Here is a 65,981-nt window from a genome sequence, read left to right on the forward strand (position 1 = left end):
AAAGCACGCTATAGAGACACCAGATATGATTGGCAATGTGCACTTGAACAGTTCTGCAGAGCACACACTGTAGGCCTGACACACCCGCTTGAAGACAAGTAACTGCTATTCAATCTATAACAGTGAAAAATAAATTTTGGTTTTAAAAGCACGCTATAGAGACACCAGATATGATTGGCAATGTGCACTGGAACAGTTCTGCAGAGCACACGCTGAAGGAAGGACTGACAGAGCCGCTTGAAGGACACTGACTGGCTGCTATTAGCTTACACTAGAAACCTTTTTTCTTTGTAAAAGCACGCTAAAGAGACACCAGATATGATTGGCAACTGTCAAAGCACGCTGGCACAGGTCTGCAGAGCACACGCTGAAGTAGGCCTGACACCCAGACGCTTGCAGACAACTAACTGCTCTTCTATTACAGTGAAAAAAAATTATTTCTTTTAAATGTAAAGCTTAACCTATTGTTAAAACAGATATGAGTGGTGGCACTGACTGTGCAAATGGGCAAGGCATCCAACCTGACACAGAAGCTGGCAGGCAGGCAACTGCTCTTCTATTACAGTGAAAAAAAAATTATTTCTTTTAAATGTAAAGCTTAACCTATTGTTAAAACAGATATGAGTGGTGGCACTGACTGTGCAAATGGGCAAGGCATCCAACCTGACACAGAAGCTGGCAGGCAGGCAACTGCTCTTCTATTACAGTGAAAAAAAAATATTTATTTTAAATGTAAAGCTTAACCTATTGTTAAAACAGATATGAGTGGTGGCACTGACTGTGCAAATGGGCAAGGCATCCAACCTGACACAGAAGCTGGCAGGCAGGCAACTGCTCTTCTATTACAGTGAAAAAAAAATATTTCTTTTAAATGTAAAGCTTAACCTATTGTTAAAACAGATATGAGTGGTGGCACTGACTGTGCAAATTGGCAAGGCATCCAACCTGACACAGAAGCTGGCAGGCAGGCAACTGCTCTTCTATTACAGTGAAAAAAATTATTTCTTTTAAATGTAAAGCTTAACCTATTGTTAAAACAGATATGAGTGGTGGCACTGACTGTGCAAATGGGCAAGGCATCCAACCTGACACAGAAGCTGGCAGGCAGGCAACTGGTCTTCTATTACAGTGAAAACAAAATATTTATTTTAAATGTAAAGCTTAACCTATTGTTAAAACAGATATGAGTGGTGGCACTGGGCAAGTAGGCACAGTATCCAATGTGAACCTCACACAGAAGCTGGCAGGCAGGCACCTGCAATTACATTACACAGGAAAAAAAAAAAAAAAGCAGCCTGATGTTATAGCCCTAAAAAGGGCTTTTTGGGGTGCTGTCCTTACAGCAGAGATCAGATGAGTCCTTCAGGATTGTAGTGGACACTGAATACCCTAGCCTAGCTATCAATTTCCCTATCTAATCAGCAGCAGCTAAACTTTCCCTCCTCTCACTAAGCATGCAGCTTCAGAATGAATCGAAAATGGATGCTGGGAGGGAGGTTGGAGGGTGTGGAAGGGAGGGAGTGCTGCTGATTGGCTGGAATGTGTCTGCTGACCGAGAGGCACAGGGTCAAAGTTTGCCCAATGATGACGAATAGGGGGCGGATCGAACTGCGCATGCTTTCCGCCCGCCGCGGCGAACGCGAACACGCTAAGTTCGCCGGGAACTGTTCGCCGGCGCACAGTTCGGTACATCACTATTATACACACACAGATCTGTATTATACAGTGAACAGCACTACAGTATTATACAGATAGCTGAGCATATACCCCATGTCCCAATCTCTAGACTACTAGTACCTGTCAACAGCAGCTCCCAGACGCGTGTAATAGGGCTAAAGTGTGCGGCAGCTCACACAGATGATTCAGCGGTAAAGCACACTCGCTGGCAGATCCAAAGCAGCCCTGGAGAAAAAATGTATGCCATTCCTACGAATCAATATATATATATATATATATATATATATATATGTATAAACAGAAAAAATTGAGAGCACTCCATGGATTTTGTAAATCAAAAAAATGTATTAAATCAAACAACAGATCACACAACAGATCAGACAGATAGGGTGCACTTGGTGATTGGGTAAGTTTAACACACGTTATTGTATTTATTTGATGTTTTTATATGGTACAGCATCTTGATAAAGACCGCTAGACGGTCGAAACGTTGATTTATATGCAATTGATTTAATACATTTTTTTGATTTACAAAATCCATGGAGTGCTCTCAATTTTTTCTGTTTGTATTATTGCACGGAGAGGCACCTGGTAGTTGCTGATTTAATTATCTTTGTTTGGGATGAGTGCCAGAAACAGTTGCAATTTATATATATATATATATATATATATATAGTACAGTAAGCACACAAGCTCACTGACATGCACACATAGGCTTACTGACAGGCTTACTGACAGACAAAACTCTCTGACTCACAAACAAGCTTACTACAGACAAACTCACTTGTATAAACACAAGGCTCACTACAAAGAAGTTCAAGGACACACACAAGCTCACTAAAGACAAGCTCACTGACACACACATGCTCACTAAATAGAAGCTCACTGACACACAAGCAGTACCATCTTAAAGGACCACTATAGTGCCAGGAAAACATACTCGTTTTACTGGCACTATAGTGCCCTGAGGGTGCCCCCACCCTCAGGGACCCCCTCCCGCCGGGCTCTGGAGAGAGGAAGGGGTTAAAATCTTACCTTTCTCCAGTGCCGGGTGGGGAGCTTTCCTCTTCCTCTCCTCCCTCCTCACGACGTCATCGGCTGAATGCGCATGCGCGGCAGTATAAACATTGCAGTTTCTCTAAAACTGCTATGTTTATAAAAAAAAAAAGGGTTAACCCTAGCTGGCCCAGGCACCAAGACCACTTCATTAAGCTGAAGTGGTCTGGGTGCCTATAGTGGTCCTCTAACAGCGTTAAGGGCCCCCAGGCAAAGCAGAGCACTGGGGCCTTTCCTACACAACAACTCACAGGAATAACATTTTTAATTATTGACAGACTGATGAGTACATACACACAGTACACACACACACACACACACACACAGATTTCTGAATGAACACAGACTCCTGAATGCACACAGGCATTGCTGAATGCACACAGGCTGATTTATACATGTACACACAGACTGCTGAGTCCATACACACACACTAAAATAGAAATAGGGTCGCACTCAGTCACAACAATTACACACAGGGTGCTACTGAGCATGGGTCAGCAAAAGACCCCAAGAGACATATATAAAATAAAAAGAATCTCAGGCACTCACTGTGATTGTTCTTCAAGCAGGTTTATTGCAACGTTTCGACCTCAATGAGGTCTTTTTCAAGCTTGAAAAAGACCTAATTGAGGTCGAAACGTTGCAATAAACCTGCTTGAAGAACAATCACAGTGAGTGCCTGAGATTCTTTTTATTTTACATACACACACACAGACTGCTGAGTCCAAAAACACACAGACACACACACACACACAGACTGCTGAGGCCATAAACACACACACACACACTGCTTAGTCCATACACACACACACAGGGCTGCCATCAGAAATGTTAAACCCCCGGGGCCAGCCCTGAGTCCACCCACAAGGATGCAGTGTGTGTGTGTGTGTGTGTGCATAGTGGATGTAGAATGTGTGTCATGGATGCAGTGTGTATAGTGGATGTAGAATGTGTGTAGTGGATGCGTTATGTGTGTCATGGATGCAGTGTGTATAGTGGATGCAGTATGTGGGTCATGGATGCAGTGTGTATAGTGGATGCAGATTGTACGTTTTGTGTAATGTATGTAATGTTTGTATGCATGCATTAGATGCAGAGTGTGTGTGTAGTGAATGTAGGTGTGTATAGTGAATGCAGAGTGTCTGTTTTTGTAGTGGATGTAGTGTGTATAGTAAATGTAGTGTGTATAGAGCATGTAGTGTGTTTGTAGTAAATGTAGTGTGTTTGTAGTGAGTGCAAAGTGTGTTTAGAAAATGTAGTGTGCTTGTAGTGAGTGCAACGTGTGTATAGTGAATGCAGTGTGTGTGTGTGTGTGTGTAGTGCAAAGTGTGTTTAGTGAATGTAGTGTGTGTGTGTGTAGTGCAGAGCGTGTTTAGTAAATGTAGTGTGTAGTGAATGAAACGTGTGTATAGTGAATGTAGTGTGTGTTTAGTGAATGTAGTGTGTGTGTGTGCTGCAGTGTGTTTAGTGAATGTAGTGTTTGTAGTGAGTGCAGAGAGTGTTTAGTGAATGTAGTGATTGTAGTGAGTGCAGAGAGTGTATAGTGAATGTAGTGTGAGTATGTTTAGTGAATGTAGTGTGTATGTGTGTAATGCAAAGTGTATATAGTGAATGTAGTGTGTGTATGTGTGTGTAGTGCAAAGTGTGTATAGTGAATGTAGTGTGTGTGTGTAGTGCAAATTGTGTTTAGTGAATGTAGTGTTTTTAGTGAGTGCAGAGTGTGCTCAGTGAATATAGTCTGAGAATGTTTAGTGCAGAATGTGTTTAGTGAATGTAGTGTGTGTATAGTGCAGAGTGTGTTAGTGAATGTAGTGTGTGTGTAGTGCAACATGTGTATAGTGGATGTATAGTGTGTTTGTGTAGAGCAAAGGGTGTTTAGTGAATGTAGTGCGTGTGTGTGTTTAGTGCAAAGTGTGTTTAGTGATTGTAGTGTATGTGTGTAGTGCAGAGTGTGTTTAGTGAATGTAGTGTTTGTAGTGAGTGCAGAGAGTGTATAGTGAATGTAGTGTGAGTATGTGTAGTGCAGAGTGTGTTTAGTGAATGTAGTGTGTGTGTGTAGTGCAGAGTGTGTTTAGTAAATGTAGTGTATGTGTAGTGCAGAGTGTGTTAAGTGAATGTAGGGTGTGTGTGTAGTTCAGAGTGTGTGCTTGTAAGGATTCAGTGTGTGTGTAAAATAGGGGGGAGTGGAGTATTTTTTTATTTTATTTATTTGTGTATATTTCAATTTTATTCCCCCTCCCTGGTTCTTACCGCGCCAGGGAGGGGGGAGATCGCATTCCCTGTTGGTCCAGTGGCATGGTGGAGGGAGCCAGCCACGGTACATTGAAGAGGGGGCCCAGCATCACACACTGTCTTCCTTTCCAGCTCCTCTCTGACTAACTCTCGTGAGACAGGCCTGCGTGCTGTGCGGAGCGTTGCTATAGTAACCCGTGGCAACGCTCTGGCGGCCGCAGGGCGCAGGAATGTTAGACAGAGAGCAGCTGGAAAGGAGGACAGAGTGTGCTGCTGGGCCCCCTCTTCATCTTACAGGTAGCAGGGGGCTCTCTGTACACATATATATAGCGAAAATCGATATATATATATATATATATATATATATGCACATAATGAATGTGGGGCTCGGGCCCCCAGGACCATGACAACCATTATGGTTGTCATGCCCTGATGGCGGCCCTGCTGCTGAGTCCATACACACACACATAGACTGCTGAGTCCATACACACACACACACACACACATAGACTGTTGAATCCATACACAAACACACACAGACTGAGTCCATACACACACACACACACACACACAGACTGAGTCCACACACACACGCACACACACACACACACCTGAGCACATCAAGCCTACCTGTTGCTGGGGCTGCTGCTGAACGGCGGGGCGGGGCTTATTTGCAGGAGGCGGGGCTTTGTTTGGGGGCGGGGCCTGTGCCGAGGAGCCTGTCAGTGCTTCCTCCGGCCACAGACAGCCCCCAGCACCGTTCCAGCTTCTCTCTCCTGCATTCCCTCGGGCTGTCACAGACTGTTACAGCCCGAGGGAATATCATTTAAACACATGGCCAGCAAGTTGTTGGCATTTGGGGGGGCTCAAGGGGGGGCACAGCATGATGTAGGGGGGGGGGCATGGCCCCCTCTGGCCCCCCTAGTGATGCCACTGTGGGGGGGGGACTACTGTCCTCCCTCCCTTGCCCCCACCCCTGAGCGGTGGGTGGGGGCCATAAAAAACAATAAGGGGGGGACCTAATGTCCTCCCCCCCCCCCAGCACTCTGATTGGTGGGCTTGGAATCTAACCAATCACAGTGCTTTGTGTCATTTTACACAGCGTGGGAAAGTTCTTTGGAATTTTCCCACGCTGTGTAAAATGACAAAGAGCACTCTGATTGGTGGGCTTGAAATCCATCCAATCGCAGTGCTCTGTGTCATTTTACACAGCGTGGGAAAATTCCAAAGAACTTTCACACGCTGTGTAAAATGACACAGAACACTCTGATTGGGTGGCTTGAAATCCATCGGCGGGGCAAAGCTCTCAGTCTGCGCGGAGCCCTCCATGGGTGAAGATGGATTAATTTTTTTAGCATCAGGTTTTTTCTATTTCGTCTGGATTTTTTTTTTGGCGCTCGGGTTTTTTATTTTAAGTTCGACGGGTATGATGGCTTTTTATTTGGCCATTTTTGGGATTTTAGAAAAAAGAAGACGCCAAATGGTAAGTTAAATTTTTGTTTACAGGTTAGTTATTTTATTCTATTTTTAGAGTGAGGGGGGTAGGTAGGGGATAGGTTTATTTTTATTTAGGGCCCCCACCCGCCGCTCAGGGGTGGGGGCTGGGGGGGTACAGTAGGTCCCCCCCCTTATTGTTTCTTTAGGGCCCCCACCCACCGCTCAGGGGTGGGCACTGGGGCGAGGACAGTAGGTCCCCCCCTTATTGTTTTTTTAGGGCCCCCACCCACCGCTCAGGGGTGGGGGACAGGGGGGAGGACAGTAGGTCCCCCCCTTATTGTTTTTTTAGGGCCCCCACCCACAGCTCAGGGGTTGGGGATTAGGGGGGAGCACAGTAGCCCCCCCTTCTTGTTTTTCAGGGCCCCCACCCACCTCTCAGGGGTGGGGGCCAGGGGGGGAGGACAGTAGCCCCCCCCCCTTATTGTTTTTTAGGGCCTCCACCCACTTTTCAGGAGTGGGGGCCGGGGGTAGGACAGTAGGTCCCCCCTCCTTATTGTTATTTAGTAGGTTATTTTTTAAACAGTGAGCAGCCACTGGCTGCTCACTGTTTAGTGGACATGCCCCTACTCGTGGTATAGCGAGTAGGGGCATTCGGGAGATTTTAATCTCCCTTTTGCTTTTATGGGGGTCATATTGAAGTGGTGGGGAGCAGTGATCCCTGCCGCTTCTATAGTTACATATTACAAGGAGGGAGCTGCGTGCTGGTAGCTCCGTCCTTGTAATAAACTGAATGAACAAACGAACACTGATACTCAGTGTTTGTTTGTTCGTCTGATTTTTCTATTTATTCATTTGTCTTTCTGATGGATGGATGAATGAATTCGCATGTCCAGGTGTTTCACTGGGCATGTGCGGGAATCTCACAGCACTATCTAGTGTGGGCAGATGACGTGTCCCACAGGGACTTCACCTACCCACACAAAGATGGATGAATAAAGATCTCGGCAGAAAATAAAGAATACAAAATAGGTAATATGGGGGGCTCAGGGGCATTTTGGGGGGTGGCTAGGGGGTCAGTTAGATGTAGTGGAGGCGGGAGGGGGTTAAAAAAAATGGGATTCGGCCATGACAGTGCCGCTTTAAATGTGAAATTCACTTTGAATTATCACTTTAGCAAATAACCCTGTAAATACCATTTTACATTGTAATTAAAGTGTACACTGAATTTTTGCAAACTGTCAGTTTTGCTTCATCTAAATTGTGCTAATCACCCTCTGACATTTTCTACTAGTACATTTTCTCTGCTAATTAATTTGCTTTCTGTATGTGAGTGAGAATTACTCAAAAAGTATTCTCTTTTAAAAATAATAATAATAAAAAAAAAAAAAATCAACTTGCCCAGGGTGATCTGAATGTCTCATCACCACAGAATGTCGTCAGAAAACTTTGCAATGTTGTTACAATACACTTAAAACAAGTAAAGCTACAGTAGCTGCCTGCAAGACTCCTGAAATCCAGGCTCCATTTAACAGGCGCCTGTTTAAACATGTCTCATGGTGACTGAAAGCTCTGCTTACCAACAGATAATATCCTTTCTGATTTTAAAAGGGAGAATTTCCACTTATTAGCATGACCTTGCAGTGTACCTGCCCTCAGACAGTGTATTGAGGGCTCCTGATAAGCCTAGCTGAAGCAAGTGAGTGCAAGTCACCACCACCCCTCCCCCCACTGCCAGTCAGATAGGCGCTCCAAGGCCTACTTCAAGCAGTAACTGTTCGCATCAAAGAACAGGAATGCTGCTCTGTGAGGGGACAGGACTTAGTGCCGCAAACTGTCCCAATACTAAACGCTGATTGGTCATAACGCACCGTAAACCCCGCCTCCTGCAATTTGTATCAGTTAAACATTCCAGAACGTTCTTTTTTCTTCTCTAAGTCACCGTGTAGAGCTGTAAACAGTGCCACATTCTTCCCATTCATTAACTGCTGTAACTTACCTGTTCGTTTCCAGTCACTTACCTTGATACTGAGTGTAGTTAAAGCGTCCCATAGGTAAGTGCGTGTTTAAAGTTTTTTTTTATTTCCTGAACAGTTTATATTATTATAATGTATGGTGTCTGAAATATGTAGATAACAGGGTAAATATATGGGGACGTATTGTGCTTCCTAGGAGACAGCAGTACAATACATATGTTATGTATTAAACATATTCTGCTTTCGGTTTTGAAGGAATTAGATATCTGTCAGGAACTAGGTTAAAAATGTCCCTAGCTTTCTGGCAAAAACTAGGTTAAAAACCTATTCTATCTGACTGGCATTCGAGTATGGTTTAGAATGTACTTACTCCCCCCCCCCCCCCCAGGTTTGGCTATTTTGGAGGTTGTTTTCCAATTGTTCTACAACAGAGCATTATGATAATAGGAGGGGAAGATGTACCTTTTAGTTATGCCTTGAATAATGAATAATTTATTTAAAATTCTAAGATTAGCATTGCCACCCAACGGAAAATACAATTAAATCTTACATTTTTATGTATGACTTTAATTTATTTAAAGAAGAGAAAGTCATGGCTTATGTCAGATTCGTGTGGCATGTTTAGACTAAAATACTGCATAAATTCAGGCTCTAGGCTTAATAATTTCATTAGAGAGGTTAAGAGTTAGATAACTCAAGACTCTAAAAGTTTTTAATTCAGTCGTGTCACCGATATTTTCATATGTGATTCTTTATAGGTACATAAATGACTCGTATATTTATAATATATGAAAGAAAGGATAACAATAAAAATGTTCTCGTGCAAAATTACATATTTTTTTTTTTTGCTTAATATTTATAGAGGAAGGTTAGGTTTTAATTTTTAGGTTTTCTAAAAAATAGTTGGTTTCCTTTCCATTGTCAAAACTCTTAGACCAGGGGAAGTCAACCTTTAAATACCTAGCGCCCACTTTTGTATCTTTGTTGATGGTAAATTTTCCTTATTACCCACCAGTGCCACAGTAACTAAATTTCTATAGTGTAAGTGCGATTTTCAAAATTTTTGTTTACTTTTACTTATAGTGTGTGTGTGTGTGTGTGTGTGAAGGGTGCACAGTGTGTGTGAGGGTAGCAGTGTGTGTGAGAGGTGCTGTGTATGTGTGAGGGTGCCAGTGTGTGAGGTGGCAGTGTGTGAGGGTGCTGTGTTTGTGAAAATTGCTGTGTGTGAAGGGTGCAGTGTGTGTGTGAGGGTAGCAGTGTGTGTGAAAGGTGCTGTGTATGTGTGAGGGTGCCAGTGTGTGAGGGTGCTGTGTGTGTGTGTGAGGGTGCTGTGTGTGTGTGTGAGGGATGCTGTGTGTGTGTGTGTGTGAGGGGGTAGTTTGTGTGTGTGTGAGGGATGTAGTGTATGTGTGAAGGGTGCATAGGGTCTATGCTGTGTGTAAGTGGGTGGGATGTGAAAATCCATCTTAATGTCTTCCTCTCCCTTCTTCTTAGCTTTTACCAGTAAGAGGGAGCATAATGCTGCAAGCCCTGGTGGTCCTCCAGCTGCAGGGTGACTCTTTTGTCCTCCTGCAAGCACAGCACTGTATCTGAGCGTTTCCATGGTAATGCGCAGCAGCCCTCGACCAGCCTACTTGCGGGAGGGACACAGAGCCTCCCAGGCCCTTCCTTCTGCTGGAACTAAGTGCCAGCAGGCTGATGAGGAAGATCTTTGATCTCCTAATCAGCCCTAGAGGGCTTACATCAAGGCTGGCTCTGCATGGGCTGGCAAGGGAGATGAAAGGATCTCCCTTGCCGGCCTTGGTACATGGCCATCGAGGCTCACTGGACATTTTCTGCAGAACCGCCACCGCCCACTTGAAATCACAAACCACCCACTAGTGGGCGGTAGGTACCAGGATGACTTGCTCATGAGCATGCGCTCTGAGCCAGCAAAACAGTCTAATCTCAGGATTTTCATAGAGAAGCCGTGATTGGACTAAGCTTGGCTCCTGCTTCCGTCAGATGGAGGAGAGAGATCGTTGCTGGATTACATGTACGTTTTTTAATACTTTGAGTGGGTGGAGCTATTAGCAATTGCCAATAGGACATTGTAAGCCCCAAAAAGTGAAGTGTAAAAAAGGCTGGAGTAAACCTTTAACGGTTCACTATTGTGTCAGGAAAACTAAGCGGTTTTCCAGACACTATAGTGCTCGCACCCTCAGGGTCCCCCTCCCGCTGGGCTGAAGGGGTTAAAACCCCTTCAGCAGCTTACCTTTTTCCAGCGCCGGGCCCCCTCGGCGCTGGTGACCTCTCCTCCCCCACCGACGTCAGCTCCCTCTGCCGACATCAGCAGAACCGAATGTGCATGCGCGTCAAGTGCCGCGCGCGCATTCAAGCTGTCAATAGGAAAGCCTTTTTCAATGCTTTCCTATGGACGCTCTGCGTGATGGAGGCATATTATGCCTCCAGCGTCGCAGATGCGCCTCTAGTGGCTGTCCGGAAGACAGCCACTAGAGGCTGGCTTAACCCTGCAATGTAAACATAGCAGTTTCTCTGAAACTGCTATGTTTGCATCTGCAGGGTTAAAACCTGAGGGACCTGGCACCCAGACCACTTCATTGAGCTGAAGTGGTCTGGGTGACTATAGTGTCCCTTTAACAACTTTTACACCATAAATCCTAGACAGGAGGTTTTACAATATTATTAAAACATTGCAACATGGCTATTTAAAATTAAGTAACATTACTATTAAAGGGGAGACTGGAAAATAATATCAAATACCCTGTGTGAATAGTTATATGGATTACTCAAGGACTGTGTGTTAATATGATTACCAATAAAGTCCATCCCTAACAGAGGGCTTAACTTCACTATCTACCTGCCGTAAAATCAGTACTTTTATTTCAATACTTAAAAATCCTCTAACGTTAAAGACAAAAAGGAAAAAAAAGAAAACAAATACAAAAGTAATTGGTAAACAGTGACCCAAGGGGGGAGTAATCAACACTTGCTATCACAAATTAAACAGTCAGTACTGGTTAAATCTGATTCTTCTTAAATGAGCAAACTTCAACTGGTAGAATATGAGCTGATACAGTGTAACCTTAAGTGTTCTAAATGTTGTGTCAATCTAAGGACACAGTATCCAATTTCTCAGTACAGAGTTTGTTCAAATCAAATATAGTTTTAGCTAGTTTTGGTGCAGATTGGATATTAATTGGAGTCTATCCCTTATCTAGCTAGGAACAAATCTCCAATGAACAAGCACAGCAGATCTTCTATAAGGAGTTATCCAGCTAGAGATGAAGTTTCAGTAACAACTTACACAATCTAAAACTTTATGCTTGTTAGTATCTAGCTAGAGATACAACTTCAAAAACAACAGTAAAAAGCTACTTAAAACCAGGGAATGTTCCAAATCCCTATCAGCCGTAAGAAAGTAAGGTCTGGTGAGAAGAAGGGCAGGGGGTAAATGGAGAGAATGAAGCTCTCCTATATGTTCATGCTATGCCACATTTATGCCTCGTAAACGGCTTCAAAGCAGCCCCCATTTCTAGATTATCTGCATTATTATCATTGGCTGCCTTGCATGTGTTATTATTTTTTCTTTTTTTGACCACAAAATCTACATTACACAAAATAGTATTTCCGGAGTTGCAGCTGATGAGTTCATCTGATATCAAATTGTAGTCTACTTCATTTGGTGTGTTTATTTGAAACAGGAAGAGTGGGTGATTTTAGTGTTTAATGCAGACAGGGAAGTAGAACAACTATTTAGCAAAATGTAGAGCTTTTTTCTGCAAATGCTAGGTCTGGATTTAAACTTTTTGTCTCCTTCCTTTGCAGAATCATTCTGAAATTCAGCATTCAAACCAATCTTTGGTAAGTACTCAGTAAAAAGTCTACGTTAGAACATAGTGATATCCATACATTTTGTTTAAGGGCCCAAATAACAATCGCTATGTAGTATATAGTAAACATGCATGAAAACATGCATGCATCTAACACAGTCCAGACTTTCTATGCAATAACAGACTTTCCAATGCAGCTGAATGAGAAGATGCTGAATTGATAAAGTATGATACTACAAGGCTTCGTGTTATCCATATGGCTTTGTTGAAAACACTTAAAGGACCACTATAGGCACCCAGACCACTTCAGCTTAATGAAGTGATCTGGGTGCCTGGGACATTGCTATGTTTATATTAGTGTTAATCCAGCCTCTAGTGGCTGTCTCATTGACAGCCGCTAGAGGGCTTCCGCGCTTCTCACTGTGATTTTCACAGTGAGAAGACGCCAGCGTCCATAGGAAAGCAAATGCTTTCCTATGAGACCGGCTGAATGTGCGCGCGGCTCTTGCCGCGCATGCGCATTCAGCCGAAGAGGAGGAGAGCTCCCCGCCCGGCACTGGAGAAAGAGGTAAGTTTAACCCCTTTCTCTACATCCAGCCCGGCGGGAGGGGGACCCTGAGGGTGGGGGCACCCTCAGGGCACTATAGTGCCAGGAAAACAAGTATGTTTTCCTGGCACTATAGTGGTCCTTTAAAGCCTAAATCAGATGTCGTGCAGTTTTTAATACTATACATTCACTTTCACAGAAATTCCAGTTTCTACTCAGCTTAGATGCACATTGATGTGGGATTAGATTTAAAGCATATTTAGTCTGTTACCAGCAAGATCACACCAGTCAGACAGTTCATTGTTCTACTTCTTTGTATTTTTGTTACCATTGTCATTGTAGATTAAGCGTCAATAGGAAATGTACATATACCCTTCAATTCCTGGAAAGTGCTAGGGACAATTTGTGTTGAAGCTACCAGTCAGTGTACATATAAAATAGACATTTTATAGTGTTTTGTTGTTCTTGTGTTTTTCTTTTTTTAAATCTAAATAAAATAATGGCCCCTCATATCTAGCATGCACATGGTTTTCCTGCATCCTTGCATGCTGTCTCTCTAGGACTTAGAGTGACAGCATGAAAGGGTGCAGGAAAACCAAGTGCATGCTAGAAATGAGGGTGCACAGAGTCTAGGTTGTCGGCATAATATGGGAGATGTGCCCTGATTTTGAAAATGTTACTGTGCATCTGAAACATTGACCGTAAGGTAGGACAGAACAAGTGTTGTGTAATAACCAAAACCCTGGGATCATGATGTCCACTGAGCTGGGATGGGGATAACTATTTTGCGTAATAACTCTTAAAGTAGTAAAAAAATATATATAGTTCTTCTTTATGAAAAATGATATATTGATTGCCTAAGGAAGTGTTGGCATTTAAAACTGAGCCTGGTAGGTTCACTTGAATATATTTCTAAAATTAGCAAATTTGTATTATCAATCTCAATTAAAGTTAACCTTATTTTAAGTGTTAACATACACTTAAGATGTAAATATATAATTCATTATAAAGTATAATGGTATATGTTCTTGCTTTTGCAGTTAAGTAATTATTACTTCTGTAGCATATGTACCAGCAGTGTTACTTTGTTCTCTCTATGTAGCAGTGAGGGTTAATGTAAACATTAAGGATTACCATTTCACAGTCCATCTGCAAAGCCCTTAAACATAAATTGACCAACCCCCTAGCCTATAATAAGAAAAGAAGCATGCCCTATCTTTCTGCTATACGTGTGCTCTGCCCTCGGAGGAAAGAACATTGCTAAGGGGCAGTATACTTGTCAGGTGCCGTCCATCTCCAGTCTGTACAGTTCCTGGTAAGAGGGTGACTAATACCCATTACACAACGTGCCACCCAAAGCCCCTAATTAAATGTAGGTAGAAAGGAGCAGTTTACACTTACCTTAGCTTGGTAAATATAAAAACACTTTTTTTTTATTATTTTTAATTATTATATTTTGCATTGCTTCTTGTGATCATTTATTTGTTGTAAGTAATATATGTTATAATGTTCAGCTGATTATTTCAGTGAGTGAGTTCACGCACCACCCAATACCTATAAGGCATTGCATGTTAAATGAATATTCTCATCAAAATTTGTATCTCCTAACTTTTGACTCGCTCATGTAGAACACTCTTCAAGGTGTGTAGACTGTGGTAAGCCTAAAGATCAGAACAGTTTGCATGGCGTTGTGGAACAAACTGAAAAATATTACCTTTTTTCATATCTCTCTAAGCACTTAGTGAGTTTAACAAAGAAATAAAAGACTGATGCTAAAGATTCCATGCTCAAAAGTACTGCATAATCTATAGTGGTTATGGTAGTTGGGTTTCTTTTAATCCCAGTTGGGTAAATCACTAAAATACTAGAAGAATGATACTATTTTTATATTTTGGGGTCATTTTTCTGTTGGTCTATCATTTCTGTTTTTTTTAGCAATGAATTGATAAGCTTGTATAATAAATGCTAAATTGATGGTAAAAAGGGGATAGAGAGCAAGTTAAAACAATGGCTCGGTTTAACTTGAAAGCGTTTTTTTAAAAGTGTAATCCAAAATGTCAGTGAAAGCCAAATTTTGCAGTCAGTAAGTAAACTCAATCCATTAATCCCCAGTTCTTTTGATTGTTCATACGCCATTTAATACTTTTTGTTGGTACCAAATAGTTTGAGAAAGCACATGATCTCTTTCTCTGTTAAGCTGGGTGATGCAAACTTTTCTTTTTAGTTCCTAGTATTGACTTTGGTGCCAGTGTTTGAGTGGTGTGTCAGTGAGTTGCCAGTGAGTCATTGAGTTCATTTGTCATTTCACATGTGAGTGAATGCCAGTGGTGTATTTATAGACAAAGAGCTGAAGTATTTAAAATCCTCCATCTTTCCACAGTGCTCAGTCGGCATTCCGTGCAGTTGAGACCACTACACTTGTGACCAAACATATCTGCTTGAGAACGTAAACTTGAAGATGGCTGAGAAACAGATTAGGTAGGAATCATGGGTGATTATGTTAAGTGAGCTTTAACTATGCCTTACGTTTTTTATTTAAGTTAAAAAACAAAAAGTCTTTTGTATAGTGAATATGATTTTTATATTTATTTATCATTTATAAACTATTTCTAAGAATTAAATCGATGGGACGGATTGTATAGACAGTACTGCACGATGCTCGCTATCATTTGTACATTATTTTCCACAATGCAGGGTTCAACTGCTACCGAGCATTTCCAAGTCTCAGAGTTGTGCTAGACATACACACAATTTTGTATAGTGGCCAATTTAAATCAGTAATCCTCTGTTTCACAGGACTGTAGTACAAAACAATTCTGTGTCTCTAAAAAGCACAGACTGAGACTCCAGTTGTTTTTTTAATGTGTTATGAACTGCTCTACGCAAGTCACATTCTCCCCTCATTATATATATATATATATATATATATATATATATATAGTTAATACAATGTTAAACAAAAATCTGCACACCAGTCAAGCCATAAGACTTGCTTTTCCCACAGAAATCCCAAAACTGCAGCGATGTTGCAACCGCAAAGGATTCTGGGTGGGCATATGCAAATTAGTTTAACAAAGAATCAAATTTTTGCCTCATTCCATTTTAAACATGGATTCCTTTTAATCTGTGTTTGCAGTATACAACTGCTTGGAACACAATTTAGGAAAAGATGCAAAACCAGTGAACCACTCATGGACAGCTGTTTCGTTGTTAATGCAACTCATCAGCATGAGGTTGATTACTGGTTTGCTTATTGAGGCTTGGTAGTGCTTGGGAAGCAAAATCCAAATAGGTTATGGTGGGGAAAAAATTGTGATTGAAAACCCCTTCCACCTGAAGTCTGTGGATAGTTAATACAATGTTAAACAAAAATCTGCACACCAGTCAAGCCATAAGACTTGCTTTTCCCACAGAAATCCCAAAACTGTAGCGATGTTGCAACCGCAAAGGATTCTGGGTGGGCATATGCAAATTAGTTTAACAAAGAATCACATTTTTGCCTCATTCCCTTTTAAACATGGATTCCTTTTAATCTGTGTTTGCAGTATACAACTGCTTGGAACACAATTTAGGAAAAGATGCAAAACCAGTGAACCACTCATGGACAGCTGTTTCGTTGTTAATGCAACTCATCAGCATGAGGTTGGTTACTGGTTTGCTTATTGAGGCTTGGTAGTGCTTGGGAAGCAAAATCCAAATAGGTTATGGTGGGGAAAAAATTGTGATTGAAAACCCCTTCCACCTGAAGTCTGTGGATAGTTAATACAATGTTAAACAAAAATCTGCACACCAGTCAAGCCATAAGACTTGCTTTTCCCACAGAAATCCCAAAACTGTAGCGATGTTGCAACCGCAAAGGATTCTGGGTGGGCATATGCAAATTAGTTTAACAAAGAATCACATTTTTGCCTCATTCCCTTTTAAACATGGATTCCTTTTAATCTGTGTTTGCAGTATACAACTGCTTGGAACACAATTTAGGAAAAGATGCAAAACCAGTGAACCACTCATGGACAGCTGTTTCGTTGTTAATGCAACTCATCAGCATGAGGTTGGTTACTGGTTTGCTTATTGAGGCTTGGTAGTGCTTGGGAAGCAAAATCCAAATAGGTTATGGTGGGGAAAAAATTGTGATTGAAAACCCCTTCCACCTGAAGTCTGTGGATAGTTAATACAATGTTAAACAAAAATCTGCACACCAGTCAAGCCATAAGACTTGCTTTTCCCACAGAAATCCCAAAACTGCAGCGATGTTGCAACCGCAAAGGATTCTGGGTGGGCATATGCAAATTAGTTTAACAAAGAATCACATTTTTGCCTCATTCCATTTTAAACATGGATTCCTTTTAATCTGTGTTTGCAGTATACAACTGCTTGGAACACAATTTAGGAAAAGATGCAAAACCAGTGAACCACTCATGGACAGCTGTTTCGTTGTTAATGCAACTCATCAGCATGAGGTTGGTTACTGGTTTGCTTATTGAGGCTTGGTAGTGCTTGGGAATTCTGTGGTAGTGCTTTGGGATTTATGTGGGAAAAGCAAGTCTTATGGCTTGACTGGTGTGCAGATTTTTGTTTAACATTGTATTAACTATCCACAGACTTCAGGTGGAAGGGGTTTTCAATCACAATTTTTTCCCCACCATAACCTATTTATATATATATATATATATATATATATATATATATATATATATATATATAGTGGTGTATCCTGGTTTTGTGCTGCCCTAGGCATGACAAAACTCAGGCACCACCATCAACCCCCCCCTCGCCCAGCCTTCTCAATACACATACACACTTACTGACAGACACATATACACTCAGTGTCAGACACACACTAGCTAACAGACATACACACTCACTGACAGACACACATACACACTCACTAACAGACAACATACAACCTCACTGACACACACACGCTCTCACTAACAGACACATACACTCACTAACACACGCATACACTCTCACTAACAGACACGCATACACAATCACTAACAGACACACACACGTACATACTAACAGACACACACACACACACACACACTAACAGACACACACATAGTAACACACTCCCTAACAGACACACACACACACACACACACTCCCTAACAGGCACACACACTCACTAACAGACACACACACTCACTAACAGACACACACACTCAAACACACTCACACTCCCTACCTTTGGGAGTGCTGGGGGTGGATTCTTGCTTTCCCTGGATTCTCTCCAGTAGGGCTGCTGGGAGGCCGGCCGGTCCCTGCAGTCGGCTAGGGAACACTGATCCTCCTGTTCAGCTCCCTCATGCGCCACGTAGTGATGCCAGGGCCGCAGTGACACCATATTCCGGCTCTGGCATCACTGCGGTGCGTGCGAGGGAGCTGAACAGGTATATACACCCCCTATATATACATATACATAAGGCTCTCTGGGGTTTAGCCAGTTACATTGTCTTCCAGAAAAACTGTTCAGCATTTTGAATGTGTATTTTTGCTTCATCAGTATAGACTCCTTTTTCTCCTGTTATGGAGATAAGGATAGTGCAATCTATACTGTAAAAATGTTCAGGGAAAGAAAAAAGTGTTTTTTGTTGTGTATCCAGTTAGGGACTAGGCAGAGCTATATTCCACCCCAAGCAGTTTCACCACAAAGTACTAAAAGATACCTTCCAAAGAAGCACAGGAAGTTTCCTGGTATGCTATGTACCAGTAGTCGTGGTATTTGTAGCACATATATATATATAAAAAAAAAAAAATCATGGGAGCCATAGCTTCTAACATCTGTTTGAGTATTACATGTAAAATTATAGTGGATTTTTAAAAATAATTTTATTTCTGTTATTGAAAAACATTGTTTTGTTTCTTTTATTTAAGCATGCCTGCCAAGTTCATCAATGGAGGTATTGCCGGAATTATTGGTGTGACTTGCGTCTTTCCTATTGACTTAACTAAAACTCGTCTGCAGAATCAGAGAAACGGGCAACAGATCTATAAAAACATGTGAGTTGTCAGTTTTACTTACGGTATGTATTGATGTTTATGACAATAATTACTAGTTAATTATTACTAAAAAGTTATGGTTTTGTTTTTTGCTTATTTCTAAACTAGAAATTTTGAAACATATAAAAGCACGGGCTATTTGATTGATCAGCTTGTATATAAACATGAATTATTTCTAACATGGTGTTGTTCTTTCATTTCAGGTGGGACTGTTTACGAAAGACTGTTCGCTCAGAAGGTTATTTTGGAATGTATAGAGGTATGTTACACATCCTGCAAAGCTGATACCAGCACATTGTATGTGTACAACGTCTTTAAATATAGCTTTTGACCAATAAAATAAAATAAAAAATTGATTAATTCATTTTGTGGACGAGAAGTAAACTGTTTTAAGAAAGGGAAACAATATCAGTTTTTTATAGTCTTTCTAAAGATGCCGTATTAATGGACTTTTGAGATGGTCTCTGATATGTTTGATGTTGGACAAGTTCCCATATAATTAGCTTTACTACAGCCTAACTGGACCATGCAAGTGGTGCATGCCTGCTGTAGAAAACACAAATGTAAATTTTGTATTATTATTGTAATTTTTTTGTAAAGTATGTTTTTGGTTCGTGCCATGTATTCATTTTTTACCATCTCAATTACAAGCTACAACTTGTACGGTAACATTACTGTTAGCCCTTCAGTCATGTTATACCTATTGTGTTAAATGTGCTGTCACGGCCTGCACAGTGGCATGATAATACTAGTGATTCCAAAGAATAAGATTTTGTGTTGTGTATATGGCTTCCTTGGCACCATAAAGACGTGTTTAATGAAATGTTGAAAGTATCACATGAGCTCAGGTGTAATTATTAGCTGTAATATAACAAAAATGTTAGTACTGTATGGTGACATGATTGAATAACAAAATTGTTAATATGGAGGCAAAAAATATATTGTAAATATTACTGAGTGGCTTCAGTTGGCCAAATGTAGTGCCTATTAAATCTCCCATGTTTTATTCCCCCTAGAAGTCACTCAGGCTGTCATCCTTATGAGGTTGATAAAATAAGAACCATTCACTTTGTGTAATGATATATTTATCCCCAAGGAAAATGTAAAATTAATGTATATGTCAATATATTACTCCTGGTAGAAAGATTTAATTATATAACCATGACCCACAAACATTAGTTTACCCTACTTCTTCCCTGATTCTCAGTACCCTGTTACATTCCATCGGTTGTAATATCAGGCATTTCAGTAGTCATGTCTTTATTATTTTCAATGCTGGACACTGTTGTATGCAGAAGAATGTTGTTTTGTTGCATCTGTGTTTTTCATATTGCAGACCTTTCGACGTGGATTTTGAGGGCTAGCCGATCTGGCGAAGCCACGGTGGATCATTAAAATGGTTCTTACAGTACTGCTTACAACTGTAATTAGGCAAAACTCTTTTTTTCATGTATATTTATTATTTGTATTGTTACATTCTTAGTTTACATTTTTTTTTTATTTTTTTTACTATTATCTTCTTACTTTTAAAGTACATATAGGATTCATCTTTCCCTTGCTTTTTCTCCTATTTCTGTGTTTTGTTTTTTCTTCCTCAAGTCAGTTCATTGAAACGCCTAACAAGGATAGTTGCTTGATATTTTTCTTGTGTAGTATTTTCACCACCCATTTTATGATTGAAGCTTCTTATGTTAATAGACCCTTTAAAATATACATACATAGCTCTTTGTGTTGCAGATTCCTTTTAAACTCTTTTATAAAGAGTTAAAATAACAAATTCAACTGAATTATTGTTTATTAAAATAATTCATTTTGGTGCACCTAACTGTCACCTGTAGTCTCCTTGCATTGGGAGTTCAAGAACTGTCTTATCTATTCTTATTCATATTTAATAGGTAGCCATTCTGTGCATGATTTATAACATGATTTGTTTTAACTCTATGCCTCTAACGTTTTGGGGCTTAGTCCTCCTTTGCTTTTGTTATATCTATGTGCATTTATTTTATCTTTTGCTCAATATGGCTACTTTTGATTTCAAAAAACCTTGCAAAGATAGTTCTTCATATTAAAATGGAAGTACTGCTTAGCATTTTTTTTGTAGTGCTAAAAAAATACATTTGAAATTTAAAAAATATTATTAGAAAGAAGTTATACAGTACATGGACTAACAACTAATATTCAAATTAAACTATGTTGCTTCCTTTTTAATTTAATTCAAGGCAATGATAAATAAATATTTACATTATAGTCAAGTGACACATTGGTAGGTACCAAATTGCTGGTACATGGTACTCAAAATGATCATAAAACTTTAGTTTTACTTTCAGTGTGTTTTTCTGTAGCAATGTTGAAATTAATAAGAAATATTATTGACACACTGTTCTTAAAAATCATTTATGATTTTAAAATAATGAACACTAGGATAAACTTTAAAGAGTCCCACTTGACATACTGTCACATACATGCATGTTAAAAGCATGCTGTCATGTTTATTTTTGCATAATGAATTTCTCCTAATTCTGTCCATGTTGTGTATTTTTTGCCCTGCTTTTGAATATAGAGTCTGTTTCAAATCATCAGCTTTGCATCCTGCATATAAAATGTAAATTGGAAGTATTTTCTTTGTAACTTGATTTGGTAGCTAAGGTCAATCAATGTTCAAGTTGCATACCTTAAGTTGTGATAAAAAGTATGAAGGACTGACCCTTAATTAATATTCTTTTAGGGTCTATAAGGGAACTTTCAGCAACTTACCTTGGCCTCTGTTCCCTTGCCGCGATTACTTTAGCAAGGACCACCCCCGCTCCACCTCTGCTGCTTTCCAGTCTGCCCCCACTTCTCCTTTGATAATTTGCCCTGTTTGCCGACAATTCCCCAAGCAAGGCAAGCCTCCCTCCTCAGTGACTCTGACACATTGGCTTCATTTCCACCGAACAAATTGATGTCACGCCATTCTATTGCTAGCTGTGCACTGTGAATGCTATGGGTAGAGAGCAGAAGGAACTCCTGTGGGAGGTCTCTTCTGCTCTCCCTTTCAATCAATTCCTCTGCAAAGGAATGTCTGCTAAGAAATTGAGAGATTAATGGGAGAAAACCCCATGTTTAAATAGTTTTTCTCCCAATCTATATATTTACTAGCAAAACTGCTAACACAATGTATAGATATAATTTTACGATTGAAAACAATATGGTTAAATAGTCCCTCTGTTTACCAAACAGCTTAGAACAGAACATTTTGAAGGAGAAAAGGCAACAACACAAAGACAGAATTAGGAGAAAAACAATATTATACAAAACATCTATAGATCAGAGTTAAATGTAATTGATGTAGCCAACAATTTGCATAAACCTTTCTTACAACATTTCTAACTGCATCTTTTTACTTTTATTTCACACTGTTTTTATTTTAAATATATTATTATTATTATTTATGTAAACATCCATTGTATGTGGTTAGTGTCATTTTGAAGAATGTAAATATGTAGAATTTGAATGAATTTTTGTTTTTTTGTGAAAATGTTTAAAAGCTCCTTTAGTTAGATTTGTTGTCATTTTGCAGGTGCAGCAGTAAACCTGACTCTAGTGACTCCAGAAAAGGCAATTAAGCTTGCTGCTAATGACTTTTTCAGACATCACTTGGCAAAAGATGGGTAGGTTACTCCTTTTAATAACTGTGTAAAGTCTTGTAGAAGATTTAAATATCTTCTCATAAGTGAACCACCTACTATTTCATAGTTAATAGCTGCATCCCTGGCACACAATTCAGTAAAATCATACTATCATTTTTCCTACTACATTTTTTATTTTGTTTTGTTAGAGTCTGTAGTGAGCTTGCAAGTATTGTTTACTATGGAGAATGCGACTTTTAATCAACAGGATCTGTTCACACTTTGGAAGCTTAGAAAATAAGTATCTATCTAAAGGACTGCTGTGGTTAGAATTGAGCCCCTTCCGCATTCTTGGAATACCAGGAATATGTATCCCATGAACCACTGCACACTCCCTCTAATTAATACTTTCTTCTAAAAGTGTTTAAATTTAAACTGTTCGATTGTTTAGTTAATACTCTACTTTAAAGGGTAACTAGTAAAAATGGCACTATTTTGAATGCATTATGCAGATTAAAAAATAATGCACAATTAGGAGACAATTAGTATCAGGCAGCTAGGGAAAAATCACTCTAACTTCCTGATTGACAGCTCACATATGCTGTGTTATAGTGGCAGCCGCTTTCAGAGATGAGATCAGGCACAGGGTTGCAGTTATGGAAGTTATGATGATGCTTTAACATCACGGCAAGAAGAGAAATCAGGCACAGGTTATGAAGAGTACATGTTTGCGTCTATAACTAGGAGGTTCGGTTTCAGTGTATGTAGAGAGTAACACACACCACTGAGCGTAAAACTCTTTTGAAAAGTCAGTAGATCAGTCTCCTATTCATAGCTGCATTGAGAGCAGCACTGGAAAGCCTTACTAATAAGTTCCAGAAAAAAAAGTAAAATTCCTCATTTCAAAAGAAACTATTTTAGTGTCTAATATACAGCCTTCCTTGTGAATCCTAGCCTTTCCTCCTGCTGCCTCCTAAAGCCATCTATTCTAACTTTGTCCCACTCGTTATCTAAATGTTTCTGAAGGTTCAAGTTCATCAAGCAGGACTTTCCATCTTTAAGCTGCACATAACCCCACAAAGCAGTGCAAAAACTCAGCCTTCAGCGAATAAGTCAATGAACAAGATCATTCTATAAATTGAGGATGATTGCCTTCGACGGGGATTACCTGTTTGAAGACTTTATAAATAAAAAATTTTATTGTACCAGTTAATTTGTGCGTCAAGAGAAAACTCTTAAAACTACTTATCAGTTATGGTGTTAATGTTGTAAAATGGACCAATGCCAGTGTGAATACCAGCAAAGATATAGCCAGTGACCTGCATATTCAGTTTTTGCAATAGCTGCCACCTATCAGATGAACTAACTCAAGTGTGTTTTAACACTCTGGGAAATTGGACTCTGCTCCCATCTGCAATCTGCCTTTACACTTTATCTCTTGAAGGTAAAAATAGCATCTCCGGGTAACACATACTGCGTGATCCGACTATACTTTCAAGAGGAACTAGACCATCAAATGGAGAACATATTTCCATTTAATTATACATTAATTTGCCTAAAAACGCTGGGAAAAGCTAGAGCTTGACAGTTATGGAAATTATCCTTGGTAACTTATGATTCATTGCATGTGATTCATGTATATGCAATAAACACTAGAAACAACCTTGCACAAATGCACATGGCAGGGTCTTATTGTAAAATGACAGCACTTACTCCTTATCTTCCGCAGACAAAATTAGATTTAAAGTGCATTTTCTCCTAAAGTAAACACTTTAGAAATGATGAATATAACTTGCAAAACGTTAAGCCTTCCATTTCAAGGAGAGACTGTAGATTTTGATATCTGGAAAGAGGTGTTTATTTCCTGCAGTATAACAACTGACAATATTTTTTTTTAATTTTTTTTTTTTTTTTTAAAGAAAATCCTTGACTCTTTTTAAAGAAATGCTGGCTGGATGTGGGGCTGGAACTTGTCAAGTTATTATCACCACTCCAATGGAAATGTTAAAAATCCAGCTTCAGGATGCAGGGCGACTAGGTGAGTGTCTTTAGTAAATAGCAAATCTCTAATCTGTGTTCTATGATTGGCCCTCTAAGCAACATAACCAATACTGCGTTGATAATGAAATCTACTCTCACCCAGTCATCACCATTTAAGTTGTTAAACTTAGCACATCCTATGTGGCTGGAGAGGGAGTATTTTATATTTGCCAGGGTTAGATGGTTTTACAAAAGGTATATGTCAGAGGACACCCAGAGATTATTGGCAACAAAAACACACCACTATAGTGGTTAGAGTGTTCTTTTAAGTGAAACTTTACCTATGTGGTATGTAAATATTAAATATCTGTTTTGCCATATCCAGCTGTTTAATTTGACCCCTTTCAATTAGTTTTTTATAGTTTATAGTGAGCAGCATGTCCACATTTTTAAAATGTGTTGATTTCAGGAAAACTATGGCTAAAGAAAACTGTGTAGTGTATTTTTGGACTCTTTGAAACCACCCTCTATAATTTCAAAATTATATATTAACATTGTGTAAACATTTATAACTGGTACAATCTTCATTCTGCCTTTTGTAAATCTCTCAAAAAATATCTGTCCGATAGTTTCCAAACACTTAAACAACTTGGAATGTCAAAGTGTTTAAGTGTTTGGAAACATTTGAACAGATATTCATTGTCATTCTGGCTGAGGTTATCCTTTTCATTGGTTTGTGATTTTTTTATTGACATGTGGTTGTAGTTACTTTTTTGCAACTTGTTTAACTAACTATAATATTTAAGATTATACTATTCCCAAGTTATATAGTTTTTCAGCTGCTACATAATTATGACAGACTGGTATTTTATGCAATTTTTTAATCATTTTCTTATACTATTGGTGGCTTATTTTAGATCTTGGGTAGGCTGTGTTATTTTTTTGTATTAATTATTAGTAGTATTTAATCTGCAAAGCAGGTTTTGCACTGTTGTACTTGCAATAATACAGAATTGCTCTTGTTGACAATTTAAATTGAATTCATAATTTTAGTAAAGAACTATATAAACTGTGAAAAAATGCTCAGCTATGTTTTCAGTTTGGTTGTTTGGCAGACGTTTTAGTGAATAACCTTGTGTGTCATTGGGAGGCTGTGTGTAAAGCAGTTCTGTCAATTTGCCGTCAATAAAATCAAAGGACAAATCCTCACATAGCTATTATTATTTTTTTTAATCTGTGTATTTACTCGGGATCTGGCCAGCATCAACATTTCTACAGATAAAAAGTACAACTACCCGAAGATGACCATGCCATTTACACATAGGTTGTAGACCCATTTTGAGATATACATCTTTGCTGTATGGTTAATTATTAAAGTGTATTTTATTTTTCAGCATGTCATCAGAAAGCAGTAGTAGGAATACCATGTCTGCAGCCTGGCTCAAAGCATCTAAACGTAGTCCATGCACTTACAAGGGCATATAATGTTGGACCAACTTCAGTGACTCAAAAGATCTCTGCTACACAGATTGCCTCTCAACTTCTGCGATCAGAGGGTGTTAGAGGACTTTACAAAGGATTAGGAGCAACTTTATTAAGGTACAAAATATGACTTTAAATATATATATTTTTAAATATATAATTTTTTATTAATGTTTTCATTCACAGAAAAACATAATGCATTACACCATGTTAACATGTAGACTTTTTGTACAATGGTCATAGAACAAAGTATACAATGAAGATGTATTAAGACAGTGGCCATATATCATAAGTACAGTGCAAGGTAAATTATTACAGTTACTTTATATTGGGTATTTATGATTTGAAGAATAAGGGTGGTTACATAGCATAAAACACATTGGCCGTCTCGTCCCTTGGGCGTGTCGCTGACCAGCACATGCATGTACTCTATTCAGTAATACAAAGAAGCCAGTTTCATAAACCATAAAATTGACTGAAGGAAGAAATAATATTAAAAAACCTAATGTGCAATAGTCTCTGCATGGCCCGTGATCCCTGTATTAGCAGCTACTTTATAGATCGGTTGTCAGTTGAGGGGTTTACAGCTGTCTTCTATGGTAAAAAAGCGTACTTGTCATTATGTGCTAGTGATATAGGTGTCTGGCATCTGTCCAACTACTCCACAGTTGTGTATGTTTACTCAGTGTGCCTAGTACTTTGTGCGTCATTACCTTATGTTGGTAAATGTTCTCTACTTTGTGTAAGATATCCCTTAAGGATATGACAATATATTTTAGTCAGTAGCTTTTCCTCAGTGTTCTTGCTCACCAGTATAACAGACCTCTGTTAATAAATAATTTTTCAGCTAATATAACTTTTGTGAATAAACTGTGCAGAATCTGCAAGTGAAAAACATGGGTTAGATTGAGTATTGGCAAGCATGTCTTGACCTTCAATTACAACTCTTGATACAGTTTTGGGCTACGGAAGAAGATATATACAATATATAAATTGTCCAGCATCTTGTCGGCCATACATTTTTTTTTTATATATTCATTTAGAAATTCAATGGCAAGTTAGTGGAAAGAGAAAATATTGTAGAATGAGTGGAAACTTTTATTTAGCCTTTACATTTGTTGGGCTATCCCCATGTAGTGCAATATTAGGTAGTACATATATTTCTTGTTTAAATTACCTTTGAACCTAATGATAGTAGGAAACTGTAAAATTGTAAAAATTTGCTTTGTGTACGATCTGTCACTGATCTTTCGAATTCAGGGAACTGAAAAGTAGTCACACAATACACTGCCCATATCACTGCTTTCCGCATTGAGTGTACAAAATTAGGTCTACGGTGAGCGAGGTACAGTAGCTGGCATGACTAATTAAATGCTCTAATTTCTTATGTGTATTCAGGTATAACATGCATTAGATATATATCAGTGATCAGGATTTTTAAAGCTCTACAAAAATATAAAAGTTCTGAAAACGTTACAACAGTGTATGTTTGTTTCTTTTTATAGAGATGTTCCATTCTCCATCATCTACTTTCCATTATTCTCCAATCTCAACAAACTTGGAAAGTCTTCTCCTGATGACCGGGCTCCCTTTCTTCACTCATTTGTTGCAGGCTGTATAGCTGGCTCCACCGCAGCTGTGTCTGTCAATCCCTGTGATGGTAAGGTCATATTGCACTTTGTCCCCTCTCTTTGCCAGAGAAACAAATTTCTATTTAATCTAAGTGACATTTGTTTCCAGTCCTTTTCATTTCCTATTTAGTGCCAGGAATATTATAAAACTTAACACTGTTAATTTTTATTCATTAAAATGTATATTAAATGTCGATACAATTTCACGTTGAATACATCCTTCGTGCCCTTTTGTTAGTGTGCATATCAAAATATCTTAATCCATTTAATTAAGTAAATCAAGGTCATTTTTTAATTAACTTTAATTTCTATATAATATATATCTCAATTGAGATCTCTTTCCCTTTCCTAGTGCTTAAAAGGATAGATCCTCAAACAGAAACAGATTATACTGATTCTATAAGTACTCTCCAACGTATTTAGAATAGTTGTATTTTATATACATATTTTACTTACCATTTAGTGATGTGCTTGAAAAAAAAAAGAAAAAAAAAAGAAAGAATTACTCTTTCAGTAGTGTACTTTATCAAAATATCATAGTCCTTATAATTTAATGAATCAGAAACCATTACATTTAGTGGCAAAATGGTATATATTACACTTGAAAAACAATATACCTTCTCTCAGTGCTGAAAAAACAAACATCTGATACCAGAGGTAATTAATAAAGACCAAATAGGTTTTGTGTCAGGAATATTTTCCTATAATAATAATAAAGGGAAATAAATCAATATAGTAGATGAGGCTGCAATTAATAGCATAACTCACATCAAAATTAATTTTTTTTATAGGGAATTGTTGGGATGAAACATTTTAACCAATCGCAACAAGAATTCATACTGCCCAAAAGAGAACTGTTCAGTTACCAGAAAGTAAAAAACTACTTATACATTAGAACTAATACATCATTTGTGTTATTTAAATGAGAATTGGTTAGAGAAATGTGAAATACTATAGATGCAGTGGGGTTTCCCTGTAACCTATTAGCATATTGAACTTATTTGAAAAATGCAAAGGCCTAGATATATAGTTGGATGGCACACTTGACATTCGGCAGGTGGAGGGGGCACTAGTTGTATGTGTAATTTATGATATGCACAGATGTGAATTTTTTTAATATGGTAGTTTGTTTTCTTTTTAATATTTCATGTGCAAAATTGCAGCTTTTATTTATTTGTGTACACAAACCATTTGTATTCTTTTGTTCTATAAATAAAGAATATTAATGCCAAAAAAAACATTGATCTGTCAATATATCCATGGATAAAAGCTACACATTACGAGTGGTCAATGTTTCAATCTATACAGAAACAAATACACACTATTTTGATAGCGCAATAATAGACTAGTGGAAACTAAATATTTAAAATGAGCAATTTCCTACTCACGGAAGCTCCACACTTACCAAATCTGTAAATGCAAATCATATATGTATACAAAGAGATAAATGCAGATGTGTGTGCTGTTATTATAGTACATAGAAAAATGGGTAATTGGGGGTACACCTATAGCATTTCTCAGCAGTGATGATGCAGCCAAGGCCATAATATATAAAAATACAGATTAAGGGAACAGTGCACACACACAAAAAAATACAGTTTTAAAACTTAATAGGCTACTTAAAATCACCTAGCAAATAAATATGGGGATACTGTTACATCTTATTGCCATATTGTGTTAAGCCCACTATTACATCACAGTACCCCAATATTGGTGGGTCCTACACTAATTTTAAAGGGATCCTATAGTGCCAGAAAAACAAACCCGTTTTACTGGCACTATAGATTTATAGTGCCCGTCCCACGCCCCCCCACCCGCGGGACTGAAGGGGTTAAAAGCCGTTCAGCCACTTACCTGAATCTAGAGCCGACGTCCCTCGGTGCTGGGTCCAGCTCCGCCCACTCTCCTCCCCGCCAACGTCAGCCGGCAGAGGGAGACTTAATGCGCATGCGCGGCAATGGCCGTGTGTTCATTAGACCTCCTCTTGGGAAAGTTTTATTCAATGCTTTCCTATGGGAAAAATCTGACGGACCTCCAGCGTCAGATAACGGACCAAAAGTCCGTTTGGATTCCAGAAGCCCTCTAGTGGCTGTCTGGTAGACAGGGCAGACTTAGAGCTTCAGTGTAAACATTGCAGTTCTCTGGAACTGCAATGTCTTACATTGCAGCACTAAGTACAAAAGGGACAGAGCACCCAGACTACTTTAATTAGCTGAAGTGGTCTGGGTGCCTACAGTGTCCCTTTAACATGGGAGACAAACATGCTAACTGTAATACATACTGCTTAAACTGCTTTCATTGACTCTCCTCAATGGCTTGGTGGTTTTAACACGATATGAACATGTTGAGTAACAGAATCCCAATATTTACTTGACATGTTTTTCCATATTTATAACATAATATAGCCATATGGTGAAACAGAGTTCCAATATTTACATGACATGCTTTTCCATATTTATTTTTTCAGTTATAAAGACACGTCTTCAGTCATTGAATAAAGGAGCAAATGAAGAGACATATAACGGGATTATAGATTGTGCCAGGTAAGCTTGCAGGTTGTTTTAAATAAAAAACAAATTTTTGATTAATATTTTAACGTTATTTTTAAGAAACTGCCATATATACAGGGCTTCCAAATTATTTTTTTAGGGCATCAAATCTGTAACTTTCAGGGGTTTTGTGTATTTTGAAAAGACCCCCAAAGGTGACATTTCTGGTTAAGGTCACATAGATGAGGGGTGCAGTGGAAGGCAAGTTTTACATATCTTAAACTGTCCCACCTGGCTGCTACCATCTTCTTCAGCTTGGTCTTCTTCAGCACCTAGAGCTTCATTTCCCAAGAGCGGGGTCAGTGCTTTACTCTCACACATGTGCAAGAGTACAACAGTGAGGTCTATAGATAATCCTGCAGAAACCTCCATACACGAGAGACTCATATGGTTGATGGGATTGGACAAAAGTTGACGCCAGAGTCCTTTTTTGACAGCCTTAGATTTACCATAGGAAAAAGTAGACCTCACTTTGTTATGGTATCTTTGAGTTGTGTTGGAATACAGCCTGATTCAGTATTTCATAAAAATCATATTGTTATGAAATTTTGAAAAGTGACAGAACTTCTTTAAAGAAACCACTACCTCCTGACCCCAGCATACTCTCCAAGACACATATAGACTTGGATGTATGCTCAGACATTTCCAGACACACAGTTATAGAGATTTGCACTGCCAGGTACACAAACACAGATACATAGATGCAGTTCTAAAAACCTTATATATCTTAGCCAACCACCTGTTTTCTCACCCATTTCTCACAGGAGGGTGCCTTCCTTGGCATCTATTCGGAGTGGGTAGCTGAAACAAATTTCTCTCCCCTCATGCATCATGCTGATTGATTACAATTATTGCTCATTGCATTACAAGTTTTGGTAAAGTCATCTGATTGTTGGTTAGGTAAATAATTGTATCTTTTCTTTTTTTTTTTTACAGGAAAATTTGGATTAAGGAGGGTCCTTCCGCGTTTTTGAAAGGATCAGGATGTCGAGCATTGGTTATTGCACCTCTGTTTGGTATAGCCCAAGTTGTGTACTTTTTAGGTGTGGGAGAAACCGTTCTTGAATTTGCCCAGTTCAGCTTAACAGCTTAAATACTTAACAGCTTAAATGCAACCATTCCTCGCTACAAACTGTCCTATGATGAAACCAAATTAATCGAACTAGTATGTTTTAACACCTATTGAAAAGCCTCATGGAATAACCAAATACTGTGTTGGGAAGGCTAGTTGGTTTTGTTACAACATGGAAACAATACTTTTTAAAATTACTTTAATTATTTTTATATTTTTTTGAGGGGGAATTTGTTATTTCTAATCTTTCAGCACTTGGTTCTCACTGACCTCTAGGCATTCCCTAGCTATTTGGGATTGGAGGGGGTGCATTTTTTTTTTTTACTTTTTATATTTTCTGAACAACTCTGTAAAATATGATACGTTTATACGTCAATTAACTTTATGATGAAGGTTTCAGGGTTTATTAAGATATATAATTTATTTTTGTGAAAAGACTATTGAATTTTGTGGATTGCCCCATGAAAATGTGTTTTTACTTGTCATCACTATTACTCTATTGAGAGAAATCCCTTAATTTCTTTCTATTTCCTTTTTCTTTGTACAGAGCAAATGTACGTTTAGACCCTTTAAATTAGTGAGTTTCTGGTATCACTTCAGTAAAAAGCATATCGTAGCAAAAAGTAAACTCCTTAAGTCCCAATTTTTTTTTTTTTTATTTTTTTTTTTAAATGCTGTTTATTTTTTATGAAAAAAAAAAAAATACTTTTTGGCAAGCATTAAACCTCCTGCTTAATGAACATCGGTAGCTCTATACGGCACTGGTATAAAAATAATTGATCATCTAATTTTGGAAAAGAGTGGTTAAAGACTACACTCTCTTGATGGAATAGACAGACATTGGTTCTTAAGGAGTTAATGAAATGATACAGAATATTACATTAAAAATCTAAATATAAAGTGCATATGACTAATATTGTAGCAGCAAATTATAGTATATTGATAGTTCAATTTACAAAACATTCAAAAGAAACATAATTTTATTGATACAATTTTACCTATGTATTTACAAGGGCTATGAAATAATCCTTTAATGCTTATATTTATCTAGAATTATGCCAATATTTCTCAAACTAAATTATTAGTTATTGTTACTGACACCTTTGTGTGCTTAATGCAAAAAAACAACAACAAAAAAAATCCCACAATGGAAATGTATTGCCCAAATGCATGAGAACTTATTAATATAGTATCATTGTACAGCGCTACAGAACTTGCTGTTGCTATATAAATAATAAAATAATAATAGTATGGAACGGGTATGTCTAGAAGCTAAAATATATTCTTAGTTGATTATTCATTTTTTTATTTTTATTTTTTTAAATAAAGCATAACATTTGAATTTTTAGCTCTAGATGAGAATCCATTTCTTAGATTTTAGATTATAGATTGTATGTACACTATCTAGTTTCTATCTTAGTGAGGAAATCTGCTTTTGAGGGCTAGTTTTTGAGGACAAATGTCATAATATATTGATCAGTATGCACTCAAAGGGTTAATGCACGTTTCAGAGGTTCTTGAGGGCCAATTCTGTTTTCTATCTGTAACATTTGATGGTAAACTTAATTAACTTTCTGTGCAGCAACAGTATGACCTTTATTAAGACTAAGTAGAGGTTCAATTGTTTCTCAGACAAAAAAAACTGTATATATTTTTATGTCCTGTAAAATATTGTCTGTGAGATAGTAGTATAACTGGGCATTGTCCTTTCATATTGGTGTCATTTTGGGGTGTATTCTATGAAATGATTAAGTAGCAAATTGGCTATGTTACAAAACACTACTGTAACTATGCTGACTGAAGCTCCTTTAAAAGGTCCATTAATGGTTCCATCTGCAAAATTGGATCTTGGAAACCAGCAGTATCACACTTTTTTGATAGTATCATTGCATGTATATCATATTCAGTGAAAATGGCTATCTCTGATACAAGGCAGCTCCTGCTTGTTGGGTAAACAAGGGGCTGAACACATTGATTTTACACTATTGCAATTTGTGGTTGAAATTAAGAAGTTGGAAATTGTAGGTCAAGATTGCTGATATGGAAAAAAAAAAATCATTATATTCTGGTTTACCATCACTTAGTTGAATTGCGTATGTTACATCTTGTGATTGAAGATCTTTGTATGGTATGTATGTATGCATATATAGTTTCAGCTTTACATCTAAATGGGCTCCGGCTCACAAACAGGAGTCTTGGAACACAGTTAATTTAAAATATAAAAGGCCTGGTTTAAATCATACTAGTGTACACAAACATGGAAAAAATGCTGTCTTTTTATCTAAGGGTTACTTACTAGTTTTGAGTACAGTCATTTCTTTTAAAATCATATTTTTTAAGACTGCATTAAAACTGCTTCCTTTATATGCAAGAATATGGAAACATATATTCAACTTAATAATAACAGTAGGACAAAGTATATAACTTGCTGATCACTTTCATAATATGCTAGGGGGCATTACATTAGGTGCTCACAGACTATATTAAGATGTAGAAGGACTCCTAAGTAATTCAAGAGTAATTCAAGGTTATCTGATACAGTCATGATGTAAGTGAGAATTGTAAGTTGAGTAGATGTAATTTGAAGATGACCTGTAGACTTAGATATGTTGCAGAGCAGGTGTGCCTGTGTGGGTATCATACAACTTTTTATTCACTCCTTTTGAAATCTATATTTCTGTTGATGGTTTCTTTAGGCGTTACTTTGAAAGTCATAGTATTATAGTCTTTTTGGCAAGAGAATTACGTTTCATGTCCCAATTGGCAACTTATGATTCTAAAATTTTGATGTTTTTTCATGGTTCATCGCAAACCATTTATATTCAGAATAAAAATGGAGCTTGCAAACCAATTCAATTTTAATCACAAACCTGAACACATGGTCTAATTGCCTGTAGTGGGGCAGGGATACCCTGTAATTTAAAGGTATCACTGCCTTAGTTCTAACATGACTCCTCCATACATGAAATAAATATTCTTCTCTTTAATGTTGCTACTAATTTTTTACACTGTTATGTTACTCTCTTCCCTATTATTTTGGATGCCTTATTGGTAGATGGGATAGAAAACATTATTTAAATATACATATGACTAAAGTTATTGACTTTACATTAAGTGTTAAAATTGGCAAGTATACTGATAAAAGTTTTTTTTCTCAAAATGTTTTGCCTTCCATTTTATAAATGGGAGCTTACTTTTTGCGATAACATTTAAGCATCTTTAGTGCTAAAATGTTGGTAAGATGTCATATTATTACTTTATTTCTTTTAAAGAAAATGTAGTCCAGCTTTTCATGGGATTAGTTTACTTTTTCCCTAAAGCAACGTGTTATTTACTTCAAAAACTGTGAAATAGTATGACTCAAAATAGGGCGTGTGTACTTGACTGTCTTCCATACAAACAAGCTTGTGTATTTATAGTAGGGTGCTTTATCTTAAATCATTAGGATAATCATTTTAATAAAGAAGTTTAAAATATACTTAAAATCAAACACCACAGATCTAACCTTTACATTTAAAAAAAAAAAAAAAAAAAAAGCATATATTGGGTGTATACACTTAGGAACAAATATGCAAATGTGAACTACCTTAAATGGGAAATCTTATGAAATATCAGGAGCTATATTAATAATGTAACCTTCTAATTTGACATCACTATTATAATTGTTTGATTACATGTCCTGTATCTTTGAAAGACTCGGCTTATATATATATATAATCTAGAGCAGTGGTTCCCAACGCAGTCCTCAACAAGTACCCCTTAATAATCCAGGATTTAGGGATTACCCAGTTATGTCTAAGATGTTTTTACAAACAAAAACACGTTAGACACAACAAAATAATCCCTAAATCCTGGACTGGTAGGGTGTACTTGAGGACTGGGTTGGGATCCCCTGATCTAGAGCGATCTTTCTTAGTTTGCTACCGAACTCTCCAACTATCAGTATTTTTTTGATTTCCTATTTCAAAGATCTGAGAAATTGTACAGGGAAGGAAATTGTGTCAGTTTGTTTCCTATAATGTATTTCACATAGTTTACATGCTATTTTAAAACAGTTATCTCGGTATTTTGGCATCGCCTCCTAATTTTATAGATGCACTGTAATTCACGCAGTTTACATGTTATGTTAAAACTGTTGTCTTTGTATTTTTCTCCTCCAATTTTTATGAATGGTAACTTGTAAAAAAAAAAACAACATGAAATTTGTGATTTTGATTATATGCTGTGAAAATCTTGTTTATAACTGGATATCATCATACTCCATCCAGGAAAGACAATCACATGTATAATAATTCTAGGTAAAACACTTATTTCAACAATTTTGAACTTTATGATTTAATAAAAGCACAGTGCACACACTTAGATTTGGTTATGGTATGGTTATGGTAAGACTAGTTTTTTTGTGTTTTTTTTATTTACTTTTTTAAATGTTTTTTCCATATTTTTTTAAACAATTTATATATGTATATAACATATTGTATATATATTGGCTATTTTGTTCTTGGATTGGCATACACATTTTTAATTAAAACAATTTTATTTTGTTTTCCATCTTAACTGGTTTGGCCCAAATATCTGCAGCCTGTTGGTCAACTGACTTCAACTTTTTTTATTTAGTGAATTAAACCCCCATGTCAGGAGAAGCATGAGATATTTATTACCAGTATAATCTGCTATGTTGTTATACTCAGTTTAATTTCCGATTGAAAATGCTTTGTATATCATCATAAAGTTCTAAGATTTCTTTGTATGTTTTTATCAATGTGTTTCGTTACTTCCAAGTAATTGATGGAATCATTTGTGTGTATATATGCATTGTTTTAGTTCAGTATATTCCTGTATATATGCATTGTTTTAGTTCAGTATATATATATATATATATATATATATATATATTGAACTATATTTAGCACTATATATAAATATATATCTCTATCTATCTATACATATATATATATATATATATATATATATATATATATATATATATATATATATATATTGAACTAAAATGGCATTAAACCGCATTTGTTACATTTTGGTTTCCACAAATGCTTGGTGGAGCTTTTAGTTTTAGAAGTTAAGCATTGTTGACTTTCTTCTACAATTGTTCCATGTTTCTTTTGTACAATATCTTCAAGGGACACTCTGGGCACCAATACAACGTTAGTGCATTTGATAGATTTTAGCCTTATTATCATGCTTTATTTTTTTGTGCACAAACACACACAAAAAAAAATGTTTTGCAGAATTTTGTACCATAAGCCTGCCTCTTTAGCTACGCCCCTCATTCTAGAAAAACTTCCTTATCAAAAATACAGTCTCAGTCCCAACAGCACTGAGTGATCAGCTATTAATGCACAACCTGGCTGCAGAAAGTCAAAGAAACTACAAACAGGTAGTGATATCCTTACTATATAGCTCCCTGGGTGTCTTCTCCTTCAAATGCCGGCTGTTTTGTTATTCAGATCATTCATTATGGTCAGTGACTAAGTTGTGTGCATACTTTTGATAAGAATGTCTTTTTATGAAGTGAGGGGGTGTTTCAAAAGAGGCAGGATTATGGTGCAACATTCTTCAAAATATTTATCTTATGCAAAAACTCAACTAAAGAGTTGAGCATGCAAAAAAAAATACAGCATATTAATAAGGGAAAACATCAAATGCATTAAAGTAGTATTGGTGCTTTAAGCTACATTTGTGATATGTTGCAAATTGTACACTGTTCCTTTTTTTTATTATGCCAATGTTTTAGTATACATGCTAAATAAAGGAATATGGTTTGGATATTTTGTCTTTTTATTGTGTATGTATATTGTCTTTTCGTTTGTATTCATTGGGATATAAGGTACTCTAATATAATCTATATTTCCTAGGAGAAACAGTTAATAAGTACATTGCACTCCCACATTATAGACTAATATTTTCAGTGTTGGTAGTATTTTTCCATCTTAAACTTTTTCTAGTTTCAGTGTGTTATTATAACCTTGATTTCACTGATATTTTTTGTATAACCCACATATGTTACATGCTAATGTTTTCATTAAAATCTGTTGAAGATTGTAAATGTATTCTATATCTCTTAAAAAGCAATAAACCCAAAATGAGAACGAACTGGTTTTCGCCAAAGTCCGGAGGCTCAACCATTTAAAATGTTTTTAAACTATCATTAAAACATTATTCTAAAATCAGTGCTGTTTAAGAAAAAAAACTAACGATAGTCATGGATTATGAGGATGTAATATATATATATATGTATGTATATATATATATATATATATATATATATATATATATATATATATATATATATATATATATATATATATATATATAAATAAATATATACACACACACAGTTGTAATCAAAATTATTCAAGCCCCATTGAAAATCTGGTTTATTGTCAAAATTTCCAGTGAGAAAATCAAACAAAAGCAGTTGAAATAGCGCAACACAACAAATGTTTCAAGTGGTTTCCCCCCCAATTCAACTGAAAACGTATGACTTCTCCAGTCTATAAATTATTCAACCCTTTCATTGCAAGCATAATTAGCACTTAGTAGAGCAAACTTTTGCTCTTTTTTGCACCCTTTTGAAATAAATATATTATACATATATTGCATATGTAGAACAAAAAGAGCAACGAAAGAGCCAACTGGAAGGTACACTTTAAAGAACGGGGGGTAACCCCAAATGTAACAAAACAAAGGAGGACAGAAAGTGTACCTGTATAAAGTGAGTTATTACTCATATATATGTATATACAGAGCAAAGTATGATAATCTCAACAGAGTATTTAACTGTAGGGCAGAGTCTACCACTGGTAGAGTCAGATGCTCAGTAGATAAATGACGAAAAACAAATAAATTGTATTTAATAATATTAAAACCACAACGTGCTAGTGTACAAAAGTGTAAATCAAAAAATAGTGCTACAAGCTGAAACCCAAAATAGGTGTATAAATAAAAAGAAAACAAGGATCAGCCAGAACCATATATCTATTTTTGTGCTTGACGCGGTCGTCAAAATATTGGCGGGACTGGTAAGCAAACCCCAGGCTGCTTGGTAGATGTGAAGGAGATCTCCAAAGCTAAATTAGCAGCAAATAAATTCGATGCATGAAGTATAAGGGGATAGGGCCAGTCTAGTAAGTAAGATATAAAAAATAAGATATATATGTAGGGACAAGAGAAGAGAGCACAGCTCCCCGTGAGAACGGAAAGATAGTAGCGGTCGCAACTATATTATTAACGACAATGTAGCTAGAGTCTGTGGTCGCTGATGGTCTAAATATCGTAATAGAGCAGCTATCTCTGCATATCTAGTACCAACAGTGATGTTGGCAACTGGTGACCAGAGCCTGTGAACGCTAGAGGTCTGGTGTTATGTAGAAGAGCAGCTATCTCTGCATATATCGTAACGAAGATACCAGTTAGGTTGGCAACAAAGTAGCTGAAACCTGTGGTCACGAGTGGTCTGATGTTTCGAAATGAATGCGCTGTCTCTGATAAAGGCTGCTGTTGTACAGAACGCTGAAAATTTGAGCGATAGGTAAAACAGTATGGTATAAAGCTGTGCTACGGCGTAGAGTAAATGCTATAGCGAAAGCTGTCCCTGTGCCTTCGAGGGCACCTATCTATCATCCCACTAAATTAAGATAAATTAACAGTAGAGAAACCGTTACTATAACGGAAAGATAGTAGGTAGAGGCGCTGGAAGTAGCAGTGATAGAGATGGAGCAACGCTACACAGAGACCGCCTGTTGCTAACGCTAGAGCTGTGCTATAAACTGTGCCTTCGAGGGCACCTCACTCTAATCCCCCTGGTAGAGATACAAAATAAGGTAGTAAAATGCAAATTACATAAATCGCATATGTATAATATATTATAAAATAATTAAAGCATTTTATAATATACATATGTAATGTATATATATGATTTCATTATAAGTGTACTTTGAGATATATACACATATATCTCAAAATACACTTGTAATGTAATCATATAAATGCATTATATATGTACAGGGACGTATTAGCCGCGAGGCAAACAAGGCATTTGCTTTGGGCGGCAATTTCCAGGGGGGCGGGAAAAAACGCCGCCCCCAAATGCCCAGGGAAAATGCCTTGTTAGCCTGGCGGCTAACAGTCCAGGCCGGCGGTTGTCTGGCTAAAAATCCGGTCGGGCGGCGCTGGCGAGGGAGCACTTTCCCCTGAGCGCTCTGACGTCATATTCCGGCTCCCGACATCAATCTGCGGCACACGAGGGAGCTGAGCAGAGAGGTCACTAATCAGTGCTCCCTCGCCAGCGCCGCCCGCATGGATTTTTAGCCGGACAACCGCCTGCCTCCCTTCCTGTGAAAAGCCCCACTGGACCCCAGGTAAAACAAATCCACCCAGCACTCCCAAAGGTAGGGAGGCTGGGTGGATTTAAACTAACAAAATAATAATAAAAGTAATCGGTTAATGTTTGGGGAGGGGAGGGGGACTGTCAGTGTGTGTATGTCTGAGTGATTGTGTGTTTCTGGCTGTCAGTGTGTGTATGTATGTCAGTGTGTATGTGAGTGATTGTGTGTGTCTGGGTGTCAGTGTGTATGTGAGTGATTGTGTGTGTCTGGCTGTCAGTGTGTATGTGAGTGATTGTGTATGTATGTCTGTCAGTGTGTATGTGAGTGATTGTGTATGTATGTGTAAATGTGTATGTGAGTGATTGTGTGTGTATGTGTGTCTGTGAGTGAATGTGTGTGTGTCTGTGAGTGAATGTGAGTGTGCAGGGCCGCCATCAGAAATTTTAGGGCCCCCCCTGACAAAGCACAAGGTCTGGGCCGGGCCCGCCCATGCCCTACCTAGTCCGCTGACAATGATGCGGGACTGAATGTGGTGTGTATAGTGGAAGTGAATTAGAATGTGTGTAATGGATGTAGTGTTTGTGTGTATAAGATACTGTTTGTGCAGTGAATGCAGAGTGTGTGTTTGTGTAGCGGATGCAGTGTGTATAGTGAACACAGAGTGTGTTTGAGTAGTGGATGTAGTGTGTGTACAGTGATGTAGTGGATGTAGTGTTTGTGTGTACTATATGCAATGTGCTTAGTGGATGCAGTGTCTGTAGTGGATGTAGGGTGTGTATTAGACGCAGTGTCTGTGTATAGTGAATGCAGAGTGTTTCAATGTGTGGTGGATGTAGTGTGTGTATTGTGAATACAGGATGTTTGTGTAGTGTATGCAGTGTGTGTGTTGTACTAGTGTATGCAGAGTGTGTGTCAGTGTAGTGAATGCAGTGTGTGTGTCAGTGTAGTGTATGCAGTGTGTGTGTCAGTGTAGTGAATGCAGTGTGTGTCAGTGTAGTGTATGCAGTGTGTGTGTCAGTGTAGTGAATGCGTGTGTGTCAGTGTAGTGAATGCAGTGTGTGTGTCAGTGTAGTGAATGCAGTGTGTGTGTCAGTGTAGTGTATGCAGTGTGTGTCAGTGTAGTGAATGCAGTGTGTGTCAGTGTAGTGTATGCAGTGTGTGTGTCAGTGTAGTGAATGCAGTGTGTGTCAGTGTAGTGAATGCAGTGTGTGTCAGTGTAGTGTATGCAGTGTGTGTGTCAGTGTAGTGAATGCAGTGTGTGTGTCAGTGTAGTGTATGCAGTGTGTGTGTCAGTGTAGTGTATGCAGTGTGTGTGTCAGTGTAGTGAATGCACTGTGTGTGTCAGTGTAGTGTATGCAGTGTGTGTGTCAGTGTAGTGAATGCAGTGTGTGTGTGTCAGTGTAGTGTATGCAGTGTGTGTGTCAGTGCAGTGAATGCAGTGTGTGTGTCAGTGCAGTGGATGCAGTGTGTGTCAGTGTAGTGTATGCAGTGTGTGTGTCAGTGTAGTGAATGCAGTGTGTGTGTGTGTCAGTGTAGTGGATGCAGTGTGTGTGTCAGTGTAGTGAATGCAGAGTGTGTGTCAGTGTAGTGTATGCAGTGTGTGTGTGTCAGTGTAGTGGATGCAGTGTGTGTCAGTGTAGTGAATGCAGAGTGTGTGTCAGTGTAGTGTATGCAGTGTGTGTGTCAGTGTAGTGGATGCAGTGTGTGTGTGTGTAAATGTGCAATCTCTGCGGAGGGGAAGGGTGGGGAAAGAGGCATTTTCAAATAAATTTTATAATAGTACATTAAATTAATTAAATGTTTCTCCCCCCTCCCTGCTTCTTACCTGTGTCCAGGGAGGGTGAGATTCCATCCCTGGTGGTCCGGTGGCATGGTGGGGCCCCCTGGTGTGTATGTGTGTATGTATGTATGTATGCATTTGGAGACCTAAAAGCTTTTTACAAATGTAGAACATGTCTGGGGTGCAGAGACACACGCCGGACTGATAAAGTAGTATACAAATTTCGGTCAACTAAAAATAAAAAGGAATATGATATAAGGGAGCATATTACATGCCGAAGTGCTAATGTAATATATCTTTTAGAATGTCCCTGTGGTCTCCAGTATATTGGGAGAACCACACGGCCTCTCTATGTGAGAATACGTGAACATGTATACAATATTCGGAAGGGGGTCACAAGCCACAGTGTCTCCAATCACTTTAAGGAGATGCACAACCAAGACCCTGTAGGCCTTTCGTTTATAGGGATTAAAAGAGTGTACAAAGATTGGAGAGGGGGTGATTTCATTAAGAAAATCGGGCAGGAGGAGATGAAATGGGCCTACTATATGGACACATTATCCCCTATGGGACTGAATATCGATTTTGACCTTTTTAATTTCCTCTAACCCCCTCTAGTGTTTCACCCTCTAATTTCCTCTAGTGTTTAGCCTTCTCTGATAGTTATTTGGGACATATGATCAGTATAATTTCCTCTAACTTCCTCTAGTGTTTAACCTTCTAACCCCCTCTAGTGTTTAACCTTCCCTGACAGTTTAACCTTCTAACCCCCTCTAGTGTTTAACCTTCCCTGACAGTTATTTTGGACATAGGATCAGTATATTTGAGACAGATGATCAGTATAATTACCTCTAACTTTCTCTAGTGTTTTACCCTCTTACTTCCTCTAGTGTTTAACCCTCTTACTTCCTCTAGTGTTTAACCCTCTCTGACAGTTATTCCGGTCATAAGATCAGTATGGCTAATATTTAGCATTTATTTAGTTCTGAATAGAGAGATAATAATGTGTCTAGATGGGTATGTGTTTAGTAGATATCCCCCCTTTCTTAGGCTTTGAATAATTGGTGATAGCTTAATATATTTCAGGCTGTCTTTATTCTACCTATGCTCATGTATAAATTCCATTTTTCAATAAGATGTATTCATTTAAAATGTACTTAGACATTATGCTAAGCTATTCTGATTTTGTTTCAAGTATTATCGTTGTTTTTATTTTTATATATATATGTTTGTAGTAAAAAAATTTTTTTTAAAGTATTAATATATTTTCTTCCCACATTTTTTAGATATCATTTTAGCATATGTATGTATCTACAACTAATTGTAACCAAACTAAAAGATACATTGGTAGTTGGTTTTTTGAAATACATTTGCACTCTATATGTATGATATAACAGGCTCAAGTAATGAGGCTTGCAAAGATGCCAATTGGGCTAATTGGGTAGATACTATTTAAAGGACATTGGGAGCCACTCACATCTTACGCTTGAGAAAGCCCCAAGAGGCGGGGCGAAACGCGTTGCGTGATACCGGAAACCGGAAGTCGGAAGTAACTTCGCTGGCTGGGAGCGTGGGAGACAGAGTAAAAGAACTACTACTTTCGTTTTCGTTTTACTCGGAAAGTGCAACTCTGGACCTTTTGAACTCTCACACTAGCGACAGAAAGACTTACTTTATATTTTATAAGTTATTTTTATACACATTTTTATGTTGAAATAAAATGGATTTTTACTTCTGACCGGACCGGCTACCGAGTGATTGTTCCCAGTTATCTACCTACCGGATCCCACGATCACAGGGGACTGATCCCCCCAGAGCCAGATAGTCTGGAGTGGTACTACAACCACTCCACAATTGTGAGTTTGGAATATTCCTTTTCAGTTATATTTATCTGTTCCACAATACTGCACTAGGTCTGTGTCTTTTTATATTTTCAGATCGGACCATCTAAGCAGACCTGTGCAAGTATTAATTATGTATTATTTTTGATCAGTGTGTATCCTGCTTGCACAAGTCACTTGATATATGGTGTTTTCCCATTATATATATATACCTGCGATTTTGTCACCAATCACTTGATATATGGTGTTTTCCCAACATGTGAATATACCTGCGATTTTACAGCTAATTGCAAGATAAATCTGCATGCTTTGCACATTCTTTTGTTGAAGTGATATATTTATTTTGCGCACCTACTTTTTATGGTTTATGTATACACACACATACACACACACATACGTATTATTATAATTGTCATTTATATAGCGCCAACAGATTCCGTAGCGCTTTACAATATTATGAGAGGGGGATTTAACTATACATAGGACAATTACAAAGAACTTACAGGGACAATAGGTTGAAGAGGACCCTGCTCAATCGAGCTTACATTCTATAGGAGGTGGGGTGTAAAACACATTAGGACAGGAATTTGCAGTCAAATAAGGTGGGTTGCCCTTTAAGAGAGAGCAAGAGACAGGTATGTGAGGTAGAGGTTACTCTGGGAGGCCATAAGCTTTCCTAAAGAGATGGGTTTTAGGGCACTTCTTAAAAGATGCAAGACTAGGGGAGAGTCTGATGGAGGTAGGCAGGCTATTCCATAGGAAGGGAGCCGCCCGCGAGAAGTCCTGCAAGCGTGAGTTGGCCGTACAGGTGCGGACAACGGACACGAGGTGGTCACGGGCAGAGCGGAGAGACCGAGAAGGGACATACCTATGGATCTGTGAGGAGATATAAGAGGGGCTAGAGTTGTTCAGTGCTTTATAGGTGTGAATTAGTACCTTGAATTGACTCCTATAGCATACAGGAAGCCAATGTAAGGACTGGCAAAGGAGTGAGAGAAACGACTAGAGAGGAAAATCAGTCTGGCAGCAGCGTTCCTTACGGACTGTAGCGGTGCAGTACGGCTTTTGGCAAGACCAATCAGGAGAGGGTTACAATAATCCATGCAGGAAATTACTAGAGCATGGACAAGCTCCTTGGTAGTATCTGGTGCAAGAAAGTGGCGGATGCGGGCTATGTTTTTAAGATGTAATCTACAGGATTTGGCAACATGCTGGATGTGAGGCTCAAAGGTAAGGCCAGAATCAAGTATGATGCCAAGACAGCGCGCTTGCAAGTACGGACTGATGTGGGTAGCACAAACTTGAAGGGAGAGCGAAAGAGGAGGATTGGTATTAGGAGGAGGAAAGAATAAGAGCTCAGTTTTTTAGAGATAGATTTTCAGAAAGATGGAGGACATCCAGTCAGAGATGGAAGAAAGTCAAGCAGTGACACGTTGCAGGACGGCAAGGGAGAGGTCCGGGGAGGAGAAATATAACTGGGTGTCATCAGCGTACAGGTGGTAGCGGAATCCAAAAGAGGTAATAAGTTTGCCAAGAGAGGCAGTATAAAGAGAAAATAGAAGGGGACCAAGGACAGAGCCTTGGGGGACTCCAACCGAGACAGGACGAGGGGAGAAGGTATCATTAGAAAAAGAGACACTGAATGAGCGTTTGGAGAGATAAGAGGAAATCCACGACAGGACAGAGTCACAGAGACCAAGCGATTGAAGAGTTTGAAGAAGGAGAGCATGATCAACGGTGTCAAAGGCGGCAGAGAGGTCAAGAAGAATTAGTATGGAGTAGTGGCCTTTGGATTTAGCTGCGATTAGGTCATTAGTAACTTTGATAAGCGCAGTCTCAGTAGAGTGGAGAGGGCGGAAACCAGATTGAAGAGAGTCAAGGAGAGTGTTGGAATTGAGGAAATGAGACACACGGGTAAAGACAAGTCTTTCCAGAAGCTTTAAGGAAAAAGGGAGCAGGGATATGGGACGATAGTTAGAGGGGGTGGACGGGTTGAGGGATGTTTTTTTTTGTATAGGTACTACAGTGGCATGTTTAAGATCAGCATGGACAATGCCAGAAGAGAGAGAGCAGTTAAAAATGTGAGTTAAGGAAGGCACAAGACAAGTGGAGAGAGATCTAATAAGGTGAGATGGGACAGGATCGAGTGGGCAAGTGGTGGGGCGAGAGGAACAGAGAAGAGCAGCCACCTCTTGGTCAGTAGCCAGGGAGAATGTCTGAAGGGTAGGAAAGGCATGATCTATGTGTGGTTGAGAAACAGAATGGTAAGGAGGGGGGAATTCTTTCCTTAGCTGTTCAATCTTGTCAGTAAAGTAACATGCAAAGTTATCAGCAGTAAGGTTAGTTTGGGGGGTGGCCACAGCAGGGCGAAGAAGAGAATTAAAGGTGTCAAAGAGATGCCTGGAATTGCGGGAGCATGAACTAATGAGAGAGGAAAAGTAGGACTGTTTGGCAAGGGCAAGGGCTGCGCTGTATGAACACCATATGAATCTATAATGGAGAAAGTCTGACTGGGTGCAATACTTCCTCCAGGAGCGTTCAGCACAACGGGAGCATCTTTGCAGGTAACATGTTGATTTAGTATGCCACGGTTGGGGGCGGGTCCTCCTCGAGGTGCTTGTTTGGAGCGGTGCTGCAGCGTTCAAGGCAGAGGTGAGGGTAGTGTGATATGCGGAGATGGCCAGTGAAGGACAGGAGAGGGAAGGGATGGACAGCAGTTGTGAATCAATATCAGCTGACAACTGCTGGAGATCAAGAGAATTAACCCCCCTGAGTTGAGGGGGGTTAGGCTGAGGTTGTTGGGTGAGGGGGTACATGAGAGCAAATGATAAGAGGTGGTGATCAGAGAGAGGAAATGGAGTGTTGCAGATATTAGATGATGTACATGCATAAGTGAAGATTAGGTCAAGGGTATTGCCAGCTACATGGGTGGGAGAATTAGCCCACTGTGATAGCCTGAGGGAGGAAGTAATTGGATGTAGTTTAGAGGCTGCAGAGGTCAAAGGTGGGTTAATAGGAATGTTGAAGTCCCCGAGAATTAGGGATGGAGTGTTAGAAGAGAGGAAATAGGGGAGCAAGGCAGCAAAGTGGTCAAGGAAGAGAAGAGGGGAACCAGGGGGACGATAAATAACAGCAATGTTAGCAGAGAAGGGTTTGAAAAGGTGAATTGAATGTATTTGAAATGATGGGAAAGAGAGGGAAGGGGGGTTGGGTAAAGGTTTAAAGGAGCAGTGAGGGGAGAGGAGAAACCCTACACCACCACCTTTACATTCAGAGTTTCTTGGGTTGTGGGTAAGTTGAAGACCACCGAAGGACAAAGATGCAGGGGTAGCAGTGTCAGAGAGGGAGAGCCAGGTTTCTGTTAAGGCTAGTAAATCTATTGAACGAGAGATGAAGAAGTCATGGACAGCAGTGGATTTAGTAATATTGCAAACAGAGCGTGCGTTCCAGAGGGCAGTATTGAAGGAGGATATAGAGATACATGAGATGGGTATGAGATTAGTGTGTATCCTTGGGTTAGTATGTGGTGAGTTTGCCGAGATGGGACCGGGGTTTGGAGAGACATCACCAGCTGCTAGGAGCAGAAGGATAGAAAGGAAGTGAAGGTGGGAATAGGATTTGAAAGTTTTGTACGAGGGTATGTATGTAGAGGATGTGGGAGGAGTTGGTGGAGATAGACTGGAAAGGTATGTTTAGAGTGCATGGGATGAATAGAGAGGGGAGGGTAGTAAAGTGGAAGCAATGAAGATGGTGTTGCCAGGGACAGGTGAGTGAAAGGATAGGGATATTTTAGTAATGAGAGAAGTTAGGGTTAAAGTGAAAAATAGAAGTGAGAACATTAGAGAAAATGTGTATTATATAGATATGTAGATCATATATATATATATATATATATATATATATACAGGGCTCGAGTCCTGCAGGAATGCGTGGGAACGGCGTTCCTGCACTTTTTACACAGCAGGAACGCCGTTCCCATTACTAGTCCTGCAGGACCCAGGGCTGGCACAAGCGGCTGCGAGAGCAGGGGGAGCACAAATCCGAATCCCCTGCCTCTGACTGGGGACTCGGATTTCTAAACTCACCTCTCCCCCTGCAGTCAGTGGAGTCGTCCAGCCTCTCCTGATGATGTCAGTAGGAGGGGGCGTGACTTTCTCTGCTCTTCTCACAGGACCGCTGGGGAGCAGAGGAAGCCACGCCCCCTCCTCCTGACATCATCAGGATAGGCCGGCTTACTCCACTGACTGCAGGCTGCAGGTTCCAGATCCTGTCCCACCCCTCCTGGCCCAAGGTAAGCCTCAGGGAGGGGGGAAGGCACTTTAGGTTTTTTTTGTGTGTTTTTTTTATCCCTTTCCTCAGTCCCTGTCCCTGTCCCCCTAGTTAAGGCCCTGTCCCCCTATTTAAGGCCCTGTCCCCCCTCCTCAGTCCCTGTCCCCCCTCCTCAGTTCCTGCCCCCCCCCCTCAGTCCCTGTCCCCCCTCCTCAGTCCCTGTCCCCCCTCCTCAGTCCCTGTCCCCCTATTTAAGGCCCTGTCCCCCCTCCTCAGTCCCTGTCTCCCTCCTTAGTCCTTTTCCCCAGTCCATGCCCCCCTCTTCAATCCTTATCCCCTTACTCAGTCCCTGCCCCCATCCTCAGGCCTGTCCCTTTCCTGAGGCCCTGTTCCCCTTCCTCAGTTCCTGCCCCCCTTCCTCAGTTCCTGCCCCCCTCCTCAGGCCCGGTCTCCCTCCTCAGGCCCTGTCCCCCTTCCTCAGGCCCTGTCCCCCTTCCTCAGGCCCTGTCCCCCTTCCTCAGGCCCTGTCCCTTTCCTGAGTCCCTGTCCCTTTCCTGAGTCCCTGTCCCTTTCCTGAGTCCCTGTCCCTTTTCTGAGTCCCTGTCCCTTTCCTCAGTCCCTGTCCCTTTCCTCAGTCCCTGTCCCTTTCCTCAGTCCCTGTCTCCCTCCTCAGTCCCTGTCTCCCTCCTCAGTCCCTGTCTCCCTCCTCAGTCCCTGTCTCCCTCCTCAGTCCCTGTCTCCCTCCTCAGTCCCTGTCTCCCTCCTCAGTCCCTGTCCCCGGGGAGTGGATCTGGGGTGAGTTCCTGCACTTTTTTACCCAGGACTTGACCCCTGCATATATACGCGCGCACACACACACACACACACACACACACACACACACACACACACACACACACACACACACACACACACACACACACACACACACACACACACACACACACACACACACACACACACACACACACACACACACACACACACACACATCAATGAGTGTTTAAACCATTGTAAGGATGCAATAGGTTAACAGAGGATTTCAGGTGAGGGGAGGTTTAGTGACTTGATTGGTGTGTTTAGGAAACCAGCTGATTTGCACTATCTATAAGTAAGGTAATGACCATGTGAGGGGAGGGTGGGCAATCTTCCAGAGATGATACCTCTGCTCAGAAGATTCTGCAGGACTTGGTTGCTTGGGAGTGCTGGGTGTTAATGCTGTTTAAGGGGCCCAGTCTGAAAGATAAGGTCTGAGGTTAGAAAAAAGAAATAAAACACACTATTATGGGTGGGGAGACATGGGGCTATTGAGGTAATTAATTCGAGATGAAAAACTAAAGGAGAGAACATTTGGGATAAAAAGATATGAAGGATCAGATAGGTGAAAGTCATAAACCATGAACATAAATTTACAAGATTATCAGTGAGAGTAATAGCACTAGCTAAAAAAACAATTAACAAAGAGTCTTAGAGAATGAACATGAAATTACATGATCATACCAACTTTAAGAAAAACAAAAACAGAAGATCAGGATGGGAGATATAGTTATCAATTAAGTAGTGATAGCATAGGGAGGGAGATGGAATAGAACACAATTTTAAAATAAGAGTTTAAGGAAACAGTAATGAAGGAATTCTTGAGTAGATCTTCCAGAGATGATACATTTGCTCAGAAGATTCTGCAGGACTTGGTTGCTTGGGAGTGCTGGGTGTTAATGCTGTTTTAAGGGGCCCAGTCTCTGCAGGACTTGGTTGCTTGGGAGTGCTGGGTGTTAATGCTGTTTTAAGGGGCCCAGTCTCTGCTCACAATATTCTGCAGGACTTGGTTGCTTGGGAGTGCTGGGTGTTAATGCTGTTTTAAGGGGCCCAGTCTCTGCTCAGAAGATTCTGCAGGACTTGGTTGCTTGGGAGTGCTGGGTGTTAATGCTGTTTTAAGGGGCCCAGTCTCTGTTCAGAAGATTCTGCAGGACTTGGTTGCTTGGGAGTACTGGGTGTTAATGCTGTTTTAAGGGGCCCAGTCTCTGCTCAGAAAATTCTGCAGGACTTGGTTGCTTGGGAGTGCTGGGTGTTAATGCTGTTTTAAGGGGCCCAGTCTCTGCTCAGAAGATTCTGCAGGACTTGGTTGCTTGGGAGTGCTGGGTGTTAATGCTGTTTTAAGGGGCCCAGTCTCTGCTCAGAAAATTCTGCAGGACTTGGTTGCTTGGGAGTGCTGGGTGTTAATGCTGTTTTAAGGGGCCCAGTGTCTGCTCAGAAGATTCTGCAGGACTTGGTTGCTTGGGAGTGCTGGGTGTTAATGCTGTTTTGAGGGGACCAGACTCTGCTCAGAAGATTCTGCAGGACTTGGTTGCTTGGGAGTGCTGGGTGTTAATTATATACACACGTATTATATGTATATATGTGTGTGTGTGTGTATGTAGTCGGGGAGAATAAGCCGAGTTATAGTAGTGGTGGTACAAGTACAAGTGGTGTGCCGAAACCGACGTTCGAGTAGGCCTGTAAAAGAGGGCCCACAAAGTAAATGCTTAATAAAGGGAGTGGTGGTGGGCTGAACCAGGAAGTCTCAGCCCGGAGGAAGGTGAGGCTTGTGAATTTATAGGCTGGACAAACCCCTCCCACATCTACAGGCTCCACCTTTCCATTTGCAGTCGGGGACAATAAGCCGAGTTATAGTAGTGGTGGTACAAAACGGTTGTGGTGTGCCGAAACCAACCTTCAGGTAGGCCTGTAATAGAGGGCAAATGTTTAACAGTTTAATCCTTAGTACGTGTTGACATTACATAACCCGTTCTTTAAATGCCTGCCTCAGTTCCCTCTCCGTTTGAGGGATATCTGGTGTATGCAGACAATTCCAATGTCCCAGTTTATGATGCGCGCTGAGATGCTCACTAAAGGCTGCAGAAGCAGTGCTTATTCTAAAAGATTGACCTGAATAAGATGAAGGGTTGTATCAGAGATTTATGAATTGTGTCCTGACGTACAGGATGAATTTGATGTAGTGAATGGTTCACGTGTAACCTTAAAAGAGAGCGCATGCCTGTGTAGTCCTTTGAGTGTAGGACAAATTGGTCTAGTATGTTGACCGGGCACCATTTCTTGTTGATAGTATGTGGGTATAAATTTAAGAGTTTGTAAGCTAATTTAAGATTGAGGTGGCAAAAGGATGTGAATGTCACCATGGTATCGATGGAGTACAGATTGACGATTCAATATTCCGAAGTGAACTTATTAAAATGGCCAGAGTTCTGGTATATAAATGGTTGGTATAAGCATACAGAGCTGCGTGTGCCGGCAATCTACCATGACTAGCAATTGACAGACTTCCTCCCCCAAAGAGACCCCCAGGCTGTGTGGTGGTCACGATGGAGTTTACTACAACAAGAGCTGAAGGTTACTAAATGAGTAGGCTTCATGTCTCAGCGGGCCATATGTCACGGAACCAGTTGTCCTTTATAATGACTGCAAACTCAGTCTAAAATAACGGGAGTCATTGGTCAGTGGGGGAATGAACATGTCTTGCCCGTTACAATGGGGTAGGATATTAGCCTACATTAACAGGTCTGCTCGAACATGTGTTATCATGGTGCTACTGTCAGTAGGAAAACTGGAGTAGGCAGAGCAGTCAGGAAATAAGGGGTTACCTTGCAGTATAATGCACATGGCAAAGTACAGATAACCAAGGAGAGACTGGAGATACAAATGGGAACAGGCACCATTGCCAATGAATGACTAAGTCTTCCTGATATGCTGGGCCCTGTCCATGGGGGGCAGGGCTGTATTGACAAAACAGAGTTGGCAATCATGAGTCTGTACAGCTTGGCTTCAGTGCTGTAGCTGGGAGTGGTAAGTCTTTACGCACGAGTTCGGCAGCAATTAGGAACGGTCCAGGATTACAAGGAACTGTGTTGGTGGTATCCTTGTACTTGACCAGGGTACAATGGACTAACTGGGGTGGAGGGTCTGGTGGGGTTACTTGGAAATACAGAAAGGAGAAATCTTGAAAGAGGCATAGTGGGGGACATATACATAACACCTAAGGCCGGTCCCCAAATGGTATTTAGGTGCAAGAGTTTTCCGGACGAATAAGGCAATTTACCCTCATATGTCCCTTTTTGCCACAATACATACACAGACCCTCACTCCTCCTGAATTGTCTCTCTGCTTCAGATAACCTGATAACTCCCAACTGCATAGGTTCAGGTTCAGAAGCTACAATAGGGTTTTTTGGAACAACAGTGTTGAAGAAGCAGGGAGCGAGAAAAGTGCTATTTCTTCTTGGTTTGTTTTGCCTGTTATCTATCTGTATCATATAAGTTATACACGTGTTAAGTTTTTCTGGCAAGTTTCTGGCAGCAACCTCATATAGAATGGTATTGGACAGGCCTTCAGCGAAAGCGGTGAATAGGCCACTGTTCGTCCAAACCACCTCTGAGGTAAGGGTACGGAACTTAATTGCATAATCAGCAACAGATCGATTGCCTTGTCTTATGCACATAAGAGCTTTTTCCGCATCCTTTTCTTTACCTAATGGCTCAAAAGTTAGACTTGTTGCTCTCCCATGAAGGATTTGCCCAGGTTAATGCCTTCCCTATCCAGGGCCGGACTGGCCCACCGGTGGGCCGCGGCACCTGGGGCCCACAGGAAGCCCTAATGTTTTATTTAAATAATTTTTCCCTCAGACTGTGACAGCTTCTGTCAGTCCGAGGGAATTCAGGAGGCAGGTGCTGGGGGCCTGGTGCCGGCCGCCGGGAGCACTGAGCCTCCCTTCCCAGCACCTTTCTTAGCACTTACCGGCCCTGCATGGTAGTTCCGCCCCCACATGGTAACTCAGCCCCCGTCATGTTGCCCCGCCCCCACATGGAAGCCCCACCTCCTGCACGCAAGCAGTAGACCTTGCTGCAGGAACAGGCCTAAGAGTGTGGCCTTCCAGAGAATACTCCAGTGCCAGGTAGGATTAAATACTTTGAGTGTGTGCAGTGAATGTGTGTGTGTCTGTCTGTAGTGAGTGTTGGTAGTAAGTGTGTGTGTAGTGAGTGTCAGTAAGCTGAGGGAGGGGGTTATTAATGGTGTGAGGGGGCTATTAATGGTGTGAGGTGGTATTGATGGAGGGAAGGGGGGGTATTAATGGTGTGAGGGGGGTATTAATGGAGCGAAGGGGGGTATTACTGGTGTGAGGGAGGTATTAATGGAGCAAAGTGGGGGTATTACTGGGGTGAGGGGGTATTGATGGAGTGAGGGAGGGGGTATTAATGGTGTGAGGGGGTATTGATGGAGTGAAGGGGGGTATTAATGGAGTGAAGGGGGGTATTAATGGAGTGAAGAGGGGTATTAATGGAGTGAAGAGGGGTATTAATGGTGTGAGGGGGTATTGATGGAGTGAAGGGGGGTATTAATTGTGTGAGAAGGTATTGATGGAGTGAAGGGGGTATTAATGGTGTGAGGGGGTATTGATGGAGTGAAGGGGGCTATTAATGGAGTGAAGGGGGGTATTACTGGTGTGAGGGGGTATTGATGGAGTGAAGAGGGGGTATTGATGGAGTGGCTGTATTGATGGTGTGAGGGAGGGGGTATTGATGGAGTGAGGGAGGCGGGTATTGATGGAGTGGGGCTATTGATGGAGTGAGGGGGGGTATTGGTGGAGTGAGAGGGGGTGATAATGTTGGGAGGTAGGGAGGGGGTGCTGGTAAGGAATTAAATACCTTTTTATAGCTCCCTGGTGGTCCGGTGGCCATAATATCTGGTCTGCAGCTCCACAGACCTGCAGACCATGTATCTTGCGAGATCCAGTCCGAGCGTTGCCGTGGTAACTCTTCACATTGCGGAGCTGCAGACCTGTGTCTGCGATTGGCACTCTCTGGCCGAGCAGACTGGAGGGGCTCACAACCAGCGGCATACAGAGCAAGTCGCCGGGGCCACTGCTGGTGTCGGGTCCTCGGTCACTGACCGAGGACCTGACACAGTCTGCCCTAAGGTGATTTAGGTGGCTGCGAGGCCCCAGGCGGCTGCCTAAATCGCCTAGAGAGCCGCCTCTGACCACAGTCTAGCACCCGGTATTAAAACAGTGATTGTATTAAAGCAGGAGTGCAAGGCAAGATTGTATAATATATATATATATATATATGTGTGACGAGAGCAATCTCGCCACATTGCATTGGAGAAGCCTGGTTGCCCGCCTGCTGCCTTTGGACTATGGACCAGACTTTAAAAGACTTTATTTTCCCTGCAGAAAGGCTTATTCGTGACTTTCTGCCGGGGTGTTCGATAGATTTTATCTACCGAACAAACTGTCGAAGGAGCGACCACCTGGGAGCTGGAGTGTGCCGGCAATTTACCTCCCTGAAGCTGCGGTTAACCGCAGCTTAATTGACGAATACATGGTGGTCTTTGTTCGTTTACCGAACACGTGGCAGCGCCCATTTTAAAAGTCACGAGCCGCCGGCGGTGTTCAGCGCTTACGCCATTGATCTAAAAACGGACACTTAGTTGCACGAACACCGCTGAGCCGTCCGCCTCCTGGTTCTTATTCGTACCGATTGAACCGAACACAGGTTCATCCGGTACTTTTGTTATGTGAATGTGTTAACCCAGATAGCTATGCCATGGAGCCTATTCGTGTAATTAAAGACTTTGGCTCCATGGCAATTGAACTGTGTGAATAGGATCTGAGCGGTATTCGGTAGTTTTGTGCGCTCAGATCCAAGCTATCTGGGGATATGTGACATGTCTGTGTTTTATGAATAAAATGTGACTTTGTGTATTTTAAAGTATTTTAATGCTTTGTGCTCACCACGTGCATAATGGAGTCTTGCCTCTGTCCTGGGAGATAATTGAATTACTTCTCAATTATCTCCAGGGCAGAAGGGAGGAAGCCGGGATGCATTGTGGGAAAGTATTGTGACTGTATGTCCTAAACTGATACCTGTCTGTCTTTTGTTACAGTATCCCATTTGGTCCCCTAGGGGAGAGTCCACCAAGTGGGAGACCTGCATAAATACTGGGTGGGCAGCCCATAATAAACCAGACCACTGCTTGACCCTCAACATGGAGCTCTGTCTCGTTCTTGGGGGGATTTACTGTATGCTGTTAGAGACTGATTGCCAGGAGTGTAAGCCGCTTGGGAGCTTTTCCTGTTCGTCTGCTAGCAGCTATTCGTGAGGTTCCGGTTCGGGAGTTTGGAGTGCTACTTTATTCCCTTGTATCCAGTTCGGGACTTTGGTGCATTCACTTGTATTCAATTCGTGAGTTTGGTGTTCTGCAGTAGCTGTGCCTTTGTATCTGAAAAGGGGAATATCGCCTAAACGGCTTTTAACCCCTTTTATGCCTGGGGGTGCCGTTACAATTGGTGGCAAGCGGCGGGATCGTTCCTACAGCCAGAAGGACAGCTACAGGATACACCATTTCTTTGGATTTTACAATTTGTGGGCAACGCATGTCTCAGTACAGCGACCCTAACAGCACCAGGATGGAACCAGCAGTGGAGTATGATGAGGGTGTCATGGGTGACCGAGATGCAGTCCGCAAAGGCATCTGGTACCAGGCACTGGGTATTGAGGAGTACCAGCGGGGCGAGAGACTCCCCAAGGAAGACCAGCGATTGCAGAAGCAACTAGCCCTGCGGATGCCCTTCCTGGAAGAGCAGCCCCTGGAGGAATGGGTGAAGGAATTGGAGCTCTGGGTATGGCAGGAGATATGGCTGGAAGATGCCTACCAGGCGCTCTGATGGTATGGGGCACGGTACCTGCCCTGGACAGCCGAGCATGACAAGCCAGAGGGAGAGGAGTTTGATGGTCCTGGCTTGTTATAGGAGTCTTTTTCAGAGCTCGAATTTTGGAGCCCTACACAATGCCGGTTCATTGATCTCTTGGAGTGGAGGGAGAGCAGGTATGACTGGGACGGCACTCACGAGATGGAGCAAGACCTGGTCCACCTGGTGACCCAGGAGATGGAGCTAGAACAGGGCTACCAACAGCTGTTCCAATACAGTGAGAAGGCTCAGCAGGAGAGCTGCATGACAGACCCAGAGCTAGACCCATTCAGCTGGGATGAGAGAGTAAAGTTTTACTGGGAAGAACCCCAGGTGGCCGGTGGAGATGGGACCGAGGTCTCTCCACCGGTCCTGCAGGGAATTGGGAGCCCAGTCTCCATTCCCCAGCGGCAGTGTGAAGTGCAGGGAGGGGAGAGCAGCGTCCTCCTTCCCCAGCGGCAGGCTGAGTTACAGGGGGCAGAGGTAGTTGTCCCTGCCCTCCAGCAGCAGAGTGATATGCCGGGAAGGCAGTGTGAAGTACAGGGAGAGGAGAGCAGCGTCCTCCCTCCCCAGCGGCCGCATTATTTTTTGGGAATTGGGAGCCCAGTCTCCATTCCCCAGCGGCAGAGTGTCCAGCAGGGAATAGAGAGCCCAGTCTCCTTTCCCCAGCAGCAGGACTCTGTATTGGGAGTAGAGACAGTCGGTCTCCCTCCACAGAGGCTGGAAGTATATATGGGAGAGGAGCTTGTTACCCCCTCTCCCCAGTGGCAGCTTAACATACCAGGGGGAGATAGTAAGCCCCACAACTGTGCAGATGGGACCGTGGTCTCTGCACTTACCACACAGGGGGTAGGGATGGTCGGTCCTGCCCCCCAACGACCGGGCTGTTTAGCCAAAGGGGAGACAGTCGGTCTCCCCCTCCGGCAGCAGAGCTGTGCATCTAAAGGGGAGACAGTCGGTCTCCAGCAGCCGAGCTGTGCATCTAAAGGGGAGACAGTCGGTCTCCAGCAGCAGAGCTGTGCATCTAAAGGGGAGACAGTCAGTCTCCAGCAGCAGAGCTGTGCATCTAAAGTGGAGACAGTCGGTCTCCAGCAGCAGAGCTGTGCATCTAAAGTGGAGACAGTCGGTCTCCAGCAGCAGAGCTGTGCATCTAAAGTGGAGACAGTCGGTCTCCAGCAGCAGAGCTGTGCATCTAAAGTGGAGACAGTCGGTCTCCAGCAGCAGAGCTGTGCATCTAAAGTGGAGACAGTCGGTCTCCAGCAGCAGAGCTGTGCATCTAAAGTGGAGACAGTCGGTCTCCAGCAGCAGAGCTGTGCATCTAAAGTGGAGACAGTCGGTCTCCAGCAGCAGAGCTGTGCATCTAAAGTGGAGACAGTCGGTCTCCAGCAGCAGAGCTGTACAGCTAAAGGGGAGACAGTCGGTCTCCAGCAACCACGCTTCAACCAGACTACTCCCGTGGTAGTGCTGGCATCAGGGCAGAGGGCAGGGCAGAGTACCGCTGGTCTCTGCCCACTCAGCAACATACCAAAGCAACCTACCAGCCCCCGCACAGATGTGGTGAGGCACCTGGACATGGACAAGTTTCTTCTCTACCCAGGTGTAGTAACCAGTTATTGTGGGTGGGCTGTACTGCTGTTTCTGTTTTGTGGGTGGGCTGCTGGACTAACAAGGGCACTAGCCGGCAGGAGGTCAAATACCCTGTTAGTCTGTTTGGAAAAGGGGAGAGATGTGACGAGAGCAATCTCGCCACATTGCATTGGAGAAGCCTGGTTGCCCACCTGCTGCCTTTGGACTATGGACCAGACTTTAAAAGACTTTATTTTCCCTGCAGAAAGGCTTATTCGTGCCTTTCTGCTGGGGTGTTCGGTAGATTTTATCTACCGAACAAACTGTCGAAGGAGCGACAACCTGGGAGCTGGAGTGTGCCGCCAATTTACCACCCTGAAGCTGCGGTTAACCGCAGCTTAATTGACGAATACAGGGTGGTCTTTGTTCGTTTACCGAACACGTGGCGGCGGCCATTTTAAAAGTCCCGAGCAGCCAGCGGTGTTCAGCGCTTACACCATGGATCTAAAAACGGACACTTAGTTGCACGAACACCGCTGAGCCGTCCGCCTCCTGGTTCTTATTCGGTACTTTTGTTATGTGAATGTGTTAACCCAGATAGCTATGCCATGAAGCTTATTCGTGTAATTAAAGACTTTGGCTCCATGGCAATTGAACTGTGTGAATAGGATCTGAGCGCTATTCGGTAGTTTTGTGCGCTCAGATCCAAGCTATCTGGGGATATTTGACATGTCTGTGTTTTATGTATAAAATGTGACTTTGTGTATTTTAAAGTATTTTAATGCTTTGTGCTCACCACGTGCATAATGGAGTCTTGCCTCTGTCCTGGGAGATAATTGAGAAGTAATTCAATTATCTCCAGGGCAGAAGGAAGGAAGCCAGGATGCATTGTGGGAAAGTATTGTGACTGTATGTCCTAAACTGATACCTGTCTGTCTTTTGTTACAGTATCCCATTTGGTCCCCTAGGGGAGTGTCCACCAAGTGGGAGACCTGCATAAATACTGGGCGGGTAGCCCATAATAAACCAGACCACTGCTTGACCCTCAACACGGAGCTCTGTCTCGTTCTTGGGGGGATTTACTGTATGCTGTTAGAGACTGATTGCCAGGAGTGTAAGCCGTTTGGGAGCTTTTCCTGTTCGTCTGCTAGCAGCTATTCGTGAGGTTCCGGTTCGGGAGTTTGGAGTGCTACCTTATTCCCTTGTATGCAGTTCGGGACTTTGGTGTTCTGCAGTAGCTGTGCCTTTGTATCTGAAAAGGGGAATATCGCCTAAACGGATTTTAACCCCTTGTCTGCTGAAACGGTCCGTTACAATATACATACACACATACAGTGGTGTACACACAACCCATGGGTCCCCGGTTCAAAACTGATCCATGGGGCCCCCCCTCTAACTCTCTCCCCCGACAGACACACACATACAGAGACACATACACAAAGACAGACAGACCGATACATACAGACACATACATACACACACTCACAACAGATACATACAAACATACAGGCACACATACATACATACAGACAGACAGTCACACATATATACAGACAAGACACACAAACATACATACAAACAGGCACACACATACACAAGATAAATACATACAAACAGACACACACACATACAGACAGACACACAAGACATGCATACAAAGACACATACATACAGACAGGCACACATACATAAATACAGACAGACACATATATACATACATACATACATAAAAACAAACAACACACATAATATTTAAGTCACCCTCCTGTTTCCTACCTTTTTAAGTGCAGGAGGGTGACTTTCCCTGGGATCCAGTGGTGACTCAGGTTGATGGGAGTCAGAATTCCTACTCTGACTCCCTCTGATTCCTCCCGTGCGGGCTCTCAGTGATAGCTGGGATGAGTGACGGGGAGTCACTTCCTCCCAGTGTGTGACCGGGCCCCCTGAAAATCCATACCCATCATGAGGTGCCCATCGGGTGGCCCATGCTATAAGGGCCACCCGATGGGCACCTTAAAATGCGGCCGCGGCGGTTTGCCGCACAGGCTGGGGCCGCAAATGATGATGGTGGGCACCTGGTCGCAGGGGTCTGCAGGGCGGCCGGGCCCCCTGGAGTGACAGGCCCGATCACAGCTGCGACCGCTATATGTACGCCAGTGTACACATACACATTACGTGGTACAAGAACTTATGGGGCTGGCATACATTTTTTTTCCAGGGCTGCTTTGAATTCCCAGTCCAGCCCGGTCCCTATCAATTGATTAATCAGATAACCAATCTTGGATCTATTGGAAGGAAAAGAGCCTGGGGAGGCCTCAAAGTGGTACTCGATTTGGTTAAGTAAACCATGGCATTCCTGAGCATTACCACCAAAATGAGTGGGCGGTGAGAGTCATATAGATGGAGCCTTGTATACTATGTGTACAACAGCAACAGCAGGGGCTGGAGGAGGTCGTTGATCCTCTGGTTGGAGGTGATCAGTACAAGCCAACAATGTCTGAAAGGCCTGGGCGAATTGCTCCATACGGTGATCATTATCTTCCAGCCTTCGCATGCCAAAAGATTTTCTTCTTTTCTAATATTGTATAGGAAAAGCTGTGCTGATATCTCCATTCTTGGGGTATATATACCTTTTATTGTTTCACTTATTTCACATTTATTCACTATATGCAACATTACATGTGTTACGTGATATACACCTAAAGGTGTTTCTTTCTATTTGTATGCGCTGCACACTTCTTTGTGTTTCTAGTAGGGTCAAATATAAGGCTTGATTTTTCGTTTTTTTCACATTAAAATTTGCCAGATTGGTTATGTTGCCTTTGAGAGCGTATGATAGCCCAGGAATGAGAATTACCACCATGATGACAAATCACGGCTTGAACTATCTTGCTTTCCATGTAATGCGTCTATTCCATATATTAGTTTACCCTTTTACGTTGCATTACTGAAATAAATTAACTTTTGCGCGATATTCTAATTTTTCGAGTATCACCTGTGTGTGTGTGTGTGTGTGTGTGTGTATATATATATATATATATATATATATATATATATACACTGAACAAAATTATAAACGCAACACTTTTGGTTTTGTCCCCATTTTTCATGAGCTGAACACAAAGATCTAAAACTTTTTCTATGTACACAAAAGGCCTATTTCTCTTAAATATTGTTCGCAAATCTGAGCACTTCTCCTTTGCCAAGATAATCCATCCACCTCACAGGTATGGCATATCAAGATGCTGATTAGAGAGCATGATTATTGCAAAGGTGTGCCTTTGGCTGGCCATAATAAAAGACCACTCTAAAATGTGTATATATTAGATTTGAAATTTCCACCAATTCTCACCCAAATATTAAACTCTGTATAGAGCTGTCCCGAACAGTTCGCTGGCGAATAGTTCCTGGCAAACATAGCTTGTTCGCGTTCGCCACGGATGGCGAACATATGTGATGTTCGGTCCGCCCCCTATTCGTCATCATTGAGTAAACTTTGACCCGGTACCTCACAGTCAGCAGACACATTCCAGCCAATCAGCAGCAGACCCACCCTCCCACCTCCTAGACAGCATACAATTTAGATTAATTCTGAAGCTGCATTCTTTTTTATTGTATTTTTAGACAGAAGTGTGTTATATTTGAGCATGCTAGGCTGAACATGCGTATATCATGGCTAGTTGCACTGAGGGTATGAGTATATAGCAGTACATTGTTGTGAAAGATGGTGGTCAGGTTTAGGCTGTACCTTGCATGTTATCAACTGTGTATTTATATCAGCAGCTCCACCACTAGTTATAAATCAAGTGTGAGTCGCCCCATGAGATGAGACTAGTGAATAACATAATACATGAACGGTTAAGGTAAAGGCATGTAAGGAACTACGATAATAAACTCTTTAGGAGGTGAAATAATGACATGTTTAAATGCTTGCTACTTTACGATTAGTTAATGTGCAGAGAGCAGTTCATGTGATCAAGGGCATGGTGTGGAGGATCGGCTATAGTGGGACATGCTAAGCAGGCTGCTGTTTACTGCTTGTGCTCATCCGATCCCTTCTGGGCGCCAGGTGCAGACCCTGGGAGTCCCTGATACCTGGAACAACAAAGGCAAGTCTCTGGCTGAGTGCCGGGTTCGTGGCTTGAGGTGGTAGAAGCTTGTTTTGTCGGGTGGTCGGATCTGTCCCGGTGGTGCTTCACGTCCGGTGCGGGATTGTGGTGGCTTAAGGTGGAGGCGAGTGCTTGACGTGGGGCCGGCTCTGCATTTCTGTTTGTGCCTCCGGTCCCGTCTTCGACGCCTTTTGCGTTGGTGGATTTTAATGGGGACTGCTTCGCTTAGCTATGGTGGAGCTTGTTGGGGCTCTGGTGGAGCTTGTTGGGGCTTCCTGCTTGTTATTTGCTTCCAAAATTGATTAAAGAGTCTGTCCAGATTAGACTCAAAATCCTGCCATGCTTTGCTGGTACCAGGAGGACACGCGGCTGCTGCTATATTGGGAGAGTCGCAGATGAGTATGTCAGCCTGGGCGGCTGTGCTCTGTGCGTCAATTAGCTCTAGACAGCCTCTCAGGGGTGGACCAGGGTAACCCCCACCGGTCCGAGGGGGGGTAACGGAGCTCCTGCCAGGAAGTAGCTGCTCCTGGGCATCCCAGGATCAGGAGATCGGCCGCCTCTCCCACCCAGTGAGCACCAGGCCACACTTCCCACGCGGAGGTAAGTAAGACTCTGTCGAGTTGCTGACCGCTATTAAGCATGTCGGGTCGGTCAGGTAGGAGCAACATTGCTGGGTCATCCCCTTCTGGGGTGAAATTCGCTTGTTGATAGCTGCTTAAAGTGAGATATTGAGGGAGCTCACACGAAGTGCATCTTTCCTCCATGACAGCTAGGCCCCGCCCCACGGAAGCTGCATTCTTGGTGAGAGGAGGGACAGTGTAGCTGCTGCTGATTTAATAGGGAAATCGATAGCTAGGCTAGTGTATTCAGTGTCCACTACAGTCCTGAATGACTCATCTTATCTCTGCTGTAAGGACAGCACCCCAAAAAGCCCTCTTTAGGGCTAGAACATAAGTCTGCTTTTTTTTTTTCCCTGTGTAATCTAATTGCAGTTGCCTGCCTGCCAGCCTGTGTGTCAGGCTCACAGCGTATACTGTGCCCACTTGCCCAGTGCCACCACTCATATCTGGTGTCACAATAGCTTGCATTTAAAAAAAAACACAAAACTTTTTTGACTGTAATATAATAGCAGTCAGTTTCCTTCACACGTGTGTATTTCAGGGCCTGCCAGGGCACAGTGTCACACCAGTGCAACTCATATCTGGTGTAACAGTAGTGTACATTAAAAAAAAAAAAAAAACTAGAAATTTAACTGTGAAATAATAGCAGTCAGTTTCCTTCACACGTGTGCTTTTCAGGGCCTGCCAGGGCACAGTGTCACACCAGTGCAACTCATATCTGGTGTAACAGTAGTGTACATTTAAAAAAAAAAATACAGGGGGCTTGTTGTCACCTTTCGGGGACCCTTGGTGTTGTACGTGGCTGGGTAGAGGAAGAGACCTGCAATGACATCAGTGAGGACAAGGAACGGGACATGGCTAGCTTGGTATCCAACCTTGTGCAAATGGGGAGTTTGCGGTTGTGCAAATGGACTGTCTGCGGTTGTTTGCGGTGCGTTAAACGGGAAGTTTGGTCTGTCACTGTGAAGCGGGCGTAACCCTTACACTACCTAATCGATACAACATCATACCTGATGTTTTAAAGCACGTTATTCCAAACAATTTAGGAATGTTAGGTGATTTATGCCCTTTATGGATTAAAACCAGACTCTGCATCAACTATGTAATTTTCCATGGGAGTTTTGCCATGAATCCCCCTCCGGCATGCCACAGTCCAGGTGTTAGTCCCCTTGAAACAACTTTTCCATCACTATTGTGGCCAGAAAGAGTCCCTGTGGGTTTTAAAATTCGCCTGCCTATTGAAGTCTATGGCGGTTCACCCGTTCGCGAACATTTGCGGAAGTTCGCGTTCGTCGTTCGCGAACGGAAAATTTTATGTTTGCGACATCTCTAACTCTGTAATATCTTTGTATTGCTCTGTGAAGCTATCCCAGAGTGACCATTGGGTTCTTGGTCAACTCTCTTACCTAGGCTCTTCTCCCTAATTCCTCAGTGTGGCTTCTATTTGTAGCCTTTTTCAGATATGTCCGGCCTGTCTCTGAACTCTGTAGGCAGTTTATTTGACTATATGGATAGGTTTTTGCTCTGATATGCATTTACAGCTATTGTTACTTTACCAACAAAGGTGTGTGCTTTTCAAAATCATATCCAAGTAATTAAATATTCCATGCGTGGACTCCAATCAAAGTGTAAAAACACCTCAAAGATGATTGTGAAAAATGCACCTATGCTAAATTTTAAGTGTTGCAAAGTAACTGAATACTAATGTCAATGCGATATTTCAGTGTTTTCTTTTTAATAAATTTGGTAAATTGTGATTATGGGATATTGAGTGTAGGTTGATGTAAAAACAAAAAAGAATGTAAACAATTGTAGCATAAGTCCTCTTCAATAGTGTCTGCTATACAGTCTTGTACTTCACTTCAATATCTGCTATGTAGTATTATACATTTCTGCACCATTTTATATATAGTTTTTGCTATCACCGGTCCTTATGCAGCGTATTCTACAATGTTCTCTGTACAATCGGGTCCTACTATAGAATGTTCACTATACCATTTTTTCATACTTGCAGCCATATTATACATTTAATTGCCACACTTCCTTTCGTCTGCCTTTCGGGTTCAGGAGAGCGGTTCCCTTTGTGCCTAGTGAGTATCTTTGCTTTGCTTGATTGGCAGAGACAGGTGTCCATCTGTCTAACACTGAATTTCAACAGTCAGACAAAGGATTTTTTTTTTTTATCTTCCTTCATTAACTTAAAGGGACACTATAGTCACCTGAACAACTTTAGCTTAATGAAGCAGTTTTGGTTTATAGAACATGCCCCTGCAGACTCACTGCTCAATCCTCTGCCATTTAGGAGTTAAATCACTTTGTTTATGAACCCTAGTCACACCTCCCTGCATGTGGCTTGCACAGCCTTCCATACACACTTCCTGTGTAAAGAGAGCCCTATTTAAGCTTTCTTTATTGCAAGTTCTGTTTAATTAAGATTTTCTTATCCCCTGCTATGTTAATAGCTCGCTAGACCCTGCAAGAGCCTGCTGTATGCGATTAAAGTTCAATTTACAAAGAAAGAGATACAATTGTTTAAGGTAAATTACATCTGTTTGAAAGTGAAACCAGTTTTTTTTTCATGCAGGCTCTGTCAATCATAGCCAGGGGAGGTGTGGCTAGGGCTGCATAAACAGAAACAAAGTGATTTAACTCCTAAATGACAATGAATTGAGCAGTGAAATGGCAGGGGAATGATCTATACCAGGGCTGTCCAACCTGTGGCCCCCAGATGTTCAGGGCCGCCATCAGGGGGTGACAACCATAACGGTTGTCACGGGCCCGGCGGCCCTGGGGGGCCCGGCCGCCCGGGCCCCACGTGTAGCAGCGGAACTGCGGCGCCCGCACGCTGATGGGGCCCATCGGGTGGCCTTAGGGCCACCCGATGGGCCCCATATCTTCAGGGGCCCGGTCAGCGCTGTGGCCGTGGTATAGCGCGACCGGGCCCCTTTAAAAAATAAATTGCCGCTGCAGCGCAAGTGCTGCTGGGAGGAAGTGGTCACTTCCTCCCAGCTCACTCCGCGCGGGAGGAGGGAGCGCCCACCCGCCCGCCCGACAATGAAGAGGGAGAGCCCCGCCCGCCCAACAATGAAGAGGGAGAGCCAGCCGACTGACAGTCCCATCAGCCCCAGCCAGCCACCCTCCTGCAAAGACAAGGTAAGAAACAGGAGGGTGGCTGGAAAATGAGCTCTGTGTGTGTGTGTGTGAATGTATGTCTGTCTGTCTGTCTGTCTGTGTGTATGTCTGTCTGTCTGTGTGTATGTCTGTCTGTCTGTGTGTATGTCTGTCTGTCTGTGTGTATGTCTGTGTGTATGTCTGTCTGTCTGTCTGTGTGTATGTCTGTCTGTCTGTGTGTATGTCTGTTTGAGTCTGTGTGTATGTATGTCTGTGTGTATGTCTGTCTGTGTGTATGTCTGTCTGTGTGTATGTCTGTCTGTGTGTCTGTGTGTGAATGTATGTCTATCTGTATGCATGTCATTATGTGTATGAATGTCAGTGTATGTATGTATGTATGCATGTCATTATGAATGTGTGTATGTCTGTCTGTATGCATGTATGTCTATGTGTATGCATGTCAGTGTATGTATGTCTGCATGTCATTATGAATGTGTGTCTGTATGAATGCATGTATGCCAGTATGAATGTATGTCATTATGAATGTGTGTATGTATGGATGTCAGTGTCTGTATGAATGTATGTATGCCAGTATGAATGTATGTCTGTATGTATGTATGCATGTATGTCTATCTGTATGCATGTCATTATGTGCGTATGAATGTCAGTGTATGTATGTCTGCATGTCAGTATGAAGGTGTGTATGTCAGTATGAATGTCTGTCTGTATGTCATTATGAATTTGTCTGTATGTCCTTATGCATGTGTGCATACTATGTTAGTATGTGTCTGTCACTATGTACGCCTGTGTGTCTGTATATGTGTGTATGTCTCAGTATTTGTGTGTCAGTATGTATGCCTATATGCGTATCAGTGTGTGTGTGTGTGTGTGTGTGTGTGTGTGTGTGTATCTGTGTCCTTTTGTATCAGTGAATGTGTTTGTGTCTGTGTGTGTATTCCTGTGGGCGGGATTTGGAGGCGGTCTCTGTGGGCGGTTTTGGAGGCGGGCCCCCAGGGGCCCAGACCCTGAGCTCAGTTAGGGGCCCCAAAATTTCTGGTGGCGGCCCTGCAGATGTTGCTTAACTAAAACTCCCATGATTCCCTGGCTATCTGTTTAATTGAAAGAATCATGAGAGTTGTAGTTCAGCAACATCTGTGGGCCACAGGTTGGACCGGCCTGATATATATATACACTAAAACTGCTTTATTTAGCAAATGTAATTTAGGTGACTATAGTGTTCCTTTAACGTGCAGCTTTGTGTTTTGTTGGCATAGCCAAGATAGCACCAAGATAGGACCCATGAATCACTTGTCTTGTGTTACCAGATTTTTAATAGTTAAAAAGTTTTGGTTTTTTAATGCAAAAAGAAGTTTGGTAGCCACGCACTTGCAATCAAGTAACATTTATTTGCATTTCAACACAATATTTTCTAATACAACATAATCAGAATAAAGCTCATATGCAATTGAAATTTCCTGAACTACCTACTTAAAACTTTACTAGATGTAAGAAT

General features: G+C 41.3%; 1 protein-coding gene across 2 annotated transcripts; it reads left to right on the top strand.

Annotated features, from left to right (window-relative positions):
• The first annotated feature begins 8,318 nt into the window (after positions 1-8,318).
• Positions 8,319-34,591, top strand: LOC134607926 (mitochondrial glutamate carrier 1-like). 2 transcript variants are annotated; one of them, XM_063450532.1, is made up of 12 exons: positions 8,319-8,453; positions 12,204-12,239; positions 12,392-12,433; positions 15,136-15,233; positions 18,636-18,761; positions 18,965-19,020; positions 22,321-22,411; positions 24,289-24,407; positions 25,744-25,948; positions 27,337-27,491; positions 29,930-30,005; positions 30,948-34,591. In XM_063450532.1, exons 4-12 carry the CDS (start codon positions 15,214-15,216, stop codon positions 31,102-31,104), a joined length of 1,005 nt encoding a protein of 334 aa, XP_063306602.1. In that variant the 5' UTR covers positions 8,319-8,453; positions 12,204-12,239; positions 12,392-12,433; positions 15,136-15,213; the 3' UTR covers positions 31,105-34,591. The 2 variants fall into 2 exon arrangements, with proteins under 2 accessions (XP_063306602.1, XP_063306594.1); XM_063450524.1 differs by lacking the exon at positions 12,392-12,433.
• Positions 34,592-65,981: the final 31,390 nt, after the last annotated feature.

Source organism: Pelobates fuscus, chromosome 1 (genome assembly GCF_036172605.1).
Source record: "Pelobates fuscus isolate aPelFus1 chromosome 1, aPelFus1.pri, whole genome shotgun sequence".
In the NCBI taxonomy this organism is placed as follows: Eukaryota; Metazoa; Chordata; class Amphibia; order Anura; family Pelobatidae; genus Pelobates; species Pelobates fuscus.

Excerpts from the sequence above, each read along its gene's own strand:
- LOC134607926 (XM_063450532.1), top strand. The coding sequence starts at position 15,214 with ATGGCTGAGAAACAGATTAG. Across the intron at positions 22,412-24,288 it reads CATCACTTGGCAAAAGATGG|AAAATCCTTGACTCTTTTTA; the intron begins GTAGGTTACTCC and ends TTTTTTTTAAAG. Across the intron at positions 27,492-29,929 it reads GTCTGTCAATCCCTGTGATG|TTATAAAGACACGTCTTCAG; the intron begins GTAAGGTCATAT and ends TTATTTTTTCAG.